Below are 72,089 nucleotides of genomic sequence, written 5' to 3'. Positions count from 1 at the left end.
ATTGAAAGTGAAAAGGAAGGAGAAGATGGCGAACTTGTGCAGGGGACCTCGTTCCAATATGGTGAGTATGAACCGTAAAGGGTCATTGACTGAATTACTTGATGTATATGTTTGCGCGTAGTGCATAACCTACATTCTGAATTTTGATTCAATATTTTTCTTCTATCCCTCAGAAGAGACGCCTAGGATTTTGAGGATCGAAGAAGACGAAAAAATGCCTCGGGAATCTGAATGTCTTCCCGATGAACTTGTTGTTGAGGGTAAGTTATTTTAAAATGGAAGCCAGTCCCCTTTTTTTTGTTCGAACCAAATACAATCCAGAGGCTGTACCAAATTGTTTGCACAGCGGATATCTCCGCAATCGTTGACATTGTAAACATAATTTAAATTACACAAAATTTTTAAGTGACGTGCAGTTACTTAGGATATCATATTTTCGAGAGGTTACATGAAAAGAAAATCTAGAAACTAACTTTTTATACAGTCCCTGTGGGTTCAAACTTCCCGTTAGTACAATATAAATGCGTCTCTGAGAAGTGTTTTATGAAAAACCAAAAGAAATTCGAAGAATGGAAACATAAAAATAATCTTGTGCATATGTCATAAATAAAAAAAAAATGCTAGACATATGCGATTATTCAAAGATTTCAGTGATTTTATGCATTTATTTTCACTAACCATAAAAAGTACTAAAATATGCAATTGCATATGCACTTATGCATTTGCATAAACAATCCGGGCTCTAGTCATTGGGGAAAAAAATGGATACGATTTGTTACTGACACTATAACCAACAGAAATGGCAAATAATAGTGTCGCCTCAAGAGGAAAGAATATACAGGATATCCAAAATTTTGTTTGCATAGCGGATATCTCGAGAGGCGCATTTATGGTTTTGCCGCCTGTGGGGATACACGAATTTTACACACACAGCCCTACTCCCATTCTATTCCAATTTTTTTTATTACTATTTCCTCGAATTCATCACCCTGTGCCGAATAACCAGCTTGGTTCCCCCCCCCTAACTCAGTGTATACCCCTATGCCTCTAAAGTCATTATTCTAGCCATTCAGAGATAGTACACCGTTTTACTGATTCAGAGCTTGCAACTGTTTTCGGTCCCTCACATGTTTGCACACTGTTCCGGTCACTCCCATGCCTGCACACTGTTTCATTAACTCTCACGCCTGCACACTGTTTTGGTCACACATGTTTGCAAACTGTTTTGGCCTCTCATTTTATCATTCACATGCTTGCTCACGCTCCAAGTCACTCTTTTGCTCACTCACGAGCTTGCGAACTCTCTAGGTCACTTTTTTGGTAACTCACTGGAACTAGTCCCTTTCTGTCTGGGCAGAGGTGAATTTATTGAGGGTTATACAAATTTCGCCGCCTTTCTCCTATTCTACTAATTTTCTTCGCCCATTCATTCCTCAAATTTGCCGTTGGCCTGGGCTACAGCCTACTAAGCTCCATCCCCCAACGTAAATAAGCCACTAGATATCTATGCAACCGTTGACTGTAAGAACATAAATGTACTTTCAATTACAAAAAGTTTTCAAACAACGTCCGATTACTCAAAATGTCTTAAATTTCCCAAGGGGTCGTCTGGAAAAAATTGCATGTTTTTAAATGCAATATTAGCAGAGATGTTGGACTTGAATTTTCAGCATTTACCGACAATGATTGAAGGGGTGTGATTCACAAATTGCAAAACGTAAATTAAATTCAAAGCAGTAAAAAGTTCTGTAATTGTCAAAAAATGTAATTGTTATTTATTGTGAATAAAAACACAAAATGATTAAGTTCATTCTATTCGTATATCCAGTTCTTAAAAATGGAAATTCTTTAGATAATGAAAACTTGTCAACACAGTGATAAGTAGCCAAAACTGATAATAATAAAAAAATAGGTGCACGTTACTTCAAAACTTTTTGTTATTGATAGTGTCTCCTAAAGTCGATTGTAGCAGAGATATCTGCTGCACAAACAGTTTGGGACAGCTTGCACATCTATGACAATCGACCCAGTGCCGTAACTAGCCATTCCTGTGCCCTGTGCAAAAATTTGCATTTAGGCCCCTTCTGGGCTCTCCCCTTTCAACTGTGCCCTCTGCTGTTGCACCTTCCTAACCTGCCTAGTTACTGCACTGAATCGACCATATTGTTATGTCGACCTCATGTGGCCACTTTTCTAGATGTTGCTCAGTGGAGAGAATGATAACGCTCCGATGCCTGGATGTCCAAAATAAAAATTGTGTCTAAACATTATTCTGTCAGGGTAAGACTGGGGCACTATAATCAACACAAATGGCAAGTAATAGCATCGTCTTAAGAGGAAAGAATATATATCGATGACACCTTTTCGATCTTAGCCAAGAAGGCCGAAAAGCGATATATCTGTAACAGGGGTTCTTCAACTGGGATCAGGAAATTTTGCCCCTGGCATTGCGCTTGCCCTGCCCTTACCGTATGAGTGAATGAGAGGGACCAAATAAGTGACTGACTGTGTTGGTGACCAAGTGATTGGGCGGGTGACCGTATGAGTGACCATATTTTTGTAATGAAAAAAATCGGAAGAGGCGAAATCACGGGAAAATACAGTAATGTTCCGTATACGGGTCAACTTAATTATCGGCTTATATCCCTATGGGGACAGAGAAGGGGTCATGGTTGGTTTCGGGTCAATTTAATTGGGAGCACGTCGGTGCCTCCAGACTTAAAAAAATCCCTCTTTCTCCCATAATTGAAGGCTGTCAGATAGATTAAAATGAGTTCTGAACCTGACGTTGAGTTCATCAACGTCAGGGAATTCTTTACATATCAATTGTGGTATAATTTTTCTGGTCAAGCTGCACTGCACGTGTAAGCCATGGTTTAGCTGCTACTCAAGTGCCTTTTTGCGTGCGAATGGTAAAAAAAATTCGGTAGAATAACTCAATGGAATCGTGTCGTATTTCTTTATATTCTTAAGGGGAACCTACAAGCACCGCAACAGGTGCAGAAAAAGAGAAAACGGAAGAGAAGATGGAAAGTGGAAAGGAAGGAGAAGATGGGGAACTTGAGCAGGGGACTTCGTTCCAATATGGTGAGTATGAATCGTTAAAGGGCCATTGACTGAATTACTTGATGTATATGTTTGCGCGTAGTGCATAACCTACATTCTGAATTTTGATTCAATATTTTTCTTCTATCCCTCAGAAGAGACGCCTAGAATTTTGAGGATCGAAGAAGACGAAAAAATGCCTCGGGAATCTGAATGTCTTCCCGATGAACTTGTTGTTGAGGGTAAGTTATTTTAAAATGGAAGCCAGTCCCCTTTTTTTTGTTCGAACCAAATACAATCCAGAGGCTGTACCAAATTGTTTGCACAGCGGATATCTCCGCAATCGTTGACATTGTAAACATAATTTAAATTACACAAAATTTTTAAGTGACGTGCAGTTACTTAGGATATCATATTTTTGAGAGGTTACATGAAAAGAAAATGTAGAAACTTAACTTTTTATGCAGTCCCTGTGGGCTCAAACTTCCCATTAGTGCAATATAAATGCGGCTCTGAGAAGAATTTTATGAAAAAGCAAATGAAATTCGATTAAATTTGAAGAATGGAAATGGAATTCGATTAAATTTGAAGAATGGAGTATTCTTGTGCAAATATTAGTACAATGTCACCAATAGAAAAAAATGCTAGAAATATGCAGTTATTCTAAGATTTCGGTGATTTTATGCATTTAGTTTCACTAACTATAAAAAGTACTAAAATATGCAATTGCATATGCACTTATGCATTTGCATATACAGGGTACACATCAAACAGGGGGTATGGCATTTTACGGGCGAACTGTTGATCCTAGAGGTATACTTCCAATTACAAAAAGTTTTCAAATAACGTGTGGTATTCAGATATGCTATTCATGTTTGAATGGGTTGTATAGTTAATAAAATAAAAAAATTAACTTTTTATATGGACACCCTATGTTCAAAAACCCAATTACAAAGTTATTGCCCTGTCTCTTCTAATGCCAAAAAAACAAAAAAAAAATTCCACGCTTCTAAGTGTGATATTCACAGAGATATTCTCTAATTCGAGAAAAGAGAGGAAATTGGGGGAAAGGATAGCGTTTAATGCAGGAAAAACCGTTTTGCCCGAATTTAACGCTCTTGTTTTCCCGAATTTCCTCCCTTTTTTCCCAATTCCAATACCTCAGTGGATAAAAACATGGAATTATTTTTGTTGGCATCAAGGGCAACAACTTTCTAATGGGTTTCTGGGCACATGGGGACTTTATAAAAAGTTATTATTTTTTTATTTTAATAACTATACACCCCTTGAAATATGAATGACATATCTGAATACTAAACGTTAATTGAAAACTTTTTCTAGTTAGACGTATACCTCTAGGATTAACGGTTCACCCATAAAATACCACACCCCTATGCCGATATCTCTGCAACCGTTAACTTTAGGAACATAAAGGTACTTTCAATTATAAAAAGTTTTCGAATAACGTCCGATTACTCAAAATAGCTTAAATTTTCCAAGGGGCTGTATGAATAAAATAATAATAAAAAAATAAAACAATTAACTTACGTATACCCTTTGCCGTTATTGAATTGTTTTGATTATTGATAATTGAATCCAATTATTGAAATGTAGAAGCAATTTACCAGAAATTTCATGTTTTTTAAAAGCAATATAAACGAAGATGTTTATTACAATGGACCATATTATTATGTCGACCTGATGTGGTCACTTTTCTAGATGTTGCTGAGCGGACAGAACGATAACGCGTCCGACGCCTGAATGTCCAAACTGAAAATTGTGTTAAACATTAAGGGGCCTACGCACGTTCAGTTATGCCTGCACAGTTATACCTGTACAGGCATAACTGCGCAGGATAACTTATTCTGTCGACGCGAGACTGAGATGAGACATTATAATCAACACAAATGGCAAATAATAGTATGGGTCTTGAAAGTTAAGAATGTATATCAATGACACTTCGATCTTAGCCAAGAAGGCCGAGAAGTGATATGTATATCTATGACAGGAGTTCTTAAACTGGGGTCCAGAAATTTCGCTCCTGACACTGCGCTTGCCCTGACCGTATGAGGGATCGAGAGACCGTACAAAAGAGAAATATGACTATGAGTGACCAAGTGAGTGATGCATGAGTGAGTGAGTGATGGTATGAGTGACTAAGAGTGACCGCAGGAGAAAGTGTGAGTGAATATATGATTCAGTGAATGACTATATGAATGATCACATGAGTAACTGCATTAGTGACCAGTGACGTTTCTGCTGATGCGAAATGGTCCTATTCAGTACACGCGGTGGAGAAAAACCTGCTCCTAGGAAAACCCGGCTTCGGGAGAGTGTTCGGGCCCCTTCATTGATTTGTAAACAATTAAATAAGTGATCTGGTAATGTACCCCGGGACACTCAAATGACGAACTTATTTAACTTATAAATGCGCCGCTTCTCACTCAAGTGATCTGAAACAGTGCCGCAAGTCGTTTAACTGCTCTGAGCAGTGCCGTGGTGATTTGTATACATGCCGCGGGACACTTGAGACATCTAAAAACGGTCCGCAGGTCACTCCAGTGATCTGTGAATATGTCGCGTGGGAGGGGGGGGGGGTTATTCGAGTGATTTGGCAACGCACCACAGGCCACTTGAGTAATGCGTGCTTATACCTGTGGCGGTCGCCAATAACGTGTGCCGGTCGCCAATGCAGACTGGGCAGAGAGAAGATAGAGAGAGCTAGAAAACACACACGCAGTTATGCTCTCCTAGTTGTCAATGTCACGGTGTAAATATTTCTATATTTTAAGCGGAATAAATTTAATATGATGAAATAATCTGTTGTGTCATAAAGGTGTGTACAATGTCTAAGACACACAAACATCAAACGACATACCGCTTGATCATTGTTTGGCGTAGCATAACTTTGACGGTCCCTGTGTGCACCAATTTAAACCAAACTGTCGCAGAAAATACGTCGGAAAAAGATTATTTGTTTTAATTTTTTTTTATATATTTGTTTTTCATGGTTGAGCAAAAACTCTCTTAAAAAACCCTCTAGAGCAGGGGTCTTCAACGCATGTCCCGTGGGCCACATTTGCTCCTCGGAGCTTTTTGTCGTGCCCCCACCGGTCATTTTCAGAAAAAGGTTGAATACATTGAAAAACGATTAATTCCAGAATTAATTTAAAAAAAATAATTCCGTAATTGATGAATAAAGAAAACTACATATAAACCAATTAGAGATATAATTTCGTAATTTCTGATAGACATTATTTCACAATCAATAAAAGAATAATTGCATGACTATTGAAAGAAATTATTTCAAGATATATATTGAGAAGGGAAAAATATTTTCAGAATCACCGAAATGAATAATTACAGAATCATTTAGAGTGATTTCAGATTAAAATTAATCTCGGAATTAATAAATTTAATCAGTAATTAATGAAAAACTTTTTCAGAATTATTCAGAAATTAATATTTCAAAATGTAATTATTTCAGAAGTAATCAAAATCGATAATTAGTGAAAAAAAAGTAATTTCAGAATAAATAAAAGTTCAATTAATTTTTGTTCCTGTTTAACTAGGGTTTCCCGTTGCCCCCCCCCCCCTCGTGGCCCGCGGGCTTCTTGGGAAGTTTCAATTTTACCCGCCGGTGTCTAAAATGTTGAAGACCCCTGTGCTCTACCGATTTTGCTGTATTGCGATTCAACCGTACATTCTGTGACCAAAAATGCTTTTGTTTAGATGCCTTATATCACCTTTTAAAATTTGTCCAATGAATTCAGAATCGCCACGTATACGTAGGAAATTTTTGGATTGAAGTTTTATTTTTGTGGAGGTTGTAACTTGATTATAATCATAATAACGGTTGCATATACAGGCCAAGCTTTGGAGAGAGCCAGACCTATCAAAACATGCAAATCTCGTGGTTTCATCCGAAGTATCTCCAAGATGATGAGGAACCTATTCAAAAGAAACAAGAAGTGAACGCTCTCTCACAGGCGGCAGTAAATGTAAAAATATCCCATTTACTCTATTGCTTAATTTAACCTAGTATTAATCGTGTAACCTCATTAATCGCATTTAACCTAGTATTAATCGTGTAACCTCATTAATCGCATTTAACCTAGTATTAATCGTGTAACCTCATTAATCGCATTTAACCTAGTATTAATCGTGTAACCTCATTAATCGCATTTAACCTAGTATTAATCGTGTAACCTCATTAATCGCATTTAACCTAGTATTAATCGTGTAACCTCATTAATCGCATTTAACCTAGTATTAATCGTGTAACCTCATTAATCGCATTTAACCTAGTATTAATCGTGTAACCTCATTAATCGCATTTAACCTAGTATTAATCTCATTTAACTTAGTATTAATCTCATTTTACCTAGTATTAATCGCATTTAACTTAGTGTTAATTGCATTTAATCTAGTATATTAGTCGCATATAACTTCATTAATCGCATTTTAATCTCATTAATCGCATTTTAATCTCATTTAATCGCTTATTAATCGCATTTTAATCTTATTTAATCGCATTTTACTCTCATTTAATCGCATTTTAATCTCATTTAATCACTTATTAATCGCATTTAATCACTTATTAATCGCATTTAATCACTTATTAATCGCATTTAATCACTTATTAATCGCATTTAATCACTTATTAATCGCATTTAATCACTTATTAATCGCATTTAATCACTTATTAATCGCATTTTAATCTCATTTAATCGCTTATTAATCTCATTTAACCTAGTATTAATTTCATTTAACCTAGTATTAATCTCATTTAACCTAGTATTAATTTCATTTAACCTAGTATTAATTTCATTTAACCTAGTATTAATCTCATTTTACCTAGTATTAATCGTATTTAACTTAGTGTTAATTGCGTTTAATCTAGTATATTAGTCGCATTTAACCTCATATATTAATTGTATTATCCTCATATTTAATCATATAATTGTTACTTCTACATAAAAATAGTTTATTAGAAAACAAGTAAAAAATACACTGTAACGTAAGATAACTTATTCTTAACTGCCTGTGAGAGAAAGATAGAAGAAAGTCTGTTCAAGAGTGCCGAAAACGCGAACTTTTTCGACTCGATCCGAAGGACAATATTGCTGAGCAAGTGAACACCAATACTTTGTAGTACATGGTACACCGTAGCAGACTGTGACTTGAACGAGACTCGGGAGCGTGGAACGATTTCAACGTTTGTTATAATACTACTCGAGGAGCTGATGTTCGAACGATAAACATGTGCGAACAGGAAAAAGAAAAACAAACACGTAATCTGAGTACACGTAGCTGACTTTAAGCTCTTTGAATTAAAATAAAAAAGAGAGAAAAGTTTCACTGACATCTTTTTTTCATGTTTGCTCCATATGTTCTTGCTTTTATTTCATCTTGAATGATTCGTAGGGGCCACCTTAAGGGAGGAGGGGGGGTTGGTGCACGGATGTTGGGTTCCCATGCTTTCGTATGGGAAACATCTCCCTTTAAGGAACGTTTTAAAATTTTCTGTTCAGTATAGGCCAAGGGTCTTCAACCGATGGTCCGCGGGCCAAATGTGGCCTTCTGATTTTTTTTGTCATAGAAAACGTTAAGAATTAAAACGTTAATAAACGTTAAAAATCAAAGTTACTGAATACTTTTATTTTCCTTGCACGACCGCGAAGCCCGTGGAAAGTGCACATGGAGCTCCAAGGGCTCCGCGGACCACCGGTAGAGAACCTCTGGCATATATGATGCCTGCAAGCAGTTTATATTAAAATATGTTAAAAATACATTTCTAGTGCAGGTAGAACGAAAACTCGAACAAACTTGGACGCAGAGAATTTTATAGTATTTCAACATAGAATAATTCGCATTTTTTTTTAATTTATGCAAATTTGCCTGCATTAACCCGCCCTCAACCCGTTCAATGTTTCTGACGTAATATTACGTCGGAAGTGCTTTGGTATAAACACATAACACCAGTCTTTCGCTTCACAAGAGTGTGTGGCGACTTTGAGATACGAAAGTAGCTGAGGGGATTTTTTCTTGAAACGTGTTTTTTCACTCGAAATCTTTATTTTTCCCCCGCTTGAGGGGATGTATATAAGAACTATTTAGGTTGCGGAAATTTTTTCCACAAACTTTTAAAGCAATCCCGAAAACTGATTAGTGCGTTATCAAATTAGGAAGGATATCAGGTATACAATATGCAAAGGCGTGAATTTATTGAAAATATTGGGGGTGAAGAGGGAGGGCGGGGGGTTCTAACGTTCAATATTTCTGTGTATTATAGAGAGCGATGGGTAAATATTAACTGGGCTCGGGCTCATGAACCGGATTCAAGTTTACGCCTATGATGATTCGGAGTTCACTGGCAGCTTATTTAGCATTATACAGGGTGATTCAGAAAAACATCGCCAAATTGAAAGGGCACAATCCAGGCATACGATAACAATCGCATAGGAGCGTAAACTCAGCAAGCGTGAATTCGCAATTCTGACGGCAAAAAGACGTTGAGGGCCACATATGCCCTCAAAACACATTCTGGCATGTACAGATTCGTAAGAAATTCCGCAGAGGAATGTGTACAAGGTGCATGTTTCTAACGAATCGGAGTGTGTGTTCTGAGTGTACTTATGGCCCTTACGTATTTATGTTGTCAGAATTACGACATAGTGCTTGCTGGTTTCGGGATTGGTTTAAACGTATCTGATGCAACAACTCCCTGAAGCGACTCCGGACGGCGTTTGCGCAATTATGTTTCTATGTGATAGTTATCGTATGCCCGAATTGCCCTTTCAGTTTGGCGGTGTTCTTCTGAATCACCCTGCATAGATGCTGTATTGTTTTCCTGCTGCGATCGACAGCAAAAATAAAATTGACTCATAAATTCAAAAAAAAAAAAAAAGTTTAAAAAATATACAGTGTGCATAGCAAACAAGGGGTGCGGAATTTTACTGAGGAAGCGTTACTTCCAATTAGAAAAAGTTTCCAAATAACGTGCAGTACTCATAGTATATAGTATATGAGTACTGCACGTTATGACATAATTTATGTCATTCATGTTTCAAAGGGATTGTATAGTTGGTAATATAAAGAAATTAACTCTTTATACAGTCCCCGTGTGCCTCAAAACCCAATTAGAAAGTTGTTGCCCATTCTGATGCCAACAAAAATATTTAATGTTTCTAAGTGCAACATTCATTGAGAGATATTCGAATTCGAAAAACGGATGAAATCTGGTGGGGGGGGGGGGAAGGGAACATCGTTGAATGCGAGTAAAACGGGTTTTCTGCATTTAGAGCTGTTCTTATCAAGCCAACTTCTAACGTTGCCGTCCGGGCTTCTTCACAGCGAAGCTAATAATAATAATACTAACCTCGTAACGCAGTGGTGGCATTTTATCATCGTTAAAATTTAATCGAAAGCCAGGAACCATTTTTTATACTTTTTGACCAAAAAAAAAAAGAAAAAAAGGATTTAATTCCAAAAATTTCTGCTCCCATACACGCACCTACACACACACACATACATTACTCCCTTGTCTTTTCCTTCATCGGGAGACGCGACGGGCCCCCAGCCCTTATGATTATAGATGGCCCGCAAAAGGGCCAGACATCCCCGTAAAATGTTAATTCTTGTTCTGGTTCTGGTAGAGCTGTTTTTTTTCTCACCTTTCTCTCCTTCGTTTTTCGTATATCTCTGTGAATATTTCACTTAGAAACGTGAAATGTTTTTTGTTGGCATTAGGACAGACAAACAACAACTTTCTAATTGCGTTTTTGAGCATACTGGGAGTGTGTCAAAAGTTTATTTATTTTTATTGTAATAACTATCCTTGAAACATGAACGACATATCTAAGAGTGCAACACGTTATTTTTAACTTTTTCTAATTGGAAGTACACCTCTAGGATCAATGGTTCACCAGTAAAATGCCATACACCCTGTAGAATATCTAGAAAATGGATTAAGAAAATCTGAAATAAAGGTAGCAGCCACACACTGTGATTGAATCGAGTTAAGCTCAGAAACTTATCAGGAAACTCCTACAGAATTTGTGTCTTTTATTTGACTGAGTATTTTTTTTTTACATTACGGAAGTTTCAGCTCAATATGAATCGTATCTCACGATCCTCGTCCCTTTGAAACGTCGTTCTCATTTCTTGCCAGTGCTGCAGCTCAACCTTCTGTAGTCGCACCAGCAGTTCCTTCCCCAGGGCGTTCTGCATCGGCAGACGTAACATTCGTCGCAGCACCGTCCGGTGTGGTCACAACCTCTACTAGTCCCCGAGCATGGAACCCTCTCACCCCTAAAATGTTTTTTGGGAGAACCAATAAAAGTAAGATTCAACAACTAAATATACATCCAAGTTACGCTTTGAAGTCACATGAGAAAATTACTTAGCCCAGTGCTGACAAAATTGTCATCGTGGCGTTCGTTTCAGTCTAGTGTAGAATGGGAGAAGGGCGGAAAAAGTGGTTTTACCTAAAGTTTGCAAGTACGTGAGTGAGCAAATGAGTGACTTAAAGTTTCAGACTTGAGCGTAAGCAAGCATGTGAATGACCAATAGAATGACCTAGAGAGTTTGAAAGCATGCGAATGACCAATAGAATGACCTAGAGAGTTTGAAAGCATGCGAATGACCTAGAGAGTGTGAAAGCATGCGAATGACCTAGAGAGTGTGAAAGCATGCGAATGACCTAGAGAGTGTGAAAGCATGCGAATGACCTAGAGAGTGTGAAAGCATGCGAATGACCTAGAGAGTGTGAAAGCATGCGAATGACCTAGAGAGTGTGAAAGCATGCGAATGAGCAGAAGAATGATCTAAAGCGCATGCAGGCATGTGAACGACCAAAAGAACGAAGGACCAAAAGAAGAAAAGACCTAGAGCCTGTATAATCGTGTAAATTATCAAAATAATAACCTACAAAGCATTTAATCATGTCAGTGAGCGACCAAAAAAACGACCTAGACGTTCTCAAGCATGTGAGTGGCCAAAACAGTGTGCAAGCATGTGAATGACCAAAACCGCCTGCAAGCATGTCAATGACCAACACAATGGGCAAGCATACGCCTGACCAGGCATGGTGCAAGCAGTGTGCAAGCATGGGAATGACTGAAAGAGTGACTACTTGAAGAGTGTGTGTGTGATCATGGGAATGACCAAAGTAGTTGGGTCTATTAAATAGTTTGGTCTGGTGTAAGAGGCGCAGGTGTACTTGCAGGAGTTGGGGTAGGCCAAGCGAGTTATATCACAGGGTGGAGAATTCGAGGAAAGACCAGTTCAGAAAATTAGACTAGAATGGTAGAGAAGAGAGAGAGAGCGGCAAAATTCGTTCAACCCACAGGCAGCAAAACCATAAATACACGTACGCGCGCGGGTGTGTCAGGGGTGCACTCCCTCGAGCCAAATGCAGCCCGTCGGGACGGGGATATTTCATCCGGATCGCGGAAGTTGATCCAATAGAAAAGTATCAACATACACACACCACGATAAAAATATCTTGGCAGACCATATTACTTTCATAAAAGTATGGGATATCACCAAATAAAGATGTCAAACGCAACTGAAATTGCCAGTTGCAGCAATAAGAAAAAAAAATTGTCGAAGGCAAGAGAAGTTGCCAATAACATCCAAAAAAGTTGTAAAAGGCATGTAAAGTTGCTAACTGTAGCTAAAATTGCTGAAAATTTGTCAATCGCGGAAAATGATGGGTACTGCGAGTCAAAATTTAATATTTATATGAGACTATAATTAAGTATTGTACAGTCGTAATTATCATAATATAATTAAAACATCATAAAAATAATCTTAATTCTTGATTTCAAATTTTCCTGCACGTAATACGTGGCAGCGTAAAATCTGCTATAAAATATGCAAATTCGAAAAGAAAAGGATTGCTGGTCATTTTTTTTTGTACGAATATCAGAAACATTTTTTTTTCTGGTTAATTGTAGGTTTCTTTACTCCATACACCAAATTTTGCAACAAACCGTCATCTAACAGCAGTGAAAAAAAATTATTCGATGAAAATAAACTGTTTCTAATACTTTTTTAATATAATGACTACGTAATTCACACAAAGAAATCCAGATGGTTTCTTTTTTTTTCTTAGAATACAATAATAATGTATAATAATAATACGCGGATTATAAGCAGAAAATTAACGTAAAAAGAGGAGGGACAACTTACTTTCTTGCGGTTATTTCGTTTGGATCTTTTTCATACAACCAACCTGAAATAGAAGAAAATGTGAACACGTTACTAACGTAATCATATCATGCATATGAATGTTTCTCAATTTCATTTTAGAAATTAAATTCATTTCTAAAAATATCGATAGAAATGGTACATTTATTATCTCACATACCAGAATTTGAGAATACCGAAGCCACCAGAGCTAAAAACAGAAAAATAGCTAATGCTTCCTTCCTCATGATTAGATCTTTGCTGTAATGAGAAAATATGTATCATACGTTAATTAAGAAGCAAAAGAAGAGAAAAAAAAAACAGAATTTGAATTTCTATGCAGTATTATAAATGCATTCGAAATAAGAATTTCAATGATCCTCATCGTATAATGAATTATAAAAAATTGGGAATGTCATCTGATTTAGGCCGGTATTACAGTATAAAAGTTTTCTAAAAGTCCTTTTATAAAACTTGAAAAATTCAACCAATAAGATTATCGGTTGAATTTGCTCAAATGTAACCTATGAGCTTTATTGGTTGAATTTTTTGTTTTATAAAAGGGATTTTATCAAACTTTTATAGTGTAATACCGGTCTTACATAGAATTATTCGAAAATTTTGCTATAAAATATGGTATTAAACTCGAAAATGAGCTCGATGAACGTAACACCTTGAATACGCAGGGACATATTTATTGCATCATGTGATCCATTCATCTAAGGAGTACGGGCAGCCATTACATATATCAACAAACGAATATAAGGTATAAACTGAAATGAAAAGTATTTTGCAAATATCAACTTAAAAGTAACTGAACTAAAATTTATGCGGAATCACGAATGAGAAAAAAAAAATTGCATCTTTTCTATGCCTGTGAAGCCAATGTAATTACATTTTTAGTACTTAATTATTCGTAATTATGTGAAATTCTATTAGGCATGTGATTATGTGAAATTTTATCAACCATGCAATAGTGTGAAGTCTTATTAGAAATGTAATTATGAGCAATTTTATTGATTATACACGTGTTTCAAGTTTCACAAAATTACATAATTCACTGGACCGAAGAACACTGTTCTAAACGAATAAGTGCACATTTCTTACTTTCTCCTCGTTTTTTAGACAAATACAGGGCGTCCATAATTAAAAGACCCTATTTTAAAGTAGCCTACAGGCGTAACCAGTCATCAGAAAATTGTGAAATTTTGTGGAGTAATTCATGAAGTGATGGGAATTTGTTTCGGAGGGGAAATCAGTTGCATATATTGCCACTGGAGAGCGTTTCATTAAGAAATGACTCATTTAGGTAAACGTTTACAATTTTAACAATTATTAAACACTTTTAAAATTGTTATTGCAACAAAACATGTTCCACATGATGGCCATCGCTTTCAGATACTATGTGGAATCCCAAGATGGCAAGTCCTGCAACTTACCGAAGTGTGTGCGGGGAAATGTTCAGCACGTGGTGTGAAATGCTGCTGCCTTTAAGGTCAGGTAAAGTTCTTGGATTTTCTGGTTCCCGGATTCGGCATTTGTGAGAATTGACTGCATCACCATGTGACAATGCGCATCGTCTGTCCAAAGGATATTCCAAGGCTATTCGGAATCGTCCTCAACGCGAGCTAGAAACTGCTTTGAGAACCGAAGTCGAGAGTCATATTCATGAGGAAGCAACCGCTGCACAAGTGAAAGTTTGTACGGATAATATCGGAGGATATTCCGCATGATTTTGTGGACAGTTGAACGTTGCCTATCCGACGCCTGACACTAGTGCCATCACGAGAATTTGAAGCTCTTCCACCTGAAGCGAAACCTCTTGTACTGCGTCTATAGAAACGGGTTTTATTCCTCTTCCAGGACGAACAGCCAACGATCCTGTGGTTTAAAAGTTGGTTATCATACTCCGAAGATTTTTAACATTCATTGGACCTTTTCGAATCCTCCTTCCAAGTCCGATATTTCCGTAGAGCAGTCACTTCGGAATTGCTCTGTTTTGGTAAAACAATTTGACCAAGAAAGCGCGATGTCGTAAACTTATCATCATTGTGAGCAGCAAACACATTGAGGAACAAGATCTCCGCGAATGTTTCTAGATTATATAACAGCTGCTGCGTGGCCTCACTCACATAAATTTCACACTTTTCTGATGACTGGTTTTGCCTGTAGGCTACTTTTAAAAGGGCGCGGTAGCCCAGGTCGATATGATGCTCGCCTAAAGTACCAAAGGATGTTTAGAGGTGTCGCGAGTTCGATACCCGGTTCGTCCTTGTCAGAAAACTTTCCTGACAGGGGTACGACAAAAAACGGCGACTCTTCCACCGACTTGACCGCAGCAAAAAATTGCTACCGCAGGGAGTCCCCCATCGAGGAGTTAGCGTATCAACCTCTCGATGAGTATAAAAAACAAGCCTGCCGTTCGGAACCGGCAATAAGTTGTAGGTCCCGGTCAAATTAGCCCTCGTATGCAGAAAATGACCGTGGTGCGACAAAAATGAGCTACTTTTAAATAGGGTCTTTTAATTATGTACGCCCTGTATTTGAACATATGCTAAATTATATAATACTTTCGTACGCTAATTTTGTAACAATGCAAAGGAAAATAAGCGTTTTTACTCACTTTGGATTTCACTAGCCTTGGGCGGAAGAACCTGCACATGGAGCTGCAGTTACTAAGATGATAAGTATTTATATTGAAATGAATAGTCAGATAATAAGATTCCTATGCACATGTATGAAAAAAGGGACAATACGCTTTAGGTGAGATAATATTGGCAGGACATCTGGCATTCGCACAATACAACACAAAGAACAACATCGGAAATGAAAAGATATAATTCAACCATATGCAATCCCATTCATATTCATCTCACTCAATACTCACAGCATATGCGAAAATAAACGTGACACTCATGTCTAGACATGTCACTAGATTCTGGACATGTCACTAGTAAATACGGTATCAATGAAATATTATAAGTTCGTATCTGTCGTTATAACGTGCATTCATATATTCCAAGCTATTACAACCGCTGATAAAAATATGATTAGCATTAGAACGAAGTTGGGAGGCGATATGTTTTTGGCTTCCAACACGTGATATACAACTTGAGATTATACTGTTACCGTATATGTGACAAATTCAGTTATTATACAGAATAACCGATTATTATTATTCATAAACAACGAGCATTTTGAAAAATTCGATAATTTCCCTGAATTAATCGCTTTTACCCAAGGATTTCGGGGGTCAGTGAGGATGGAGAGGAAACAGTTCACTTTCTAACCATGGACGGAGATACGGGGGAGGGGCATGTCCCCCCCCCCCCCCAGCGTCAAAGGTACAGTTGACTGATCTAATGTATATGTGTATATATGAATTGACATCATCATCATCATCGTGCTCCCCATCAATAATGACCCCACCCCGAGACTTTCAAGTCTATCTCCGCCTATGTTTCTGACCTTTTATTATATACTAAATTATTCTGTAAAAGGGTAAGCATCTGTGACCATCACAAGGGGCTGTGTAACAGAAGAAAGACCTCTTTCTCCATACTAATAGAAATCTCGTTTTTGCACTTTCCATTTTCTTCTCTGTGAAAGGAGACAATCCGTAATACTAATGGGAAATGTTCTGCCTATGTCCTTTCATAGTTAACCAGAAGGTTAGCTATTTTCCTCACTGATTCTTCCCGCCCCACTTCCATATGCACATGGCTCCTCGCCACCACACCCCCTATAGTTAAGCTTTTATCTAGTTGTCCTCGCTTTAAGTCTTTTATTTGGCTTAACTTGCTTGCATACCAAACATAACCTGACGTTGCACCCTAGACATGTTATTATGGGAATCTTTGGCACAGCTATAGTATTATAATCCACCACCAATTTTGGCGACTTTTTTTTCCAACGATACATCGCCAAGGCATACATAATGGAGCTTGATTGCCGCTTATTCTTCTAGAATGTTCGTTGAACATCCTCTTTTCCTTCCAAATGACGTCACCCTCATAGATGTCGCTAGCGAAGATAGGCTTTTGTTTTGCCACGCCGTTTTGAAAAAACGTTGAGCTGCTATCCTCTTTTTTTCTTGGTTCTTCATTTATTACTAATTTGTTATCATATCTTACTAATTCATAATGCCCTGATCGGTTTATTATTTTAAAGAGAGTCCCGGGTTTTATCTTTTTTTAAAGAGAATATTTATTATTTATGCAACGGGAAGGACCGTTCAGACCGTTGTTTATTTAAAAGAATCTGAGGTTTTTTATTTGTTTTAAAATGTTTCATTTTTAATCTTGATAATTTATGTTGTTTGATGTTTAGTACAGAAAATTATATATTTTACTATTATTATAATTTTCTTTTTCTCAGCCACCTCGATGGGCATTTTACCTGATGTGGCCTTGTATTTGTATTTGCATTTGAACTACCCCCCACTCGAAAATTCCACTGTCCAGCCCGGACAGAACAGATCGGGCTGTGCACAAAAGGGGCATATATTGAGGGAATGGGTTTATAATTAAATAAAAGAAAAAAAAAAGGAAGACCTACTCTAGACTAGTATCTTCAGACTTTTTGCCGTACCAACCTCCTTCTGAAAAAAAAACCCACCCTGGGAAACACCACTTTAGGCAAATAGTAATTACGAAGTTTCAAAATTATATGATTGTAGAAAGGTTTATGGATGTATCCAGTGTTGTTGTAGCGAGGTACAGTACCCACAACTTTTAACCGAACGATGGCGATATCTTGCGTTCTAAAAGTTGTAGAATGAAGCGGTTTCCACCAAAAATTATGGTTTGTGATTTTCTATCCGATTATGTGTAATTCGTCTTGATGAAGGGTCATCTACATATTTATTATTGTTTAAACTTCAAAATTTTCTATGTAAACTCTTATTTTTTCCATCTTATCTGATTTATCGCATTGCACTTATTCTAAAAATACAATTTCATCGCCGTAAGTATAAAAATGAGAGAGATATGAGTGAAAATGTGTTTGGGGACGCTCTAAACATTGAGAAACTGAATTTCTCAAGGTTGATTGCAGGGGTAAAAAACACACACCAAACAAGTTTCGAACGATAAATACTGCATATGCTTGCTACGCGAGTGTTTGGATTTAGTGCTGCTGAAAAATAAGGAGGTGAAAAACAAACTTTTTTTTATTACTCTTCATTTTAGTGACTTTCCGAGATTGAACGAATATTTATACCATAATTATTTCGAACGATGTGTCACAAAGCAGTTGTTTGTGACGACAATTTCATCAATTCAGAAAAAAAAATATATGAATTTTCAGTTGAACATTGCACTATTTTATATTATAATTTTGTTTCATTTTGCAATTCCTCAATTTTTAATGCTAAAAAAATACGGATGAAACGAAATGCCGTGGTTTTAGCAGAGACGACTCCACCAATAGGCACTACCCTAAACTTGGCGCACACTAAGATGATTTACGATATTCGGAGAACCGTTATTTATTGATTATTATCTCCATAAATACTAACATCAATCTGATTGTATGGTATTAATTTTTGAATTCTTTGCACGTTATTATATTTACCATTTCAGCTCATGAATATTGTCTAAGGAATGAAACGAATTTTTGAAATAGTGAAAAATTTCAAAATTTCGTTGTTTATTTGTTTACTCGAATTTAAAAAAAAAATGTTTGAAAAAAAAAACTGGATGGATGACTTATTTATCGTATCACCGTATACTTAAAACATTACCCATTTCAGTAAAGTTATGAGCTTCATATCGAAGAAGAATGCTACCTTTCTTCTTTTTTTTTTACAACAAATACAACCCAAGATATCGCCATCGTTCGGTTAAAAGTTGTGGGTACTGTACCTTTCATAAATTTCCGTTAATTTAAATGTTTTTGATTGTTGATAATTAATAATTTATCGGAAAAAAAATCCTTGTGGAAACCCCCCCTCCCCACAACTTTTGTGAGACCTTCTAAGTTGCTCCTGCCTACTCCCCCTGGGGCTGGCGTAAAACATTATGAAGACTATGGACAAATCTGGCTCAGATTTCCCCCCTAAAAGAAAATTTTTTTCCGAAATTAAATGAGATAAAACTAAAAAAAGAAGCATTTGTAAATACTCAAATAAGGAAATCTCAAGTGATTTTGTTTTCACATAGAAGTCGCTGCATTGCAATCATTCACATCTAAAATGCTAAAATGAAGGGGTTTTTAGGGAATCAAGGCAGGGGGGACCCTTTCAGTGATAAGTGATTAGGTTGGTTTTTGCAGAAACAAGTCAACACGATACATAGAAAGAAAAGAATTAGTTTTATATAATACTAGAAAAATTAGTATAAATTTCATTTTGTGTTTATGCATGTGCAGTCTATGGATATTATATGAGGAATTTTTTATTTTTATTTTGCTATTTCATAATATAACGATGCATGTGATGAAATTACTACCGCAATAAATGTATTGTAATTTGTTATTAAGAATATGCCAACTTTCTCCATTTTCAAGATGTGTAACTTTTTCATAGTGTATTTCAAAAAATGACCATTATGCATACAGAAAAACTGCACGTGTTGGAAATTTTTCACATATTCGAATTCTGAACCTCCAAAATTAGTCTAAAAAACTTATTTCAGTCATGCTGGGAAAAAAAAGTTCAGAATTTTTGACCAGTGTTATCACACTGTAGATATACACTGCTGGCCACCCAAATTGCAACACCAAGAAAGACAAGAGATATCGCAACAATATTTATTTTGTAGATAACATGTTGACCAAGCATCAAATGATTAAATTTATAGACTTCTGTGAAGTGTGGTTCCTGCCAAAATCAGTAGCCAGAGTAGCCGCCATTGTTGGAGATCACCGCTGCCACACGCCTCGGCATTGATTCAAAGAGACTTTGGATATGTTCTTGGGGTACAGCAGACCAAGCAGCTTCCACGCGTTGCCAAAGTTGATCTGGTGTGGCAGCTGGGGATGTAATCTGGGTCAATCGTTGAGCAACCATGGACCACATGTTTTCTATCGGCGAAAGATCCGGAGAGCGAGCTGGCCAGGGAAGCAATTCAATCTGGCGATTGACGAAGAACCTTTGGACAATGCGTGCCACGTGTGGTCGCGCATTATCCTGTTGAAATATGGCTGTGGGCAAGCCCTGAAGGTAAGGAAGGACAACTGGCTCCAACACCTCGGAGATGTAGCGCTGGCTTTTTAAAGTACCGGCAATGCGTACTAGAGGAGTGCGAGAGTGATATCCAATACTGCCCCATACCATAATACCCGGTGCAGGACCAGTGTGGCGGTGATAACGCAGCTGTTCAGCATCCTCTCTCCACGGTGTCTCCAGACTCGAATCCGACCATCGTGGTGTTGCAGACAGAAGCGTGACTTGTCAGTAAAGACAATTTCATTCCATTGTGCCGTCCACATCCTTCTTTCATCGCACCATTGGCGGCGGAGACGTCTGTGGTTCTGCGTCAAGGGTAGACGAAGCAATGGACGTCTTGCGGACAGACCACTCTGCTGTAAACGGCGTCGAATGGTACGCGCAGACACTGGATGATGCAGTACAGACTGAATGTGCTGTGCTATGGTTCGTGATGTGGCTGAGCGATCCGTCACTGCCATATGCACAATACGCCTGTCATCACGTGAAGTGGTGCACTGAGGTGGATGCGATCGAACACGTCGGTCCGTCGTACCCTCTTGCATCCAACGATCACATATCCGCATTACAGTTGTTTGGTTTCGTCCAACACGACTACCGATTTCCCTGAAAGATAATCCACAATCTCGGTAGGCCACTATACTTCCTCTGTCGAACTCGGATACTTGATCAAAAGATGATCGCTGTTTTCTACAAGGCATAATTAATCGTTTTTTTGAGAAAACCACAAGAAAAACGGAATTGCCGTACTTCAAATCGTCGAAATCTCCAAGCCTTAAATAGCGCTTTGAAGTGGCGCCACGGGCGCGCGTGATGTGCGTCTGCGCTGAAATTCTAATCATTTGCATATCTCACCTCCGCTAATGCATGTTGTAAATTTCATATTATTTGCATGCTTCCTTCAGGGTGTTGTATTTACGGTGGCCAGCAGTGTACATTCTCAAAATTCTTCGACATTTTCTGCCCCATCATTACTCATACTAATACGAGGCCACAACAGGCAAAATGCCCCAGAAGGTGGATGAGAGTTACTTATGACCATACTATGACTTATTTATTATTGTTTGTGTTGCGATGTATGAATGATATAAAGTCGGCTAAAACATATATCAGTCCGACAATCATTTAATCTTTCGACATAAAAAAGAATCTATAAATATCAGGTCGACTGAAATGTACAGAAGCAAATCAGTCCGTTAATCACCTAATATTGCAAGAGATTGAAGAAAATTATGATACATTTCTTAAAATATATTCATATTAGAGATTCATCATGTGTACTGTTATATTTGGATCAATTTATGTATTGATACATACATAACTTACAGTATTGGATATCTTCATATATTTTATATGCACTGAAATACACTTGTTATCACGTTGTTATCACGTTTGTTATTTTTTTTTACCTAGTAGATTACATATTTCAGTATAAAAATTTTGAGTTTCCCCTGAAAGACAACAAGACAACTGAACGACATTAAAAACGGAAATAAAAATTCATTCATGAAGTACCGGAGCCGAAGAGTAAATGGGGCTTTGCGTGACGTAATGTATTAAATATCGGAACTTTCGCACATTCCAGTTTAGGGAATGTATAAGTAGATGATGAGTAGAGCCCGGAATTACATGCAAATGTATCTGCATATTTTGGCTTTTTTTTAGTATTAATGTACATTAATGCATAAAATCAAAGAATTTTCAGAATAAGTACATATTTTTGAAGGTTCATTAAAGCTCAATCATTTTTTTAAAATGATTGATTTTTTATAACTTTCAAATGAATAGTATAAGCAATATATATACATTGCTCATAATGTTTTCACAACATCGGTTTTTCTCCGCAGGTGCGATTTAGTGAGTTAATAGAGAAATGTTTCGCAATAGTTTTCCAACTATCAAGTGTTTTATTATAATGCTATTTTTAGAGATAATGTCAAAAATGTATTTTTTTTTTTTTTTTTAGAATAGATATTTAGACGCTATTTCTAGAGGAAAGCTTTTTTTTACTGGTATTTTTCTCGTTACTGAGCACACACAGCTATGATTAATTAGAAATTGAAAATCCCCGAATAACAAATATGCAGATGTTACTTGCATAAGCAGTATATATGCTACTGCCAAAGCCCGAAGTCGCCCGCTTTTTGAACTGGCCGGACCAGTTGAGCCGGCCAATGCCCGAAATTCTGGATTTCGTCGGTTCTTATATATATTGATCCCTATGATTCTGGTCATCGCCACGTTGGCGTTTTTTTTTGTGATAATTATGGCCATTTATAATAATAATTATTATGGTTAGCTATTGTAACCCTAACGATCAAAGGAATTTGAATATCGATATCTTAGGGATAAATATATAAAATAATGCATGGGGATAGCCATATAGGGGTCGGTATGTACAGAATTTATTTCATTTTATTCCATGTACAGTATTTCATCGAGTTATTTGATTTCAAAATCCCTTAAAATGAGAGAAAGAGCAGCATATGTCAACGAAAAATAACCCGAGAAAAAAGCCAGTGTTAACTGAATTCGAAACAATATTTCGCAGTTGCGGGTTCATTGAAAAATTTTCAACTTCTGAGATGCTCCCTTAACTTTCTATCAGTAATATCTCGGCTGATGTTACACCTAAAAACCTGATTTTTTTTGTGTTCAGTAGAGACAACAACAAGAACAACTTTGCAATTACAAGTTAGACGTCGTGAGGACCGTATGGCGTACTTAAAATGTTAACGTTTCTCGGATCCTTATTGAAAGTATGGCACAATAACCAACGATTCAAAAGATAAAAGGTGTATATGTCACTACTAAAGCCCGAAATCGGCCAGTTCACGAATTGGCCAATTTAATTGTAAATTGACCCAGCCAATGCCCGAATTTCGGGCTTTGGCAAGCCAGTTCGTGAAGTGGCCGGTGATCCCTGGCAAATGCCCAATAACAAAAGACATGATTCGGGATCATCGTCAAGTTGGCGTACTTTTCCGTGATAATTATGTCCACGTCACCGATGGCCATCCATCCATGAATCCACGATGGGGGTAATAATTTTTTTTCCTTCAAAATTTGACAGAGAAAACTATGTCATTTTCATAGTTATTTAAAAGTAAATAGTTATTAAACAGTTTTTCTGTCAAATTTTTCTCTATTTTTCTCTCAAATTTCTCTCTTTTTTTCTCTCTTGTCACATGGAGGTAATCCAATAAAGCTATTATATATAGCCATGTATTAATATTGGCGACGAAAAAAAATAAACTTTTTTCCTACCGGACCTTCTTACATCAGCACATCGAACTTTGGCCAGGGACCTCCTGCCACTCCGTGAATCGGCCGGCCAAAGCCCGAATCATTCCTGCAAATCAGACGAAATGGTTAAACGGCCATTAAGGAATTAACCGCACTTCGGGCTTTGGCAGTAACATATATAAGGATGAGACTTTTTTATTTTACATCCTGCTCGTATGCTCATAAAAGGAATAAGAAAAGTTATATTTTTCGTTGGAGAAAATCGATGTTGTTTTTATTTATGTGGTACCGCAATTTCCTACGTATAATCCGCAGATGAAAATTTCCCTAATTTGAGAGAAAAGTATCGTCGTACAGTCTGCTGTGCCGTATAATGCGCATGCGAAAATTTCATTCATCAATAAAATTTTAAGGAATAGAAAATGCTGTTGAGCACGTTTTCTTTAAAAAAAAAAGCCAATTTTTGCCCCGCGCATCTATAAATCTATGGAATAGAAATGAAATATATTTTCAAAACTGATTTTGTAAAAAAGTAATTTTTTAAATCTCTTTAAAAAGAGCTGCAGACAAGACGCAGCTTTAAGAAATTCATGGGATTATTTTAACGTAATTATTGGCGGATTATACGCAGAAAAATGACGATAGTTTTTTATTCGAATAAGAAAGGAACGTTCAACTTCACAACATGGCTTTCAATATTTCTTTATTATGGGGCGAATTTCTTTTCCGCAGATCATGGCATGACTAAGTATAATCATGATTATCAAGCTACATTCGGACTTTACATGAACATATAACAACCTATTTCTTGCCGGTATCGCAAGCCATTCTTCGTTCATTGCACCGGCAATTTGTACCCCATGGTGTACTGCATTTGCAAACGTAGCAGTCGTCACAGCAAGGAGGGGCGTTGCCATCGCAGGTATTCCCGGTTGGCGTGCACGCTCTGTCCTCTCTGAAAAAAGTATACGATATCCTTTGAGTTTTTCCACAAAGGCAGCACGTAACATTTGCATATCAACTTTCCTGGACTGAAATTTATTAAATTTCAAAAATAGAAAGTTTACAAAGGCTCAAAATTTTTGCTAAAGCAATATCAAGTAATGATGATAATATACGAAATTCCCAAAGAAAAATGCAGCTGAAATGCAGTTGTTCACTAAACCAATTTATTTTCGGAAAAGAATATTCATCCTGATTTTTTTTTTTGACAGAATCGTAGATTATTAAACTGACGAATCGGACTCGATCTTCAAGTCTTTTTCCCGTTTTATCGGTTATTTTCCGCTACTACATCCAATTTTCCTATCATCGCAAAAGCAGTTAACTCCCCCAGGGAATCTGCACCTACAAATTGTGCACTTGTCGCAGCAAGTATGATGGCCCTCGCAGCTTTTCCCGTTTGACGCGCAGAATTTTACTTGCATGACTTGCCTGCAATAGAATAAAACAAACAAGGCATTGCGCATGAGCCATTCACCAAGAACACAGCAATTAATTCAGCATTGATATTTAACCAGATAAAATAATAACCCGACTTACGCTAACTGAGTTGCGCGATTTTTTTTTCTGTGAAAAATGCTCATTTTTGAAATGCTAGCACAATTACGGAATTATTGATGAGATAGTGGAGTTCATTAAGTGACAATCAAGTAAAGAACTACTTTACTCGATCAGGCTATTGTATGGAATGGAATTACACTAATTTTCGAAAGGCTACAGTATGTAAAAAATGAAAATTAGATTTAGAGATGGAATTTAATGAAATCCCATGGCTTGTGTATGTGTTTGATATCTGCTATTATTACAGATAAGGTCACAATTTTATGTTTGAAGTCCAACGCCCAAGTTAAAAAAAAGGTTGTTTAATGTATTCCACTTTTTTCGGATGACAAAGTACCTAGTGCTAAATCACACTTGCAACCTCGCGAATATTCCCCATGTGTGAATTGGGGAAAATTCATGCGGAAATTTCCAAACCCCTAACGAATTGGAATATGTTTGTTCGCATGTATTTTACTGCAATCTGTTTTTCGAACTGTGATGATTGAATATTTGTACCGTTGTAGGCCTATCGCTCTCTAGGCCGAGACTTTTAACGGAGAGATCGGCTCGCATTAACACCTCGAAGTTGGGAACTACACAAAACCAACTTTAGCCGACCAGCTCACCATTGGGATTTGAACCCGGATCATCGTAATATGAGTCCGTCATTTTGATCATTAGACCACCACATCGGCTGATATAAAGCACCTTTTTTCACCAAACACCAACTCTGGCTATATCGCTATATTGGAATTTACTGCCGTTAATGAGATGGGTAGGAAATGAAGACATTGTCTATCGGTGGTCACCCGAAGCTCGTTAGGGGGAAATATCTTATCTGTATCCTCCCTCGGGTTTGAACCTGAGACCGTTATAGCAACCTTCACGGTAATAGACGAGCATCTTACCACCACGTCACTCGGGAGTAAATGATAAAGCACACCTGGTCCGCAACTTTCAATTAACTTCAACTCATGTATGGCTTGTTTTCTTGCGGACAAACGCGAGCAGCTCATGGCTTTCGGTTGGTCAATGTGTAATCAAAACATTAAAAAGTGCTTAACTGACATGATTTTAATACGAAATTTTAGGGAAATGTTGTCTTTTTTACCAGATCGGGTTGTAGCCCCGACGTAAGTTAAATTTATGAAGACCCTAGAAAAACCACCAATATATGGCATTACAATCATATAGGTGTTTTTCCTCCTAAAAATTTGTCTCAATCATCTATTATTTATACGTATTTTTAGGGAAAACTGTACCTCGACTTACGCGCTTTAGACTTACGCGGTTGTCGTTGGCCCCTCCCATCGCGTAAAAAGTCCTAAAGTCCTAATTTAATTCTTTAAAGTCCTAATTCGGCCTTTATCTAATTCGGCCAGTTGCACAAGGGATGCGTCACTCTTGCAACATCGTCGAACGGCCACCCTCTTAAAGCGGTCAAAACAAATAATAGTTGCAGGTCGATAAATTCGGAATATAGAGAGGGAGGCTGCAGAGCTGACCAGGCAAATGCCTTCATTTATTCAGTTGGTAATGTTGCAGTGTGTGGTTTTGCATTGTCCCGAAGAATAATGGCACGAGGAATCTACCTAGCAAACAATTTTCAGTATTCCAAAGACTGCACCATCTCTGGGCGTGGTATGCCAGGTCGATAAGATACTCGCCTGAAATACCAAAGGATGTTTAGAGGTATCACGAGTTTGATACCCGGTTCGTCTTCGTCAGAAGCTTTCCTGACACGTGAGTACAACAGAAACGTAAACATGACCACAGAAGAAAGATTACTACCGCAGGGAGTCCTCCCACATCCAGGGGTTAGTGCACCAACCTCTCGGTGAATATAAAAAAGGATAAATTGGCAATAAATTGTAGGTCCCGGTCTAATTATCCCTCGTGTGCAGAAAATGATCAAATGCACCATTTTTGCGGTCAAGACCATCCGCGATGATGAATTGAGCTCTCCCATAGCTAGTATTGTACCAACTGTTTATGATATTTTTGAAATCTTTATATGACTATTTACTTCAATAATTTTGCGAAGAGCACGAATATTTCGTGCGCAGTTATGCTTATCCGTGATCGAATTCATTTTTGACCAAATCTCGTTTTGCTAAAAAATTTTCTATGTGGATCCATACAGGTGAGTTTTGGATATTGTTTCTTCTCTGAACTGTGTATAGTCTCCTCAAAATTTCAGATAGTTTTACAATAACAAATACAAATACAAATACAACGCCGCAACAGGCAAATTGCCCAACGAGGTGGCTGACTTAAGAACATCATGGATCCCCGAGCCATACCTACTACTGCTACACCACACCCCTTCCCCCGCGGAACCCCCCAACGAATCGGTACACGCGGGAATGTGCGTGTACGTGTAGTGAAACCTGACGTGAAGTTTTTGTTGTTTCTCTGTAATGCTTGTTATGTGTAGTGCTGCCATCTGCCACAAGTTTTTCTAACTAGGAGTGAAGTGTTATGATTGAATGATTTATCGTTGTAGGACTGTTGCTCTCTGTGGCGAGACTTTTTAACGGGGAGATCGGCTCGCATTTGCGCCTTGAAGTTGGGAATAACTTTGTAATAGTGTTTTGCATCAAGAATGTATCAACTCTTGCTCACTCATTGTGTATTAAGAGTGACTGCAGACGAAAAGAAGAGGTAAGACACTGCAAACATCCAATCCACTTGAAAGTGACCATTGGAGGGCCACCCAGTAACAGTCTACCTTTATGGAACGAAATTAAGGTAGATATTTGATCGACCTACAAACGCTATTTTGCCGCGAGATTTCTCAGAAGAGAGTCTTCGATTAAAGCGCCCAAAATGTACGAAAACGTGCATTTTAGCAAGAAAACTCTATAAAAGCTCGCAGTTAATTTCATTACATCTTGAAGATGATTGATATTTTCAGTTCTTTTTCAACAGTCAATGAATCCACAAGTCCTCCACTCTCTGTCAGTATCAAAGAATTCGAAACTCCAAAAGCAATTTTTAAGCTTTCTCAGTTTCAAAATTAAAGGAATTGACTAACTTACTCTCTTTCCATGGGAGCTTCAAGTTCGAGGTCGTTCACTTCAGCTGTAAAATAAAGAGTTTTAATTCTTTCCATTGAATCATAGAAAACTCTAGAAACATACTCTTTGAATAACTTATACTCGAATACGAATCAATTTATTTGGACATGGCATTGTAGTTGTAGTTACTCTATAGATGATTATGTAAATACGGAAATACTAAATTTACGTAATTAAATACTCACATGAATACACTTAAACGTACCTAATTATTAACTGAAAACACACAGAGTGCATAGTGTCCCTTTATCCTTCAACAACTCGCGAACCATTGATCCTAGAGGCATACTTCCGATTAGAAAAAGTATTCAAATAATGAACGCGCATTCCAGATGCGTCACTTATTATTGCAAGGGGGTTATAAAGTTATTAAAATAAAACAAAAAATATCAATTTCATACTTGGTCTCCCTGTCCTGAGAAACGCAATTAGTTAATTCGAAATCAATCAATCAAAATGCAAAAATAGCTGAAAATGAAAGAAAAAAATTACATAAACTAACGTTCAATCTAATTCTATGCTTCTCTCATATGCTGTTCTTTCCCTTATTTCCAGTGATTTTTGAATTTAAATATCTCGGTGAATATTGCACTCGAAAACATGATTTTTTTTCTTTTTGAGCTCAGGAGACAGAAGGCAACAATTGTTTTAATTGGGTTTTTTTTTGGGACAGCGTGACCAAACGAAAAGTTAATTTCTCTATTTAATAACTATACAACCCCTTGCAACATTGAGTGACATGTCTGAGGCCTGCACGTTATTTGGATACTTTTCCCAATTGGGAATAAACTTGAGTTGTTTAGACCTCTGATTGCAAAAAAAAAAAACTGTTGGGCCAAACTCGAGTAAGCAAAGCACTATCAAGTGTAGAATGTTCTCTGGAGGAATTTTTATTATAATTGACACTTGTAAATATTCTCCTGTTATTTATAATACAGTTATACCTAATAACCTTGAGAATATTATCTGGAAGGATTACTTTTATAAACTACTGGGGAATGTTATCGAAACTTAAATATTATTAATAACTTAAGAATTATTCTCAAGTTATTAATAATAGTCTTTCCAGAGAGTATTCCCAAGAATATGTGTAATAACATGTATTATGATAAATCTCTATAAATAACTTGAGAATAATTCTCATTATTTTCGATAAGAATTTCTCTAGGAATTTATAATAGTAGTCTCTCCAGAGAATATATTCTCAAAATATTTCATACGTCCCCGTTTCTCTTCCCGTCAAGAAGACGGAAATACTAAAGTTTGCAGCCCACAATATTAAAGTTTGAAAGCAAGAAAACTAGACCAACATGGCTGAATTGCATAACTTTTAAAGAAATATGAGTGATACAGAATTAAAGTGCCTGTACATTGAAGAAAACAACTGTTTTGTATCTTCTTAGAATGAAGGTGATTGTATAAGAATCGCTTCCTTTATGAATCACCTTTGGTTTAATTTTCTGTTTTGAACTTATTTCTGAAAATTTATTTAATTTTAAAATAATTTTTTAAGGTTTTAAGCTTAAGGTTTTTCTAAAATCTTCATATAACCTAACTTTTAAAACCTCTCATCATGACCAAGAGAATATTTTGAGAATATATCCTCGAACTAAAAGTCGTCATTTTGGGGGGGGGGGGGTGATTATGCCGAAAACTTCTTTGTTTAAAAGCTGGTATTTCAGGCAATGAAAAAATTGATTTATATTTCATAATATAAACAAAATTAGTAAAAAAAAATTCATTATTTAAAAGAAAAATGAATTTTTCTCCAATTTTTACACCCAGAGAGATGTAATTCTCCTCATCATACCGCACATCTCTAATCAAGTGTAAGGTTAGCATAGCAAAATTTTGACGTCGAAGTACAATTCAAGTACATCTAATTTTGATGAAAAATCAGAACCTAGAACCGAATCGATCCGTCTTCTATATATTTTCGGAATTAACAGGTTCATGGGCTGACTCTTTGAAATTCGCATTACTGCCACCTTTTGGTTCGTAAAAGTTGTGAAAAATATAAAAAAAATGCTTTTTAAAATTAAAAATCCCAGTATTCTAATGATATTGAAGCTATTACTTCACCAAATACCAATCCGCCATCACTATATCTATAATAAAATTTACTGCCAATAAAGAGTTTGGTTGGAAATGAAGGCGTTATCTATCAGTGGTCGCCTCAAGCTCGTTATTAGGAAAAAATAATTTGTTATCTATATTCTTCTCCTGGTACCTGACGGCAACCTTCACGGTGGTAGACACGTTCATTCACGCCCCTCGGACACAATATCGAAGATACACCAACTTAGTTTAGATCACTCGGTATTTCACACAATTAGGCTCTCGAACTCTCTCACTATATAAAGACTCTCTCACCTTTTCTCTAATTATGGCTGTTTCTTTCTTTTTTTTTGTACATTGCCCAATGAGAAACACACGCAGTTGAATTTAAGCATTTACGGTACGAGCATGGGATGTTTTCTGTTCAGCCACAGAATTGTGTGATTTAATTTAAAAAACCATGTCAAACTCACCTTCTTCGATAGAGACAACGCAAACTACGAAAGCCACCAGAACAGCTAATACCAATGTTTGCCCTTTCATGGTTATAAACCTCGTGCTGCTAATTGAACGGATGAAAAAAAATGTTCATGTAGATGCATTTTACGTCAATCGAAACAATGATTTGGAACAATTACTCTTTTCTTGCAAGAAATTTCATTCTTTGTATTTATTTATTTTTAAATACTATTACATTGAAACTAAGACAATATTGAATATAACGATAAATCCTTTTAAAATGATATTTTTACAAATCTTGTTTGTAAATTTCCTGTAGCCCAATGTAAAATACTTTCACAGCGATATTCTTCACTGCGATAAATTCTTCTATAACGATATTTTTTGATAGACTGAAATTGCTACAACGGCATTTTCCATTCTTCGTTCAAAGTTTTTACTTCGTCAATTGTTTTTTTTCTACAAATAGCTTCGGTATTTTGCATCACATGATCACCGGAACTCTTGATGAAATCGTTGGCGTTTCCTATTTTTGTGCAAGACACTAAAGTCTGATGCGGTGAATCCCTTTAGGAGATGAACAATGCATCTGACTGGATTTCCTTAATCAACTAATCGGTTTCAATTTTCGCAACGAATAAGTACTTAAAAGTACAACTTCTGCGGTGATATTGATAACGTTGATTTAGAATTGGTGTTAAAGAAAGCATAAATTTGGTGGCATGTGATGATTATCCTCTTCGCGCATGAGTCAAAAAAAGTTTTTGGTTGATTTGTGTTTTTAGCAAAAAAATATTTATGTCAAAAAAATGCCCTTTAACAAAACAAAAAAAAAATTAATGAACAAACAAATTAATTTTGGTCGATATCTTTACTGGGACCATTCCAGTAAGGTACCACTAGAGCGAAGAGCTAGAGGTTGCCTCTAGATATATAACGATAGTCTTTCTACATACAACGATAGTTTTTCTTTCCCCGTAGAGTATTGTTATATCGAGGTTTTACGTCGATTAATCTGCAAAAATACTGAATTGCAAGAAAAGACAATTTGCACATTTTTCAGTCCGTACTCCCTATCATAGTGTTTAACAGAAAATTTTGTTTCTATTATTTATTCTTCCTTAATCAAATTCAAGTATATAAAAAAAGACGCAGAGTGAGTCCGAATGCGGCCTTTATCTCATGAACCGTTCGCCGTAGAAGTATGGTTCCAGTTTAAAAAATTCCTAAAATGTATTCAAAAATCACCCTGTGCTAGAGTTTTGCGAGTGAAAATAGAGTGTTTCATAAAATAAAAATAAAAAACTCGTAATTTTTATTGGACACCTTGTTCTAAAAATCTAAAACAACCCAATCACAAAGTTTTTGCTCTGTATCTTCTGACAACAACAAAAGAAATCTCCCGTTTCTAAATGCAATAGACGCTGAGATATTTGAGAATTGAAATATCTCAAAATAGTTGGGAAAGGACAGCATAACCGTTGGTTTATTCTGTTCTTTGAAAATTTTTCTCCGACTTTTGAATTCAAATATCTCGGCGAATATCGCACTTGGAAACATGAAATTTCTTTTGTTGGCGTCAGAAGATACAGGGCAACAACTTTGTATATAATTGCGTTTTATAAAACAAGGTGTTGATATAAAAATTTGGATTTATTATTTTTTGACACACTGTATTTTCACTCTCAAAACTCGTACAGGATATTTTCTGTATGCGTTTTAAGCAATTTTTAAATCAGAACCATACCTTTACGACGAACGGTTGATGAGATAAAGACCGCATTAGCACTTACAGGACACCCCGTATACATAATTGATAGAGTTTCATTTTATTTAATGGATACAGATATACTTCATATTCACATAATACTACAAATTTAGAATGTTTCGTTACCAATTTTTATTGCGCGAGTATTTGATATGTTTTGAGAAATCTATGGGTTTTCGATAATAATTCAGTAAGGAAAATAATAAAGTTCCGTTTATAAATTGGTCCCAATAAATGATACGTTTAATATAAATTGAATCTATTTTCAAGTATGGAAAAAACGGAATTCGTTTTGTCAAATATTCTATAGATCCTAAGGGAACTTTTTTGGTAGTGTCGAAAATGAATATAGATCGTACCTAATAAATAGAATTTCAAATAATTATCTTGAACTTACCTACCGAATTCTACGGGTTACAACGAAAATGCTTGAAGTGTTAGTGTAGGACAGCTTCTTTGTATTTATATAAAGCTTGCTAAGAAACCAAGCTATAGCATTCGAAAAATAAATCCGAATCTCTTCATTGTGTCGTTTTCATTGACAAGACATCTGTAGACAGCTGCTATGTATCGCAGATATCCGACATATCGTTTATGCGTGTGCACATCTTAACACAGGTGTGATGTCAATGTTACTGACTCGCATTAATCCATCGAGTTGAACATGGAAAAATAATAGACACAATGGTAAGGTATCGGTGTAGCCACAGTTGGATTTGAGAGTACCAAAGTAAGATACCGCATTTGCTGTCAGATGATTCCTGTCTGAGAAATATACGGCAACGAAAGGAACCTATTTTTGTACGTGTGTGTAGTTTTGATGCCGTCTTTGAATTCTTATCCTTTAACTTTGGATGGTAACGCGGAACTACAATCGTATCGCCCTCTGATTTTGCTTCTCATTGCTACGGGTTATAAATGATGCATTCACTTGGCAGAGGAATGACTTATTAGTATTATATTAACGAGACAGTTTTTTTTTTAATTATAATATCATTCAAATAACTTTGCGATCTTTGTCGTACAAAAATGTGTCGAATGTGAAAACTTGAAGGAGAAATGCATCTACTTTGAAGCTGAAGAAATCAAGCAAGTATGAGCACCACAAAAAAAGAGAGACCACATAAATAAGAGAAGTATTCAAAGCTAAAAATACAAACAAAATAAAAACAACAAATATCGCAAAATTCCTGGGTGTGTAATTTTGTTTAATCTCTCACTCGTGTTATCCGAACCCAGTTCTGAAAAGGACATTGCAGTAAAAGTTCGATTATAACGAGTACGGCTTATAACGAGAATCTCACTATAACTAATGATTTACAAACGATTTCCAAACAGCTAATGTTAAAGATACACAAAATATTCTGGTATAATCAGTTGAAAATTAAGAAGCATTCGCTATATAACGTCAAAAATCCTCAAAAAATGCTACTGTCTCCTTCTCTCCCTTCATGAATTAAACAATGATTCCTACCGTAGCAAGGTAGGAATCATTGTGTTTCCTACGTAAGTTTATTAGTGGTCCTGGTAAAAATTAGTCTGAAGTACTTCTAACAAGGAATGGACAAAGATAAATGTCAGATTGTTTCAGCCTCTCTTCTTTATACTTTTTGGGTTTTCCCCCACTATACGCATGGGTTATGTGATGATTTTATTAGACTTTTGTGACTATGACCCCCAGTGACTATGAGAGAAAACGAGACTGGCGTTTTTTTAAAGCCGTAGCTGAATGAGTAAAAAAAACTGTGATAAAATTATTTCCGATTAGCGGGAAAATGTTAACGAAACCATGAAGACACGGATGTGAGAAGTGATATAATAATAATGGTTGCTCACATTTTGGTTCGAACAACCCTCGTTTCTCTTACGAGTTGAATGCTGTCATTATTCTGGATACAACTAGGGTCATCGATGTGGGAATTCTTATTGGCGATCGTCTTAGGTTTTATAAACATTGTTCAGCAGTGGTGAAAATAGAATGTTCGGTTTCAAAAAGGTCTCTTCGCATTCTCCTGAAGTTATTCTTCCGGTTTACCGAGGCTTAGTTCCTGGAAATGTAATATTCTTCCTGGAATGTAAGGTTTTGGGGACCATAACTACAGAGGTACATAGACTTGGTTGAAGGGGTGCAGAGAAGTGCTACACGTGCCCTTGTTGGCACGGAGTTTGAGTTATGAAAAGTAACTTAATTTTCTGAATATGTTTACATTGGAAGAACGCGGGTGTCGGGGAGATATGTGAAGTGTATATATCGAAGTGTTCAAAATTTTCATCGGGATGGATAGGATGGACCATTATTAATGCACCATCAATCGACGGCGAGTGGAATCTCTGACAAGTGGACGGCAGTGTCGATTGGTAAGGGACAATTCTAGGTTGTGGCGTCGCAGTGAATTTTTCTTTGATAGGGTTGTGAATAAATGGAATAGCTTAGCCCCCCGGAGGTCATGAATTCTAACACAATTGACACGTTTAAAAGTAAATACAATTAACCTGTTGGGGCAAATCGAAAAGCTATCCATACTTAGAATAAGACAGCCATAAATATTTTTATGAGCATTGGTGTTACAATTTTCACACATACATGTATTTTATCATGTATACATAGTTTTTAGTTTTTGTAATTGAATTTTTAATAGGGTTGCTATTATTTTAGAAACATATGATATCCATATTTCTTATAGGCATCTTTTTTATCATCCACCTCGTTGGGCATTTTGCCTGTTGTGGGCCTTGTATTTGAATAATAATTGAGAATTTTAATTGTTCAATTGGTCGACTAAATCGCTTTGATAATCCGAAATTCTATGCACAACTGTCTTACAGAATCAACTTCTGTGAAGCCGAAAATCAATTTCGTGATTATAGAAAGAGAAAATTCTGTTTATTCGTTAATCAGTCATCTGGCCAATTAATTTCTCCACGTGCTACCCTCAGTGCTCCTTTTTATGAAGATGCACACGCTTTTCCCTTTTCTTCGAGGTTTGAAGCTATAAAAATATATTTTTTGATTAACGTTTTCAAATAAAAACTGATGTAAATTTAAAATTTTTTTGTGTATTTAAAATCATAAAAATAATACAAGTTAATTATTAAAACTAATTAGCTTTCCAAATAGAAATGTCGAATTCTTGTTTAATTTAGTGGAATGACAGCTTGGGTTGTTCAAGTTCAAAATGGATGCAGGAAAATATATTTCAGTGATTCATATAAAAAAAAAACGTAGTGAAATTTATATAAAATGACGTGTATATATTTTATATATTTTCCTTGTATGTTATTAATTATAAGATAGACTTAGGTTATAGATACACTAAAAGGCCGTTTTAACGAGTATGGCTTTATCTGAATTCATCTTCACATCAGCCAGTTGTTGAAAACCTTCGTATGGATAGTGGAGAGTGACATAATCCTTGGATTATCATAGAGCTAATGTTACAAAAAGACATCCGCTTGTAATGAGAAGTCTGTTATAACGACAATTATTTTCGTCATTGTGAGCTGTCGTTATAACGGACTTCTATTGTGTATTAAAAAAAAAACCGCTTAAGAATGCAGTCTTGCAAATCATATGGCAAAGATAATAGCAATAATAACCCCAGACCTTGAACTATAATTGTTCAACTCCATCCAGTTGCGAAATGATAAAGTAGTAGATGCCTGTGCAGGTGGCAGCAGCTATATGTATAACGAATTATTCCTCCATGTGATAAAGACCGAAAATCCCTATGACGGCATATGCCATCGTAGCCAGATAACTGGTTAATATTATAACAAAACGATTCCAAAAGCGTTTTATTATGGATAAAAGGGAAATTTTCATAAAAAAAACTTTATATCCCGACAGAGAAATAAGTAGAAATTCGCTTGAACGAGAAGTCCGTTATGTCGACAATTTCCTTGTGATTGTGAACTGTTGTTATAACTGACGTTATAACTTTTATTGCATTTTTGATTATTTCTGTGATTTGAAAAAATTATCGTACCTTTCCCCTGCAGGTCAAATTGCGTTCCTTCATCTCTTATTGATATATGCACAGAATTGAAAAGGGGAAAAATATTTCCATTTTTGATGCATTTTTCATTGAAATAAGAGTAACCATGATCTTATAACAAAGAACACAGTGAGTGGTATCAGTAATTTGAAGATTTTTTTTTAAGGAAACACTCTATTTAAATGAAATTTTTTTTGAAAGCTGTCGAAAATAGGTTTATAAGTTTATGTGAAAAAGAATGTTTCACATAGAATCCAAAACTGTTTTGTTCTTGAGAAAAAAAAAAAAAAAAAAAAAAAAAAAGCACACACACACGCCATGCATATAAAAAAAGTTTTGACTCATTTAAATTATCTAAAACAATGGTTTTTCTGAGGCAAGGCAGAATTTTCAAACGCGTTTTCTTTATTCATTTTTTTGTTACTTTATTCCACGCGAAACCGAATTTCTCATGTAAAGCTATGCAACATATTGTCATTATTGTTTTCGACAGCGCTTCGGATAACATTAGCTGTGAAATGAACTAGAACCTTGGCTATATGTCCAGAATTTAATACTTTACAGCTATTTGAAAAGAAAATTTTGAAATTTTTTCGTCAAAATTCACGTATTGTTTTATGAATACTGTTACATTTCAAACAACATTTTGTGTACCTTAAACTTTAGAAAGAGAGCAAGAGGCAGACTGAAGGCCAGGTGGATAGAGGAGGTGTTGCGAAACACCGGAATGAAGCTACCGAAACTGAGTCAGCTATGAATGACAGACTAACTTGGAGAGACATTATCTATAGTCCGACTCCTGGTGACACCTCCTCTATCCACCTGGCCTTCAGTCTGCCTCTTGCTCTCTTTCTAAAGTTTAAGGTACACAAAATGTTGTTTGAAATGTAACAGTATTCATGAAACAATTCAACACACACAATTCCTAACAACAACAACATTGCACAGATAACAGTCACTGCAACATAGTATCAAACTATTCAAAAATTTCAAATTTTTCAAATTTTATTGATTTAGCCCATGAGCCATAATCAAGGTGGCAAAAAAAATGTGCCAGTACATCCAAAAATAATGAATAAAATACAGGAATGTTAGAATAAAGTACCAAGTGCTGAGGTAATATTAAAAAATAATAAAAATAAAATAAATATAAAAAAAAAACACATTTCCGACTATTTGCAGATAGAGTATATGCAATTATATTAAAACATACAAATGTATATACACATGCATCCACGTGCGCAAATTCATCTCGATACGGTTCAGTGCGACGATCCGATTGCAGATTCAAAATCAACTTGTTACATCTTTTCCTCAAAAATCACTATAATAAATAACTTTTGAAATAAATTTGTATACATGAAAAATAAATTTTGTACCAGAATTAAACAACAATGTCACACTATCAACATGATCCTTAAAAAATATTGTCTTATATCTAGATAATACGGGCAGCGAAAAAATACATGGTTCCATGTTTCATATTCTCTGTAATTACAGTCGAATCCCATTATAACGAACGCCAAGAGACCGGAGGAATCACTTCGTTAAAACGAAACTTCGTAATAAAGGAATTCCAGATTACCTAGCATTGTTCCTACGTAAACTTATTTGAGGGATTACAAAAGTGTTCGTTAAAACGAGATTTTCACTATAACGGTATTCGTTAAAACGGGATTCGACTGTACAATATGTGCAGTTGGCCGCAGGGGTAATCTTGAGAGTTTTGCCATTAACAAATAGAGTATCAGCTTGAGTTCGCAACTATAAAAATATTCTTTTAAATCTAATTTCAATGTTACTGTTTAAGTAATCTTCGAGATAAAATGAAAATTTTAGAAATTTATATTGCGGGAAATGAGTTGAACTCTGAACTCTTAGCATATCTTTTTGAATGGATTGAGCAATCAACGTATCTATGAGAGAGAGAGAGAGATGCAGGGTATATATATATCTTAACACACTCGGCATCCAAGGTATGTCAGAGAAATGGCAAACCAGATAATTCGGAAATTTCTCAAATAAAAACTAACCAGTCGTGTTTCTTGTCCCGTTTAATTCGAGCTCTGTTATAGAGTTGCAGCAGGCTCTGTTTTGACAGCCTATCGTTGTTTAATTTTAGTGTGCGTTAAATAGAATTGCAACATTCTTTTTTCAAAAATATTGAGGTCTGAGGGTGTCCAAATTCTTCACGGATCATATAGTTACGTGTGTATCTAGACAAACAGAAAACTTTTCTTATGTATAAGCTAATTATATTTCCCAAGTCATGGCAGTAGTTTGCAGCCCAGATCTCGGATCCGTATAAGAAAACTGGTGCTAAAAGACTATTAAATAATTTTAATGCTGTGTCGAGGCAAAAGAAATTTTACCTTTTACAAGTGCAGGCCAAAGGGATTCTATAGAACAGTCATTCCCAACGTGGGCGTTAACGCCCCCTGGGGGCGATGGAAAGTTCCGGGGGGCGGTAGACGCTACGGGTGTAACGTAAGATCTTATGGGTTAGATTGCGTTGGGGGCGATGGGACGAAAAGGTTGGGAAACTATCCTATAGAACGTTTGCACTTTGAGTGGGAAAAGAGTTTGGCCTTCAGAAAAACACTCGAAGAGTATCAAACTATTCGAATACATGCTGTAGTTTTCAGTGTACAATGTCTGACGTAAGTGCTGAAATTTATATTGCCAGGAAATCTCCAATACAAATTGGATTTATTGGACATTAGAATGTGATAGCAAGAACTATATAGAACTTCGAATATTTAATTTTCGCATCAAAATAAAGATTGAGAAAACAACTGTGAAGTTATAATTAAGATCTGAACACGTAGGAGAAGACAATTATTCACTTTTTTTTAACGGAGCTTTTGAAAATTTTTCAATTATTACACAGATAAATAACACAGATGATCATAAATACGAGCGTATTGCATGATAGCAATATTTCATGAATTAAATGATGTTGTACCTTCATCACGAAAAAAAAAAAAAAAACATGCTCAAAATGATAAATTAATTTTTTATAAGTTTTAAATTACTGTATTTTTTTTCTTCTAATCCACGGATTTTGTACGTTAAAAAACACATCAGAAATTATTAGAGTGGATTACACTGCTGCGTCTTATGTGAAGATTTCCCCCTGCCCCGAAGAGATGGGAATACGAATGAATATTTTATATAAAAACTAATTTGTAAAAAATGAATTAAAAATTTATAGATGGAGTGTAGATGTAAGAAAAATCGAGTTTTTTCCTGTAAAAAAACGCAACACATAATTCCTTAACATTCCTTAAAATTTTGCTATTGATGAATAGAGTTTTTTCATGTGAATTATACCTCGAGAAGCAGTCTCTGCGATATTTTTTCTCATAGCAGCGAAATTTGTATCTGCGGATTATCCGTAGGAAATTACGATACAAAGGGAATTAAATTGTGTATATCTTATATATTTTCCTTGTATGTTATTAATTTTATAAGATAGAATATATATATATAGATAGAATATATATATATATACACACACACACACTAAAGGTCCATTTTGACGCGTATGGCTTATAACAACAATCTCGATCTAATTTTTACAGGTGATTTTCAAAGATTGTATTCCCCGCACGGGCAGTTGAATTTTCTTATTTCCTAAATTCATCTTCGCATCAGCCAGTTGAAAACTTTCGTATGGATAGCGGAGACTGACAATCCTTGGATTGTCGAAGAGCTAATGTTGCAAAAAGACCTCCGATTGTAACGAGATGTCTGTTATAACGACAATTATTTTCGCGATTGCGAGCTGTCGTTATAACGGATTTCTACTGTGTATTAAAAAAAAACGCTTGAGAATGCAGTCTTGCAAATCATACGGCAAAAATAATAGCAATAATAACCCCAGACCTTGAAATATAATTGTTCAACTCCATCCAGTTGCGAAATGATAAAGTAGTAGATGCCTGTGCAGGTGGCAGCAGCTATATGCATAACGAATTATTCCTCCATGTGATAAAGACCGAAAATCCCTATGACGGCATATGCCATCGTTTTACACGTAAACTTAAAAACAGCCCTGAAGACGAGCCTTATCCACTAAAATTCTTTAGCATACTATCCTCTAAATATCGAAGATCACATTAATCAATATTGATCAACAACTGCATTAAAAAAAATTATGGTGTACTCTGATTATTATGAATTATATACAATAACTATTTTTTCTCGTTTACTTATGCTAATTTCCTCGCCTTTCGGTTTCAACATCAATAGGTTTTATCCAGCGTAGATATTGTTAGGTTCTATAATAAAGAAATGAAAAAAAAAATCCTTTGTCCACTTCCTGGGATATTTTAATTTTTTAAAGCTGCATTAAAATCCAAGATTTCAACATTAATTAAAAACTGGTGAGAAATTTGTATGCTTTCATTTCAAATTGCAAAATTCATAAGTTTTCCTGTAAATTTATTAGAAAAATATCAATCGGAATGAATTAAACAAATGCTATGGAGAAAATCGTTTTATTTGAACTTCAGTATTTTGCTTTCGTCATCGGTTAATCAAAGAGTGAATTAGTTATCTGTGAAAATATTCTATGGAACTCGGTTGACTGAATTGGTCCAGAAGTATGGTTCCCCAGTTTAACATTTTGGTTTAGTCTTGCATCGGCAATTGTTTCCACCTTGGTCGCACCCGCAGTATCCGCATCGCCCACATTGAGAGTCAGTTGTGCAAGCCACACGCCTATGTCTCCTAAAAAAGTACAAAATCCAAAAGAAAATGCCGATTATTAGATATAACACCGATATCTCATCAATATCAACATCTTATTAATCATAATAGAAAAATCACACAATTGGCTACACTGATTTGAATGAGATTCAATATTGTCTCGTGTCCTCACATTTGGTTCTGCTCCATGCTGTCCAGTTCTTCCTGCACTTCTAAAAATAAATAAAGAGAAAACAAATTTGTAGAAATGTGTGTATATAAATTGTTCCAATGAACTATTGATTTTTAAATTATGGTAGTTATTAAAAATGAAAAAGATTTTTCTTTAACCTGTTGCATGTGTTATAGTCAGAAGAGCGACAGACAATACAAGGAACAGTACGATAGTCGAATGCTTCATATTGGAAACCCTATGGAATAAATTAAAAATATGTGATAAATATATTCAACGAGGACAACACAAAAGCTTCTTATAATACTTTAATAAACATACATGTAATATATTATGATACTATCGTGTAATTAATATTTATACATTTGAAAACAAAAATTAACAAAGCACCATATAAGTGTAAGATTCACAAGTCTGTATATCTTGAGAGATCAAGAAATACTATATTATTAACCATGCAGTTCTTGATTTTTGCGTATCAATTCAATTTTCACAGCTCAAGTTTTAAAACATTTTTGCACTAGCAAACGCTGTGAGAACTTTCAAACGGTCATTTATAATTCTTTATGAGGATATTTTGGTTATGCCTACACGGATATCCAATAATGTATTTTAAGGGATGTGTTCAGATGATGTTTTGGCGTTGGAGATTCATTATTTCTTAATACCTTTTTACGATCATTTTTTTCACCTGTTTTATATCAGACATTTACTTTTTCATTGAAATCGGAAATATACAGGGTGTCCTATAAGTGGTAATGCGGTCTTTATCTTATCAACCGTCTGTCGTAGAGGTATGGTTCCAATTTTAAAAAAAAATTTAAAAAGGCGTTCAAAAATTACCCTGTACAAGTTTTGACGCTGAAAATACAATGTGTCACAAAATAAAATAAAAAAAATCTAAATTTTTATGCGGTCCTCTGTCCTCTATAATTAGAAAGTTCTTAGAAACTTCTCTATAATTAGAAAGTTGTTGCCCTCTCTTTTCTGAATCCAACAAAAGAGATTCTATGTTTTAAACTGCAATATTCGCAGAGATATTCGAATTTATAAATCAGAGAAAAGTTGGGAAATTACAGCACGAATGAAGGAAAGGAGCGTTTTGCGTCCGTTAGTTTTTGCTGTTATTTCTCACCTTTCCTCCGATTTTTGAACTAAAATACCTCAGTGAATATTGAAGATTTCCTGATTTTCTTTTTTTAGGGGGGGGGGGGGCAGAAGAGACTAAGCAACAACTTTGTAATTGGACGTTAAAACCGTAGGAAGTTAGGACCGTCTAAAAATTGTTATTATTTATTTTTGCTACAACCTGTATTTTCGCTCTTAAAACTGGTACAGGGTAGTTTCTGAACGCCTCTGAGCATTTTTTAAATTGGAATTATACCTCTACGACGGCCGGTTGATGAGGTAAAGGCCGCATTAGCACTTACAGTACACCCTGCATATCATAAGTGATAACATAAGATTACAAGATAGAACCATGTGTCATTATCTTAACGATTCTAAATTTTGCTGTCGAGTATAAACCTTCCCTTGAAAATAACTACTACTAAAAATCAATAATAACTGTGAATATAGCTTGTTGTAATTTATTTTTCTAATAATTTGGGACCTTTATTAATGCTTCATTGATTCGATACAAACACAATTTGTTTTAAAGACTACAAAATGTGATTAAAAATGTTTTTAAATCACGTATTTTCAAAGAAGAACTAAATTTAATTTTTTTTCTCTGTTTTTAATTTTAATGTTGTTTTAATAGAGATAGACCAAGTTCAGAAAACATGCAAGAAAATTTTTTTTTCATGAATTTTGTGGTTGATGTTGCTAAATTAAAGGATCAGAAGAGGGGATCAGGAGAAAAAATAAGGAGAATCAATTCAAATCTTAATTCGACTGGGAAAAGGTTAACATCATGACTTAAGAAGGATAATTGTTGAAAAGATCGAGACTTACTTGGAGATCGTGGCTTATCTTTCGTGAGTGTAAAACCAAAAACGGAGTTGCGAAAACAATCCATAAGAGATTTTATGTATTTTCCTGAAACAATCGCTCCTATTGTATTTGATACAGGTACCTGGCGTCTGTTATTAATATTGACATTATACCATGTGTTTAGCTTCGACCACAAAGGAAGAGATCCGGGCGTGCATACATTTATTCACACAGGTGGAGGTTAACGAGTGTCTCGTTCCTCTCCGTCCGCCCCTCGTATCACGCATTGATGTTTCTGACTTATCTTGTGAGGCTTATGAATCCATAAACAATAGACAACAAGAAAATAACGCAATAACAGAGACATTAAAAAAAATGTTATTTTTTATAATTTCATTTTCTAAGGTAAAACTGAAGATATTAGTGAAAAAATAAACAAGTTTTTAGAAAATTAAAAGTACTTCCCATTTTCAACAAGACTCATCATCTTTATGTAATTATAAATCTCTTAATTAAGACTCATCATTGGATTGAAAAGGTAACCACAGAGACAGGTTATTTATGTCTTTGCCGTCGGTGGGCTATACAAAATTTGCCGCTCTTCTCTTATTCTTGTCTAGTTTTCTTGCTCCCCCCCCCCCCCCCATGCATTTCTCAAATTTCCGCTCCGTGCGATGGCCGCTAGCCCACTGCCCATGTAAATATGACTCTGTCTTCAAGTCACTCTTTTTGTCTCTCACATGCTCACACACTTTCTTGGTAACTCACATGCGTACATACTTTCTTGGTCACTCTTTTGGCCGCTCAAAGAGTGAATTAAATAATATAAATACGCTTCTGAACGCAAAACCCAATGGATATTGTTCCCACCGCAACTGCCACTGTCAAATTTATGTACAGTATTTTGTATTTCCCCCCCCCCCTCCATTTATTAAAATTATTATTAGCTTTTATAATTGCGTTTAATTTCCTGTAAATATATCTTATTTCACAGTTTTATGATTGCCAGTAATAGAAAAGTCAGCTTCTTGGAGATTTTGTTTCTCCTCTCCTCGTATAATATTGTGTTTTCATTACGAATAAAAATATGTTTATGGATTGATTCATGTAATATTTTAATATATGTGTGTGTGTGTGTGAGAGAGAGAGAATGCCACTATAAAATATTTTAACTTCTGATATTGCATAGCCAGAATTATTCTGATTTTAATCGTAGAGAAACACACTTTGCTTTCACATCATCTCTTGCTTACCACTTTCTCATAGACATGATTAAAACTAATGCGCCACGACTTTAGTTTATACTGGTTGGCGCCCAGACATTCAAACATAAATATAGATATCATTTATTATAGATCATTCCATTCCCACGGTTCAATTAACCAATCAAATTAGAGCTTTTTTTTGCAACGTAGAGGCATCTCCTAGTTACACTCACTTTCTTTGCGGCTTTGCGTGTGCAAGGGTTCACGTATTAGTAGTTCCCTGAGGTGCTGACGAAGCTTGAGCATGGGACCCATTCCCCCCCCCCCCACAAAAAAAAAAAAAAAAATTAAGAATTTAGTCAAAGGGCCGTCAGTTACAATCTGAGTGCGTATCTAGTGTTGTATGTGAATTTTTAGCGCTGATATTTATACTTCATACAGTGGAGGAGTAATGATTGAATATTTGTACCATTGTGGGTCTGTTGTAAGGCTTTTTAACATGGAGATCGGCTCGCATTTACGCCACGAAGTTGGGAACCACAGAAAATCAAACTTCAGCCGACCACCACTCTGGCACCGGTGCGATTCCAGCACTATAACCACTCGACCACCACGACTGGCAGCACCGCTAGGCACTGAGAAAGAATGGAGAAACGGCTGAAGTAACTACGCGAATTCAATGTAATGGGATATTTATACAACAATTTAATGAGGCGAATTAATTGAAGTTGAATAAAATACTGTGTTTGACAATAGATGATTAACATTACCAAGGTTGAACTCGCTTCGGCAGTACATGCACTAAAATTGAAATGATACATTTGCCAAGGTTTATATGAATTTATTTGGAAAATAATAAATATCCAACGAGTTTTCCTCATTTGTTCTGTTACGAACTTTTAGCTACAGTGTAATGAATTCAATTGCATGTTAGAAAAGTTTACATTTATTTATGGGGTAAAAAGAGTTATTCTCTCTCACATTCAGCGCCACCGTTACACATATGGATCCCCTCAGTGTTATCAAAAAATATAATTTGTAAAGAATAATTTCACTCCTCTCCAAAACTTTATTTTTGTTTTATCAGTGAGAAATACATTAAAAAAAAAATACCTGGAATTCTAAAAACTATTTTCCCTCTTGAATGAAATTTAGAGGTGTAAAATTGAATTTTGATGCGTGTTGACAGGCAAACACGGGTCCACCCACAGAGTAATAATATATCTTAAGTCTTATATATCTTAATTATCTCGTTATATCTTAAGTCTATGGGTCCACCCAATCTCCGCCAGAGAACCTCAAGTGCAAAAGCGACCTCGTGATAAGAGTAAATTGGTAGACAGGCAATTATAGCTAGACAGAGGGACCTACGATGCCCTTGAGATGGCCTGCAATTCATATGAGTGGAAGAATGTGATGATCCGCAAATTTCTCACAAAGTTCTTCAAAGAGGTTCTTCCTCTTTTAGACACATTTTTCGCAAGCATTCGAAATGAATTTTCAGTCAACCCTCGGGTTACGAACTTGATTCGTTCCTGAAGTCTGCTCGTAAACCGAATTGTTCGCAAACTGAAAAAGCAATTTCGGCCCATTGGAATCAATGGAAAATGAACTAATCCGTTCCTGGGACTCCGAAAATTTCTAGTGTGAATTTTTAGAACAGCTATACTTCGCCTAATGTTAAAACCAATAAAAATAATCAAACTAACGCTGAAAAAATAATCACACGTATGAAATAGGCAGTGATCTATGGCAGTGATTCCCAACGTAGGCATTAACGCCTCCTTGGGGACAATGGAATGTTCCAGGGGCGCGGTAGAAGCTACGGGTATAACATAGGATCCTATGAGTTAGATTACGTTGGGAGGCGATGGGAGAAAAAAATTCTTCTTAAGAAGAGGGAGATGGGACAAAAAAGGTCGGGAAACTATGATCTATGGGATGTAGAACAGGAGTCATATTTGTAGGGGAGGGGAGCTTTACTCTGCTGAAATTTAATTATATTCAACCAACTCTCTGTCAAATGGGAAAAAAGAAATCGACATGTAGTCACAAACATCTAAAATATGCTTTCCCGGGATGTAGTTCGTTTTGCGTGTTTGTAAACCTTGTTTTTCGCCGGCTTGTGTATTCGTAAACCAAATTATTCACAAACTATACCGCTCGAAACCGATGGTTGACTACTGGAATTGGTCAAAATACGTAATTACTGATTTCATACTGAGAAGAGCATTGCATTACATTTCTAAAAAAAATCAAATAATTCTTTTGTAAATTTCCCCAAGAATTAAATACCTTCGATGGTCCCAGCTTGTGGTCCCGACTCCAGGATGTGCGAAAACCGCATCCAGTTGACGCTGATTCGAAATCACGCGATTTAAGAACTAGCGCGCATTAATTTTTGCTTTTTGATTGCGTTATAACTTGTGCCGCCATCTATCAGAGTGTAACTGAAACTTGATTGGTCACGTGATGACAGCACAAGTATCGTTTTCAATCTCAATGTGAAAGATTCTTCGATGAAGTTTCAAGTTTATCAAGCAAAATCAAAACTGTAAAACAGTGATGGTAACTCATGGGAAATTTCCCACAATCGTGGGAAAAATTGTCCAAAATTTGCCCAAGTGGGAAATTTTGTAGCGTTTGTGGAAAATTTTGCAAGTTAATCAAACAAAAGAATTTTTTTGAAAAAAAAAAAGAAATTAATGCAGTGAAATACTTTTCTATTGTAAAATACTTGATTACGTATTTTTCCCGCTCGATGGCAGCACAATTTTTCGGAATGCGTGGGAAAAATTTTTTCAAAAGGGAAATTTTGCTGGAAGAGGTTACCACCACTGCTGTAAAATTTCAATGAGAATTTATCATCAATGATCACTAGAATAACTAACTGTATAATAAAACATGAAATATATATATTTCACATTATAAATTAAATTGTCAAAAAATAAATAAAATTGAAAACCGAGCTGGATTCAGTGCGTTGAACTCTCCTCGTACTCACGGTGCTGAGCTGTTTGTTGATATTGTGAATGGCTGGGAAGCAAGATGCTGGCCTCGAAGCTTTTGCGATTGTCTCGGACGAGAGTGTTCGCGTCGATCATGAAACGATCGGCGAAAAGATTTTCATCGGACCGAGAGATCAATTTGGAGAAACTGAGGAACGGGCCGCCTCTGTCTCATTTCCTTCACAACAACGAACAAACTGGAGTCACCGATTATGCGGATGATACAGATCCAACCTTCAATCCATACATAATCAAAGACCCGCAAGAAAACAAGGGGAGAAAAGGTAATGATAATGCATCACTTCTTATCATTGTAAATCTTTGGTGCATTAAAATATTGAAAAAATAAATAAAAATTATATCGGCAAACAAGATAAACAAAGACCCGCGACGAAGTTACGGGTCACTTAAGTAGCCCATGGGCCATTTACATACACGGTCAGTGCATTTACAGATTACTTACGTGACCTGTTGCACAGTTCCAAGATCCCCTGAGTCACTTTGTGACACATTTCTTTAAGCGGATGACGACATATTCGCAGATCACAATGGTACATCTATACATCACGTCAGTGGCCCGCTGTGCATTTCAGATCTCTTATGTGTCCCCCACGGCACATTTACAGATCACTTAAGTGACCCGCAGCACAGTTTAAAATCACTTATTCTGCGGGTGTTGCTTGAGCGATATGCAAATGTCACGAGTCATTTGGGTCATCTGATATTGTGGGCTGCTCAAGCGATATACGAATATGCTAAGAGCCACAAAAATTATCTTTAAAATTGGAGGTTGGTCATTTATATAATTGAACTGTAAATGTGTCGTGGGCCGCTTAGGTAATCTGTAAGTGTACTGTGAACCATTCAAGTGACATGGAGGTGTGATGCGGGCCATTAGCAAGCAATCTGAAAATGTGCCAGCCAGTAATATGCAGGTGTACCTCGAGCTCTTAAAGTGGACTAAAGCTGTGTTCTGGGTTGCTCAAGTAATTTAGAAATGTGCTTGGGATCACTTAACTGATTTGGATGTGTGCTGTTGGCAGCTTAAATGATCTTTAAATTTACCATGGGCCACATTAGATGCTTCCGAGGGCCACTGGTTAAGCAAGTATGTTCTAGTCCAGGGGTTCTCAAAGGTTTTACACCCACAGCACCCCTTACTATAATCAATGCTTATCTGTGGCTCCATGGCCAAAAGAATATAAGAATATCAACGAAGGATCTTTTCAACAACCTTTGTCGAGCCGCCACTCCGCACTGCCTCTGACAACGTTTGGTGATGCACCAATGTGCCACCGCATGCAGCTAACTATGTAGCCTTTATGTGCAAAAAGTAACTGTGCCATGGCAGATGATCATATTGTAGCCTATTTGAAATATGCTTTGTGTTTTGCACTGATTTGTCCAAACCATGACTGTAATCACTAAATCTTTTTCTCACATTTTGTTGCAGTCTATATCGAAACATATGGCTGCCAAATGAATGTAAATGATGTGGAGATCATAAATGCAATTTTAAGAAAGGATGGTTTCGAGATGACTGATGAAATAACCAATGTGAGTATCGTTTATCGCACATACATCAAATTATGTATTTTCATGCTAGATTAGTTTTATATGAGAATGGAAAATGCAGATATGTGCATAAAATATGCAAAGAGAATGTTTGGCAAGAAAACACTGATGATAACAACATCAGCAGTGTGTGTAATTTTGTAATTTTGTGAACAATACAATGTTTACTGATGTCACATATTGTACCGGTGACAAACAACTCATGACAAATAAGAGAAGACATTATACAGAGCGATTCTAAATTCATGGGGCAAACTTTAAGAGGTTATATAATGCACGTAAACAACTTTTTGATCATAGAATGTGAGGTCGAATTGCAAGAGCGGTAGAGGGTGTTTTTAGAGAGTGCACAACAGTTTCCCAAAAACAAGTATCATATTTTTCTGACAAATTTGCCGCAATATGTGCCATCAACCATTCAATGCTGCATACGCACCTTTGGATTGGATTGTAGTTTGTTTTTCATTGGTGCAAGGACCATCAAAGTTATGCTGTGTCAAACAACGATTAAGCAGTATAATGTCTTGTGGCAGGATTGCATTACCCAAGTTGCACCATGAGAAGGCCTACCACATTAAACTCAAATGATTAATTGCATTTATTGCAGCAAATCCGTCAGAAAAATATGATATTTGCTTTTGGTGAAGTGCTGTTGCACACTCTCTTAAAGCGTCCTCTACCGCCTTCACTATTTCGATTCGACCACACATTGTATGACCTTCAAAGTCATCCTCAATATATATTTAAATTCCTTAGCAGTTTCTGCTCTTTTGAGGATGTCTTATAACATTGGTATTTTGCACTATTTATCCTCCGAAAGTGTTGAAAGAAGTTGCTGTGAAGTTGTTTTCTGTGCAGTACACGAAAGGGCTGTGCTGTAAACTTCTTTTCAGAACGAAACAACCAACTGTATTTTATTCATTAACTAATCAGTTGGAATTTTTTTGCTGCAAATAGACACTCATAAATTCATTTTATGATACTAACGGCATCAGTTGAATAGATGTCCCCCCCCGAGTGGCACAGTGGTAAAGATGCTCGTCTTCCATTATGAATATTACCATCAAGGTCCATGGGTTCGAATCCGGGCATAGAACATGAGAAGCAAGTTCTTTACCTACCGAGTCTAGGGCGACCACCAATGGATAGAGCTTTCATTTCCCACCCAACTTCACTGGATGGAAATTTCTGTATGGCAATATATGACCAGAGTTGGTGTGCGGTGAAGTAGTTGAGTAGATATGCCAACAACCATAAACTTGGTGATGGATAATGATGTAATACAAATACAATGCCACAACAGGCAAAATGCCCAACGAGGTAGCTGAGAAAAAGATGCCCATAACAAATACGGATTTCATATATTTTAAAAATACAACAACCCCCAATTAAAAATGCAATTACAAATAATAGATATACATGAAGGGGGGGGGGGATAAAATATTATACAATGCCCATAAAGAATACTTATGGTTGTCTAATTCTAAGTATGGATAGCTTCTCGATTTACCCCAACATTATCGTGTTATAATGATTTATCGTATCTTAATGATATATAACGATAACTGCTCTACACCAATATTTTTTCTGTATTATGTGATATATTTGCATATTTCTGCATTAGTGGAAGTAGAATGCAACTTTTTTTTTGTTATTTCTTTTGAAGATTTATGATTTTTATCATGAATTTATCAAATTTTTTTCAGCTTATGAAAACAAATTTCAAGTTTTCTTTTAATAATTAGACTGGGTTATTTTTTAATTATTTATAATTTTTGCTATATATTTTTCAGTTAAATACTATAATATTTGAAGATTAATTGATTTCAGAGTGACATCATATTCGTAATGACCTGCTCCATTAGAGAAGGTGCGGAAAAGAAAATATGGAAAAGACTGGAATATTTTAAATCATTGAAAAGACGAAGAAGTCCGAAAAAGCCTTTACATGTTGGGATATTAGGTTAGCTCAGTATATTTATTAATTTACGTAATGTTAAACATGCATCTTTTTCAATATTCTGAATCACTAGAAATTGAATTTAATCAAATTTCTAGGGAGGAAAAATTCATTTTTTTAATCATGTCTCTTGAACATAAAGTTGTGTAGGTCTCACAATTTATCACTATAAAAACTGGAATTTTGTGAATAAATAATTTTTTACTATTACATGTATAAAAAATACTTCAAATTCTTGTATTGCGTTCTTTTTTCGACATCTTATAGTGCAGCGAAACCTGTCTAAGATGGACACTATGAGATGGAAACCTATCTTGAATTCAATCAAAAAAAGTGTTCCCATCAATGATTAGTATTTTCACGTACACCTTTCTGAAATGGAAACCTGTCTATAGTGGAATATTATTTCGGTTTCTTGACGTTCCATTTCGTACAGTTTCCCCTGTAGAACTTCTACTCAAAAGCTTGATTTTTTTGTCTTTTAAGATTATTTGTTATTGCGCATAATCCTGGAAGAAAGGAAAAGTTAGAATTACAAACATTTGGTTTCATTAATATTCTGAAATTATTTCGCAGGTTGTATGGCGGAAAGACTGAAGCATAAGTTAATTGAAGCAGAGAAAATAGTGGACATAGTTGCCGGACCAGACAGTTATAGAGATCTTCCGAACCTTCTCAGTCTTGCAAATGAAGGACAAAAGGCTGGTGAGGCACATGTCTCAAAGTGATATAAATTCTTCCATTTTTTTTATGCATGTTTATAAACATGACAACTTGTGTAAAAATACATATACCAAGAAATATAAGTAAAGGAAAACATTAATCTTCTCATGTTATAAGTTTTCAAGTTGAATTTCACAATAATTTAACCCAATCAACTCTAATTTAAATACCCTATGTGTAATAGACTGTACTCAGATTTTACCCAATCAACTTGTCAGCCCCTGTTTAGGAGAAAAAAAAAAATTGATTCCTCTGGTCACAGAGGCCTAGCCCGAGTATCCGACACATATTTCAAACTTGGATTGCATGGGTTAAACCATGACATATAGTCATAGGTGTCAGAACCTGGGAGCTCAAACTATTTCAGCCCCACCAATAAATTTTGTGGGAGGGGGACGAGCCCCCAATAATTAATGAGCATCCTCCCCCATGCATACAGGCTTGATTCCTGTAGTCCTGTATATACGGAGACAACTGGCATCCTCATTTCCGCTATGTTTTGTTCATGTTGACATCTCTACGTGTAATCATGCTACCTAAGACTAATTATCGTAAATGAAGCACATTTATTTTTATCACGATTTTTAATCTGATAAAAGTAATATTCCTTCCAATTAAAGCTACAAAAAAAAATAAAAAATAATAATAAAAATATAAATAAAATTCATTGCGGTCAAATCAAGGTTAACCATTCTTATTTCATACTTACAGTGAATGTGATGTTATCTGTAGATGAGACCTATGCAGATATTATGCCTGTTCGAACAGATATGGAATCAAAATCTGCCTTTGTGTGAGTATGGATGATTTTGATCTATGTTTACTGATTTGAACCAATCTCATTGTCCAATGAATTCATTATTTGAAATTAAAATTTATACTTCCATCTATTAGAAGTGATCCATGTGCCCTCATGTTTTTTTTACCTACACAGACCTGTTTTTTATGGGCTTGGAAAAGCAATAGGTCTTGTACATAAATTGTGCATTTAGATATTTTGTGTGCACAAAAGCATTTTTATCACCTGCAGCTTAAAGGTGACTTTTTGATCCTCTTTTTTGATTTTCAGGTCAATCATGAGAGGTTGTGATAACCTGTGTACATACTGCATTGTTCCTTTCACTAGAGGTAGTGAGCGCAGCCGTCCTGTTTCGTCGATTCTAGATGAAGTGCAACATCTTTCAGATCAAGTATATCTTTTCTTTAATCAGCATCTAGTTTGTCGCATGTACAGTGAATGAATGATCAGTCTGAAATAGTTCATGAAACTGCATTTAATCTATGAAAATATATTTATGCACTTACAAATAAATACATAAGAGCCCCCGATTTTATGAATAAAACTGCTGACTTCATCTAATTCTTAAAATCAGTTTCATACATATGTATTGTATTTGAATAGCTTATACTTTTAGAATAAGAAGTTGGATGTATCTCTGTTTAAATTGCATGAAGTGTATATTCTGTTCAAGCATTTAAACAATTAAATGAATAGGATTAATTTACAAAGTTTTACTCAAAATATTTTGCTTTTCACCTCCCTCCAGTATAATTGGTCGGATATTGTTTCCATTAAAAAAGATAATGCACAAATGTATAATGAATTTAGTACTACATATATTCAAGTCTCATCTACTTAATTTTCTAGGGTTATAAAGAAATAACGCTCCTTGGTCAGAATGTCAACAGCTACAGGGATACATCAAGCTACAAAGAGCCTCCACTTTACTCATCTCAACACAACCTTAGCAGAGGCTTCACATCTATATACAAAAACCGGAACAGTGGCCTTAAGTTTGCCGATTTGCTGGCTAAAGTAGCGGAGGTGAATCCAGAAATGAGGATTCGTTTCACTTCCCCACACCCTAAAGATTTTCCCGATTCAGTAAGTGAGCATAAAAATACTCATCAAAATAGTTTAATGATCATAATCACTTACTTCAAATGTTTTGAATTACGTTTAAGTATACATTTATGTATTTGATACATTTGATTTTAATTCAGAATTAAAATATCTTCTTGCATCAGCTCTTTTTTCTGTGTTGAGTAAAACAAAGATAATTTGCAAATTATTTTTCTAATTCTCTTGTATTGAATCTGTTGTTTAACGATTTGATATTAATAATTCATCTATTAGGTACTTGAAGTTATCAGAGAAAAGCCAAATATCTGTAAAATCATTCATCTCCCGGCTCAAAGTGGAAATTCAGTCATCCTAGAAAGAATGAGAAGAGGACATACCAGAGAAGCATACTTGGAACTGATAGACCACATCAAGGAACTCATACCTGGTAACCCATACCAAAAGTATATTATTACTGTATTGAAGGCAATAAATATATTTAAGATGCCTTGAAATCCCAGTGGACTCAGAGGGCAGGGAAACCAGTTTTCCATTCAATTTGATGTCAAAGTGATGACTAAACAAAAAAAAAAAAAATCCATCATATAGGACAGCAGTTGGCTGTGACAATAATACTGATGTCAAGGTGTGCTGTAATGGCAGATGATGAGCGACCTGGATTTTCTAGCAGCTATAATAAATATCGCCCTCCCCATGCCAAAAGCACAAATGTGCAATGTCCTTGGAAAGAAAAAAAAAAAAAAAATGTGGGAAATGGCATTTCAGTGTTTACTCTACCTATGTTACTCTATAGAAGTTATTTTTCTAAAATGTTCTGTAACGTGTTTCATTAGGGATACACATTTGTGTTTCAGGCAAAACTTGCTAGCGAAATAAGGTATCCAACCAGCTGATAAAAAAGGGGGAAATTTGCACATTCATGCTCCTTACATGCGGAGGGGGGGGGGGAAATACATCATGAGCAAACAAAAAGCATATGCCATTGATTGGATTGATCAATGAGAGCAAGATTACATTACTGAAAATTTATGTTAAATACAACGTAACCTCTCATAAAGAATGCTCCCAATTAACAGACTTTTTGAAATCTCATGGAATAGGGGGATTCAATATATTTCATAACCAAGTGCAATGACGAACGCTCCTGGTGTGTAAAAAAATTTAGCTGAACCCTGGAGAATGAAAATAATGTGAACACAAAGTCTGTACAAAACCATGACCTTAGATTTAAATGTGAAAAAGACTTTTGTAAACAAAGTAGGGATTTTATTTTTTCCTTACTATGTCAGGTGAAATAATAACCTGCCAAATGGAGGGAGAAAAGATATTGTAAATTAACCAAAAATAAAATATCATGGGATTGAAAGAAAAATCATCAGGTCCAAAAAAAGGACGGGCCTACTCAAAAAAAAAAATATATCGTTATCTAATACACAACTCATTCTGCAGACTCAAGTGCCAAGAGGCCGAATCAGAGCATGGCTAATTTCATCTTTTCCTCACAAAAATTAATAATTTTAATCATGATTTGGCTCAATGGCGACAATTAAAGTTATGCGTGTGCATGAGAGAGGAAAAAAAAATTGACAGACTTTTACCTGGCAAATTCTTTGGAAACAATTTTTTTCTTCAAAAAATTGGGATTTTAGTGAAAATTTGGAAAACAGGAATTTTTCGGGAGTCTGAGGGTAGAAAAAAATTCGGGAGACTTAGCAGTTATGAATTGAAGACATGAATGAAATCATATTCTTAAGGAGACATAAAAAAAATAAAATGTGAGGGAAAGAAAAAAGCCACATTAAAATATATTTTTAGGCCATATTTTTTTTTTATCATAGTGCGTGTAATTTCAAATCAAGCATTTTATATTATATAAAATTTATTTTCTAAATTATTATTTACTGTTTCTATGAGCATTTGAAGTATTTTTGACTGTCAATGTGTTAGTTTGTTTTACGCTGATTTCATTATCCATTGGCTTTTTCATTGTAGAGATCGCTTTTAGTTCAGATTTTATCTGTGGTTTTTGCGGAGAGACAGAACAAGCTCATGAGGACACTCTTACTCTCATTGAGAAAGTCCAATATGAATTCGTCTATGTTTTTCCTTATAGCATGCGGAATGTGAGTATTATAATCTGAAAGTTCATGAACACTTTCATGAATCAAATGCAGTAACTTATGTTTGGGCGATGTGATCATCGTTTATGTTGTCATAATCAATAAGCTGAAATTTCTCCAATGCTAACTTATACAGGCATATATTTTTTAATTTTTTGGTTAACGTGATCACAATTCAGTTATTGTGATCAGTTCAGCTGACTACTTTCAACTTTTTTTTCTTGTTTGAAGTTCAGTTTCAGCACTTGATATTTTTTTTAGCACTTTCAGAATTGTAGCGATCGGGAAGAATCTTAGTTTCAGAAGATACAATCTTTAGGAAATTAACCATAAAAATAAAATTCAAATCAAATATCAATTGCTTCAATAGTAGCAAGCATTTTCGGATAAATATTTGTTTGTAGAATATAGAAAAATATTAATTTTATATATATATATATATATATATATATATGAATTGTTATTTTGCCCGCCTTTGGCACTTACATCTATGTGGCGGAGAAAAATATATCATATTAAATTCTTGAAGTGGTAAAGAGGGTCTTAATTTTTTTCAGTCCGAGTACTGTGACACCCCTAATCCTAACCTGGTCATGGCTGCTCTGCCTTAGTGCAAAGATGTAAGCTAGTGGTTGTCTTTCTGTGGTTTTCCAAACTCAAAGAGCGAATGTGAGTCCTGGTCTCCCGTTTAAAAAAGCCTCTCTGCAGAGAGCAGGCAGTCCTATAACAGGATACTGATATCAGTGGCGGATCCAGGGGGGGGCGATGGGGGCGATCGCCCCCCCCCAAGAGCCTTTAAACAATAGGTGAAGGGGCGATCGCCCCTCCCAAGAGCCTTCAAGCAAACATAACTCCAGTTACCTCACTTTTTTTCTTTATTAATCCTTAATTTTTTTAATTAATTACCTTTTTTTCTCAAAGTTCCTTTCCCTAAAATTTGTTCCCGAAGTTTCACCTTGAGATTTCTTCTGCTGGTAAGGTCGAAAAAATAAAGAAGTCATAGCCGGAGGAGGGTCAATTGTATTCCCACCAAGGTTCTACAGGGATTCCATACGATTCGGCTGTCACGCTGCCTTTTCGCTTACCCCCTAGCGCCTAAGGGCTCATGTAGAGAGGCAAAAAAATGTACACCCTTCAGTTTTCTTGGTAACGCGCAGTAAAGCACAAGCCATCCAATAAGACGAATCATCGTTTTCTAGCCTTTGTTATCTCTTTTTTTTTAAATTCAGTCCTGAAACCCGCAAGCTTGACGTGGATCAAAAAATGACCATGTCTTCGAAAAAAACTGTTTTCAGTAAGCGAAAATTTTAAAATTTTAAAATAAATGGATATTAAGAAAATTAATTCTATTACTTTTTGTAGCACATCTGGGGTTTTCCCAGAGAATGAAGCTGCATTCGCTTACGGATTCACTGATGATGACATTAACGGGGGGTTCCCCCACAGGGTGAGGCTAACAGGGCTCAGGACGATTCTTATCAATTTTTGATTTTCACTCTACAAATTCACTATAGTGGGGCCTAAAAGTATGAAAAATCTCAGCAAAGCCCCCCCCCCTCCTCGAAAACGTAGCTCAAAAGACCTGCGCCAGAAGGTGAGCATTTGAACACACATAGCTTCTCTATAATATCTATGAAAATATAGGCCTCTGCCCCATCTAATAATTAAAGCCTTTGTAATTTGAAATAAGTACCTGGATTAAACATTATAAGTGGATCGCGCGTATAATGCTTTTCCAAAAACCGCCATAAAATCGTTTTAAGCGGAAAAACGCTTTAAACGGGAAATATTTATATTTCCCGTTTAAAGCGTCTCTATGGTCTGAGCATTAGTTGAAGATGGAACCACGAAAATGAATCGCACTAAGCGGGAAAAGGTTCTAAGAGCAGTGCCGCAACCAGATGCTTGGTCAGCATCTTGGTGTCCCTTGTAATGTTAAAGGGCAGGTAAAATGTGGAAATTCACGCCCCCCCCCCTCCGGTCCAGCGCCCGGGGCACCAAACTTACCTCCTCTTCCCATGTTTCGGCCTTGAGGAACGTTATAAGTGGAATCCACTATATAAAATTGATTGTGTGGAGTCGGATGTTCTGCGGGAATTAAATTTAACCACCATCTTTTCAGACAAAAAATCTGAAAATTAATATTGTGCACTTGATAATCATAATTAAATAATAATGAAAATCATTTCAATTTGCATGAAAGTAAGCTTTTGCTATTTAACGTATCTGTGGCGAAAAACTGTTTTTGAATAGGTTTTTGACAACCATATAGTCTGCACAAAATTGAATAAGAAATTTATTATTTTAAATGGCGCAATATTAGAATTTCATTAGGAAGTTTTTTTACTCTTAAATTTTTCTTAATTATGCAGACAAATTAGTACCCACATATTTTATTGAAATATGCGTCAATTATTTCTTTTTATCGAAAACAGTCTATACTTGTTTCAATAACTTTTCAATGCTATATTTTCATATTTAAAAACATTTTCATATTTTATCTTGACGTCCTATTCGAATAAGCAAGATTTACCATTTAGTATTTCGTGTATTTGTGTTTCCAAGATTTTATATTTCCTGATTAGTAATTCTCTGAAACTCCTGCTAAGGTGGTTCCAAATTAAAGTTTTCATCCTTTATGAGTTTTTCATTTGAAACCGAACCAGAGATTCAGGTTAGGAGATAGAGAGTAATTTTGATGTTCAGTCAGAAGCGCATTTACGGTTTTGCCGATTTGAAGGCTATTCAAATTTCGCCGCCCTTCCACTCTAGTCTAATTTTCTCGACTACTCTATCCCCGAATTTTCCATCCCATGTTATAGCCCCCCCCCACTCCTGCAAGTGCACCTGTATTAAAGTCACTCTTTTAAAGGTCCGTCCCACGAGAGTTTGCTAGGTGACGCTGGATAAGATAATTAAAGTTAAAGATAATAAAAGTCTTTGTCAGGATCCGCGGTCGTCTCGGGCCTCGGGGAAGCAATAATTTTTAAGGCTTTCAATACAAAGGCAGAGGAACGAGCGTCTTCCTTTGTGAATGACCGAACAAGCACGGTTTACTTCACGCCGGCTGTTATTTTTGCGGTTTATGTCCGACAAAGACTTTTATTAACTTTAATTATCTTACCCAGCGTCCCCTAGCAAACTCTCGTGGGACGGACCTTTTAGTCATTTACATGTTTGCACCCTGTTTGGTCACACACGTGTTTGACGCTGGTTTTGGTAATTGTTTCGTTACTTACACGCGCTCTAGACAATACCGTCTTAACGCATTCCCCGCGGGCGGGGGCCTCAAATGCAGAGGGACCTCTGGTTTAAAATTTTAAAAGTAAACGTGTCTCGCCAGGTAGGGGGCTCAGAAAAATTACTTTTTCCGAGGGCCCAGTATACGCTTCTGACGGCTGACTCTAGGCCACTCACTGAACTGGTCCCTCACTCTTTATGTCACTCATTTGATCATTCATTACTCCCGCTCTAAGTCACGCTTTTGCTCATTCACGTGCTTGCAAACTCTCTAGGTCACTCACTGACACGGTCACTTGCTGTCTGGGAAGAGGTGGGTTTATTTGACGGTTATAAAAATTTCACCGCCCTTCTCCCATTTTGCTAATTTTCTTGGCCACTCAATCCTCAAATTTGCCGACCTTCTGAACTTGCCGCCCTGGGCTATAGCCCATTTAGTTCTGTAAATAGGACATTGTCTTCAGTAACGGGGCATGAGGATGGTTAAAATCAGTGTTACAAAAAAAAAAATTGAGGGGAAAAACTGAAAAATTACCAGCAAAAAAAAAAGGCTGATGGAATTCAATTTTTCTAGAATTAATAGAGATATGAATTATTAGTACAGTAGACTCGCTAATCTGGCACATATCACACCAGGGTGTACTGGGTTAACGAAATCGCCGAATTACTGCAGATTGATTGAAAAAGTCCATTTAAATAACAAACTTCTGCTCATAAACATGTGCGCACTGTTTTCCTCTTCTATGCTCGGAGAAAACTGGCCTAAAAACACCGGATTACTGGAGGGATTATTGAAAGTCTGACTCTATACGTAGTAGGATGGGAAACTTTATTTGAAGACAAAAATGGGTTTCAGACGCAAAATATTTTCATAAATCGGGTATACAAAGCTGGAAATTTGTAATTTTTTAAATTTTATCGTCTCGTTTGAAAATTATAAGTGATAAATGAGGAAGTTAAAGGTATTATTTGTAAATACAGACATGTCATAAATGGGTGTTTTATTGTGTGTAGTACTTATTTTCATTTTAAGAAAGGATACAAGTTTGGTGTGCTATAAAATTGTTCACAGAAAGAAAAATTAACTGTCTAGAACGTGAGTAACTGAAAGAAGACTGCTTAATGTTCTTTACATCAATCGCCAAGTCCTCGAAGCGTATACGTAAACACGAAAAGTTGCTGGAGTGAGTGTAGCTCGGCTTTGGATGCTTGAGTTTCCAGCAGCGGTTCCGAACCTTTTCAGTGCATACGCCAAGCAGATCATGAGTAAATACTAAACAAGGTATTGAGCGAAACAAGAGGGACCCCATGGATGGAAACAAAGTCCCTTTGGTCGGGTCCAGTGCCGAGTGGGGAGTACTGAGCTGATATGAATTAGTACGAGACAAGCAGAGCCAGTTGAGGGCCCCACATGGATCTGCCGGCAAATAGATAGAATTCTCTATCGAACGAGACAGACCACAGAGGGCTCACCTGGAATCACTGATGTAAACAAAGCTCATTTGGCCGATCCCATCACCGGCATTCAAAATCTGAACAGGGAAAACATCTACCCTGTGCTGTAAACCGAAACTGCCTTATCACGGACCCTACATATGAGAGGACAAAAGCTGCGCCGCATAGGTTCAGCTTTTTATCTGAAGCCATGAAGTCATTTAAAGTTTGAGCGGTCACAAGAATTTTTCGCAAGCTCAGTGCGACTCGTTACGGGTAAGGAGGTTGTCGGTGTGCGCGTAGTAGCCTACCTATTTATTTGATAACTACTTTGTTGTTGTGCGTAAAGTTCATGCTCCCAAGGGTGGAGCTGATAGGGCCGGGGACGATTCTCATCATTTTTTTTTTTGTTTTTTTAAGCTATAAATTAACTATAAAAGGGCCCGTGAAAAGTCTGGTCTGGGGGGCCCACTAGAGGCTTTAGCCTAGGGGCCCGCTCTAGGATGTGGAGGCCATGGTCAGGGCTTTAGATAATTTTTTTTCCTTCAAATGTTCAAGGATCGTCTCTCTTAAACGAGGTTTCTTGTATCCGAGTTAGCTTAGAATTCATTTCCTCTGGTTAACCGAGATCCTTATTTTATTCATATTAATTTGCCTAATTGTTATCATAACGTCACAAAGAGAAACGTTTAATACTTTCACAGGGATCAAAAAAATTAAATTTAAACGGAAAGTATCTCTCTACTTTGACTTGAAAAGCTGGAAAAAAGCATTTATCGAATACATTCGGATGAATTTTTATTTGTGCGCATTGTTTTGTCCGGTTAACTGTGAGCCTTAATTTTTATCAAGCGAAGGAGGAAGAAATAGTATTCTAGGAACATTTTAAAATACCAATTCTTCATACGCTTTTGATATTCTGCTCTCTTTTCATCTGCAAAGTTTTTATTTATTTGTACAATTGCTCATGATACTGTTAATAAAAAAACATTTTTAACTGGTAATGTGCATCAGAATTCCTTACAATGTTTATAAATATAACACACATTATTCAGTCTGCACCTCAAACTTTTTTTTCGTACGGTATTTTTTGCGAGGGTAGCCGGCACATACGTTCAAATTTATTATCAAAAACAGCTTATTCATTAATTGTAACACCAGTTGCTGCAAGCAAGTTTTTAAATAAGTATGCTGCATATTGAAAAAATATAATTTTTATAAATATAAATTTTAATTTAGATTTAATTTTTAACTGCCTTCAATTTTTAATTAATTTTTATTTTCAATTAAAATGTAATCGTAATTAATTTTAATGTTAATTAATTTTTTAAATGAAAATTAATTGAAAGTTTTAAATAATTTTAATTCTTAATTAATTTTTTATTAGTTTTTTTATTTTAAGTACGTTTGGCACCTACGGACACTAGTTTGGGTCTCACCGATCGACATCTTCATTGTGAAAAATCGCCCCCCCCAACACATCACCCTGGATCCGCGCCTGACTGATATAACATAAAATTCAAGCATTTACCATCTTTACTTAAAAATATAGAACAGATGGCATCACTAGCAAGTACACAGAACAAGCAAAGAAGTCGGGCAACATATGTATATTAAAGTCAGGCATATACATACACTCACTCAACACACTCTGAAATGTACCGATTCGTTAGAAATTCTGCAGAGGAATGTGTATGAGATGTATGTTTGTTGTAGTAGTAGTAGGTGATCTGCAAAGACCTGGGCCATGCTCAAAAATGTGCGTACATGTATTGTGAACCTAACATGTAAAGTTTTGTTTCTGTATAATGCACTGCCATCAATTTTTATAACTATGGGTGAAGTGTAATGATTGAATAATTGTACCGCTGTAGGCCTGTTGCTCTCTGGGGGAGATGGGCTCGCTTTTGTGCCTCAAAGGTAGGAACCAAAAATACCAACTTCAGTCAATTATCACTGTGGCACCAGTGGGGTTTGAATTTGGATCCTTGTGATGTGAGTCTGCACTATTACCACCACAGCAGGCCACAGTGATACCCTGACTTATGTAATTAGTTTCAAGACTGACAACGTAAGTAGAGGTAAAGTTTTTCCTATAGTAATGACCCCTCGAGAGGAGAAGGAAGTTAAAATTACAGATCTTTATTCTTTCTTATCTATTAAACTTTTTTTGATGCAACTCTCTCTCAGGAAACCTTTTCTCTGCAAGAATGCAATGCCAAAAGCTCTGACAACAATTGATTTCAATTAAACATAATAAATGTGTCTAATTAAAAAGAAAAATTATGCCAACACAGTGTGAATTGACATAAGTCGGGGGTATAGATGTATTTCACACTTCTGGAATCAATAAATTTCTTCATTTAAGATATATGTTAATCATTAACTGCCCTATTATCAAGCCTTGTTACACTAAAATGATTCCAACTTTCAGAAAACTGCTGCTTACCACTCATTGAAAGACGATGTTCCAACAGATGTGAAGAAGCGAAGAGCAGAGGAGGTCAATAATTTGTTTAGGAAATACACATATGAGAGGCACAAAGAGCAAATAGGAGAAATTCATTTAGTATTGGTAAACGGAGTAAGTACATTTGTTTTTGTGAGAATACATTTATTTTCATGGCTTTCACTGCGTGCAGAGGCTCTTTCATGGGATGAATAATTTTTGATAATTTCTTGCTCAAACATTCACAAATCAGCAGTAAGTTTATGTGAATTGATATATTCCTGAAAACAACAAATAAATTCTTATTTCAACAATTTTGTAGCTTTGAAAATTATATTTTTTCTTATCTGTACAAATGTAATTTTGAAAATAATAATCCTTAAAAGTGCTTTTATTCTCCTGTAGCCAAGTAAACGTTCAGATTTAGATTGGTGTGGCAAAAATGATTGGAACACCAAAGTAATATTCCCGCACACTTCGATTCCAATTTCAAAAGATGTTGAGTGCAGCAAAGCTCCTGAAATCGGTGACTATGTAGCTGTCAGGGTATGTTAACTTATTTTCTTTGCACTGTGGTAGTTACTAGTTCTTTCACAGTCAATCATTTAAAAACAGCTGAAAATCTTAATGTTGTGTAGTGAAAAAATAATGTAATTATAAGTTTTGGATATTACATGAAAATTATCCCTCCCCTAACTCTAAAATGGACTTGTCCAGGTTTTGACTACATTCTTTCCCCAAAGGAGAATGCTTTGTATTGTTCTGCAATGAGCCCTCAGCTGACTGGAAATGTTGTGCTGCAAACATTCCCATAGTGTTTTCTATTTATTCCTTAAAATTTTCCCAGAGACTTTTCTGTGGCAGCACTGTAGTTCTGCAATGTTAAAAGAATGTACATAAGTTTACAGCATATTCTGCTTAAAGGCTCTCCTTCCCTCCTATATGACTGTCTATAGAGCTGTCTATCTTTCTGGTTTCCTCTTCTGACAAGAGAGAGAGGTTTCATTTCCTTCCCCGCTGTTCAAAAAAAGTCCCTAAAACATACACATACTCCCTATCTGGGTCGTCTTTAGATGTTAGAGTTTCTTAAGATCCCTTACAAACAAGCAATTAAACTACCCCTATACATGAAATTTTTCATCGTTGAAATATACTCCTAATACAATACCAATTTTTTTTTATCAATATATAATGCCCACCTTCGAATGCAACAAAGTTATCCAGCAGATTCAGTAATACTCTTCACATTTCTCTTATACATACAACAGTGAAGAAAAACTGTTTCATGCATCATAAAATTTTATAACAATCTGCCGAACAGTATTCTCAGTTCTGCATCCCTTCCTTAGTTTAAAAAAACACCTTAACCTATTCTCCATAACTAACACTGAAACCATTTCTAGAATGAAGGATAAAATGCATGAAGATATAGTCTAATAATAGAAAGTATTTTACCATTTACAGGCATTTTGAACTTTGAATAAAAATGTAATCGATACACTTGGTTGTCGCCTGTATCCAATAGTTTTTTACCAACTATATGATTGCATACTGATCCCATTGTGTGCACTAGATTTACCAACAAATATCAATGTGCTAAGTAATAATCCAACAATATCAATCTTCAAAGTTTTCCTTCTTTTTTCCATCTATATTATGTAGCTACATGCTATGATAAATCAGTGATTATGCATAATCATCAATCATCTCTAAGTTTCCTACATTTATTAATTTTTCTAGTGATTATGCATAATTTTTGAATGAAGTTGGTAATTATGATGAATATTTGAAATAAAATCACGAAGGAATAGGCTATCTCTTAAATTCAACCATTTATCAGTGCCGTACATGACTGGTGCACTACATATATTTTGACAACAAAAATAAGGGTTATAAGGATAGAAAAACATGTAAATTATCAGTCTGATCATGTTAATTTTCTTCACATTCATTTAAATTTTTAAAGTAAACCAATCAAATCCATCATCCTAGACTACTACTTAACCATATATGCACCTTATACACATTCTCTGCTGACTTTCTAATGAACTGGTGCATGTCGGAAGGTATGTGAGTATGTATATATGCATGTTCTTGTTGCTGCTGCCATTTGCCTTCTAGTTTGAATAAAGATAGCAAATCTGCTTGTTCTCTGTGGAGAGATTTTTTTTTAAATTTGAGAGTATCATCCTACTTTGAAGTTTCAGGTAAATTCAAGAAAGACGATTTATCAATACAAGCTGAGGATCATACACAACCACCAGTAAATGTAATAAATTCACAAAATTTACCTGAAATGGTTGGCAATTATGCATACACAATCACAGGATTTATGTCAAACATATTTTGTTTGCACACTCAGACCTTTGTGGACAGCTACCCCCTGGGAACTAATTAAAATTTCATGGGTGGAGTGAGTAATAACCAGAAAACCTAATTATGTTAACAGGGACTTTTGAAAATGTTGTAACACAGAGGTCTGACTATTATCAAATGAGCTATTTGATAAATTCTTATAAGTTAGGTTACGTTGAGAGTTGATCTCAGTCATTTTCTTTTGTTTAAAAAAAAATATTTTAAATACTATTCTTCATAAGACTCCATTTTCTCTCTCTCATTGTAGATTAATGACTGTTCATCGCAAGTTTTGAAGGGAGAAGCATTGTATTTGACAACCTTGCAAGAGTTTGCTGCAAGCCATGTACCATTTAATTTAAAAAATACTGAAAATATAGAATGTAGGTAATGATGTGAGAAATTAAAATTATGCTGTTATGTATTTGTAATCATTGTTTCTATAAACACGGAAATTGCAAGCTCTAGGCTAGCAGTTCTCAACGTTTTTTTGACTTGGAGTTTTTTTAAACATATAATTTCTGTGGTGTAGCTAGCTATTACCCCCATAGCTCTCGTTTTTTATTTATTAATAAAATTTACAGATAAATTTCATTTTACTCACGTGGCCATGGAGCCTCGGTTGAGAACTGTTTCTCTAGGCTATACAAATGGATGTTTTTTTTTCCTCAGCCCATGATACATAATAATTAATAGACTATCTGAATATTGTGCTGAGGTGAACTTGGGGGAACACCTCTGCATAATATCCAGAAAGTTTATTGATTTAATCTAGGCTATACAATTTTCAAAAACAGTGAAACTTTAATTGGACATCTACAGTTCCATTGCCCTCTGTCCAAGCTAAAGTGTCTGAGATATAGAGGTACATTACAGGGCTATGGCTACTAATACACCAAACTACAACTCTGGCCATATTACTATATTACAATTTACTGCCATTAATAAGATGGGTTGGAAATGAAGGCACTATCTATCAGTGGTCACCTCAAGCTCATTAGGGAAAATATCTTGTCTATATCCTCCCTCGGGTTTGAACCTGGGACCCTGACAGCAACCTTCATGGTGGTAGACGAACATAACAAAATGCCACTCTAGCTGGTTTCATTAAAAACAATACAGGAAGAATTTATCCAAGTTGACAGGTTTTACTGTATAATTACTGGCTGTTTTTAAAATAAAAAAGTTTCCCCAGCAGCTTTAATAGAACAATCACAAAATTCATCTACAAACAATGAAGCTCTACATTCTGGAGATCTTATTGAATAAAATTCCTCTCTCTCCATATTTTATTCATGCCATGCTGCTGGACGTTACATTACTGAGCAAATAGTATGCACTTCTTCAATCGCTGTCTTCTCCATCACCTTCTTCTTGTCTTGTTTTTAATTTTGCTTCAAGTTCTCTTGCAGGATTAAAAATACCCTGAGTCTGTTGGGCACAAACAAAGCACCGAGTACTTTTGCGATGATGCTCCAATGCACACTTTTCACAGAAGTAATGCTTACACTTTGTGACCACAGGTCTCTTGAACGATTCTCGACAAATGAAACACCTGAAAGGGAATTCCTCATCGTCTGAATCAATTTCGTACCTCTGTGTGTCTTCTTCCCCATATGTGTGGTTGGCCATCTCCATTTCCAGCTGCCACCCAAACTTATAATCTGATCTATCGTGCATGAACTTGCAGCTGTCTCCAAAACCACAGAAGCCAGTCTCTTTGTAATCTTTACATATATCGGGCTGATAGTCCCACCTGACAGTAGATCTGATGTTGTCTGGAGCCCTGATGGGTCCTTTTCTAACCATACCACTCGAGGCTTTGCCCTGGGCAGTCTCTTTAGGCTTTATAAATTTGACATAGTTATTTATACCCCTGTACGTCTTGTCATCGTCCTTTCCTCTCAAATCATCGCTTATTTTTTCAGACCTCTCGAATATAGACTGGGCATCTCTATCTTTCTCTGTTTCTGTTTCGAGGTATAATGTTGCGCCCATGTCAGATGGACCAGCTGGAGCACTTGATTTGGAAGACTTGTAGCTTACGCCAACGTGTTCTTTATCGCTGTCGCTGTCAGAAGAAACATTTTCGTGCTTTCTATCTTTGACAGTCTTTGTGCTTTGTATCATTGGATTCACCAAATGAAGTTTCTTTTCTTTATGAAAAACTCTAGTCTCATCCTCGCTGCTCGATTCGCTACTACTCTGACGACGTTTTCTGAAGTTCCCTTTTCTCGAAGATTTCATCTTGGTATCCATCTGTCAGATAATCACAAAAACTTTGCTATGATCAAATACAGTTCATCTGCTATCGCCAAGTACTTTATAAGATCAACAATCTGCTGTAGAAAGAAAACCTGTAAAGAAATATGAAAAAAAGGTGAAAATAAGAAAATTTCACGACAAAAGGAAGATGGAAAATTTTTTTAAGCTAATAAACCCTGAGGATGATGTCACTCTCTGCTATCCATACAAAGGTTTTAAACAGCTGGTTGATGCAAAAATATATTTTGGACAGGGAGAAAATTCAACTGCCCCTGCGGGGAATTGAAGCCACGTCCTTTCACTTCCTGGGTGAACACCTTAGAGCACTAGACCACAGAGGCAACGGTAATCCTAGGATAAGTCACCATCTGGTGGCATTGTTAGCAATTGTGAGCTTTGGCCTGAGTTAGGTCTGACTGTCTATGTATGGGTCCCGTTCAGTGCACACGAGCTCCAAGGAAGGATTGAGATATTCGTTGCCTCTGTGGTCTAGTGCGTTCCTCCAGAAAGTGAAAGGACATGGGTTAGATTCCCCGCAGGGGCAGTTTTCGCTCTTCCCAAAATATATCTTCACATCAGCCAGGGGGTAAAAACCTTTGTAACAACAAACTATTTCAACCTGTGCAACTTTTGATTTTTAGAAATATGAATCTACGTTATGTAATAAATCACTGTTATAAATATGAACTCTTCTTCCTTACTCATTTTCAATAGATCCCCCTCCCACCCCAAAATTTCAACTTAAGGCTCGTTATATTTTCATGATAAGACAAGAAAAAAAAAATTCAAAACATCACAATCAGCTATATCAATTAGCATGAGTTTAGGTTACACCTATAGCGTGTACTGCTAAAATTGAGACCAGACAAAGAAATTAAGGCAGAAGAAAATTTCTTCAGCTAAGCAACCCCCCCCCCCACACCAAAAAAAGTTCTTAACATGTTTTATACTCTTATAGATAATAGACGCACAAAAATAAAATTCTGAAAATTTAGTGTTGCATTCAGATTCTAATTTAGTGATCAAATACAGGGTACACTGGAAACCTTTAGGTGCCACTGGCATACACAGAGGGGGTGGGGCATTCCCCAATTGAGCAAAGATTCTAGTGCTCAAAACGTTTTAGTAAAAAACAAACTCTTCCTCTCAATTTCCCCCCTCATTCCCAGAAAAGCCTGTGAACATCTATGGATGTTAGTAACAATATTTTAGTTGCAACAGCGACCTGACATTGGTCAATCTCAAAAATCTAGCTTTCAACCAAATTAACGCTTAGAAGTCAAGCACATTTCTTTTGCCCAAGTAACCAACCAAACACAGAAAATGTTAGGCGACAATATAAATTATCAATTTTCATGTTGCCATGGCAACCCGGTGACTGGGATTTGTCTGGACCTGCAATTAGCTTATGATTTTGTTTTCCTTAGATAAAAATCTCATATAAGAGAACCCAATGCAAAAGCGCATTTAAATCCATGACAATCGATCCTTGCTCACATGGCAGCACACAGGTTCAACAGGTCAACCCTATTTCTTATGAAGTTGACTCGTCCTCTCAACCCATGCACATGAGCTTTATCTTGTTTCAGTGACTGAGCTTAAGGTTGTCATACCTCAGGAATTTGCAAGATGGAGATGCATCTTGATGAGACAAAATCCCACAATACACACCATCTCACTCAGTGGACCATTCAAATTATTTTGTAAAGAGGTTCAATATCAGAGGATTTAACGGCGGGCGCAACATGGCCCTGATTTCTAAAGGGGCCGAAAAAACACAAGCTTCACTTTTTTTTCTAATTTAGCGGAAACCAATATTTTCTTTTGCACCAGGAGCCCCGACTGACTTTAATCCGCCACTGTTCAATATTCATGTTGAAAATTGCGGCCGTGTTAATGACACAGTTCTCATCTTTTTTTTTGCAATGCATGTTTTTGAAAGATTTTCAAAACACGTCTTGAATTATTGGCAGCGAAAGTACATTTTGGCTGACCATATCAATGGTGAGTATGTATCTGGAATAACCAAAATAAAGAAATAGGAGATCAAAGGACTCGTATACTAAAACTCGTATGGCTAAAACTATCTCAGGAAGAGCAGCAGCATATGTAGTAGCGAATGATCATAAGATCATGGCGTGCTGGAGTAGTAAGCTACAATGTATCTTCCAAGCTGAATTACTTGCACTATTATATATGGCACCTATGAAAGCTCAAGAACTCCAAAAAGCAACTATAATCTATAGTGATAGCCTTTCCAGTATATACACAACACTGAACCTGATGCTCATCCATACCATGACTGGGGATATTCTGCGGGTCCTCCAGAAGGGCCCATGGATTCACATATCTTGGATCAAAGCCCACGTGGGTGAGTGGGGGAATGAAGAAGCAGATGCAATGGGAAAAAGCAGCGACAATCAATGGCACATAATCGATCAAACATTATTACTAACATAGCAAAACAAAAGGCAAGGGAAAAAATACTCAATCTATAGCGAACCCGATGGAATGATGCAACAACCGAAAGAACAGTCCACAAAATACTACTAAATGTTTTGAACAAAGCAAAAAACTGGAGCAGAGAACTCATATTTTTTACAACTAATCATGGACGTTTTCCAAATTACCTTTACCGCTTCAAAAAATGAGGAACAGATTACTGATGAAAACCACGTCAACTGCCTATACTACTACGTCTTTGGGACATAGAGTTAGTATTCTAGGGTAAAATGTACTGCGGGTCACTTAAGTGATTGATAAATATGATGCGAGTTACTAAAGTGATCTGAGAATGTGCAGCTTAGTTTATTCTTACAAAATTAAGTTTGAGATCACAGGCCACATTAGATGACTCTGAGGGATTTATGGTTGAGTTGATCATGGGTGGAAGCAGGGTTCGAGCTGCCAATCGCCAAATATTTCATTTCCCGAATAAATGAAAGATCAAATTCGTCATATCGCGAGTGTCCATTCAGTCTCTTTATGCTTGAATTGGTCACTTGATGCAGTCGTTTTCGAATTCGCATTTAATGAGGCATCAAATCAAGTTCTCTCGCATTTGGCTACAACTTTTTCCATGTGATTAACCGAATTGCTACAATTGATAAAAAGTCAGGGAGAACCGCTGTATAGATCAAGTAATAAATTAATGCAATATTATCAATGTAATCATTACGTCTAATATAATCAATTGTATAATTATCATAACATTTGACGCTATATATATAGACATAGATAGCAAACTTTCAGTTGGTTTTATTTCCTTCAGAATAGGGGGGGGGGGGGGTTGTTCCCAACAGCGGCCAGATTTTCTCGGTCCCGTTGGTGGCCGTTGTTGGGAGGTTTTGCTGTATTTCCTCTTTCAACTGTTCATTCAAGTAAAGATTTTGGCGACCATAACAACATACACATACAAAATCGATATTACATATCGATAATTTCGTTTGATGAAAACACGCGCGTTTGTTTTTTTATAAACGAATTGTCATTTTATACCTTTTAGTTGTTGATGAACAGCTGGAACCCGAGCCACGCGAAAAAGTAGAAAAACAAAATGATGGGGATGGTCACTGGCAACAACAGCGTGTAATACAACCAGTCCTCCATGACGCGAACAATGAAATGCTCGATTTGATGAAACAGCACAGTATGGATTGCTCTTTCAGTATTTCATTCATTATCTGGAGGGGGGGGGGAAACAAAAAAATATTCATTAAGCCACCTGTAAACACCTCTGAATGGCGCGAGCCAATGTAAACAAATGGCTTGGTGACTGGGTATTAAAGGTCGAATAAGCTCTCTTTTCCCCGACGACGAAACGTTTTTCGTTTCACAGATTTAACTGCCATCTCGCGAAAAACATTTTATAACTATGGGAGATACCTTGACCATATTTTTCCAGAAATGGGGATAAATTTTGGTGTTGAATAAGGGGAATCACCAGTTGTCGCCAAAAATAATGCGAAAGCCAGCAAAATCTGCCAATGGCCGCAAATGAAACACCGCTGTAAATCTCAGTAAATCAAAATTGATTTTCCTGAAAAAAAAAAGTCAGATTTTCTAAACATGCGTAATAATTAAAATTATTATTTTTAATAATATGATTATAATTATTAATAATCATCATTCAATGCGCAACAGTCGAAATTGTCGCACTGATATGAAATATTGGCGAAATATATTGCTCAGGCTCTTGTATGCGAGTCATTTTCGTGCACGAATCTAATCAGCTACAGTGAAACCTAGGTATAACGGTACTGTGTGGGACCAAGAAGAAATATCGCTTTAAAGGGATTATCGTTATATTGAGAGAGGCAATATTATCATTACATGTCTTCAAATTTATGCTGTTGCTGTCATCTTTTTTTTTAAATCGGAATAGTTAGTACCTTTAAGAAAATGCGCTTTTATGTACTTATTCGCCGCAAAAAATTTTAATTAATAAGTTGATTAGTAAAATTCAGTTAGTTGTATTGCTCCAGTTAAAGTTTGTTTACCGCGCTGCGCTTTC

General features: G+C 36.1%; 5 protein-coding genes across 11 annotated transcripts; 1 reads left to right on the top strand and 4 right to left on the bottom strand.

Annotated features, from left to right (window-relative positions):
• Positions 1–11,092: 11,092 nt before the first annotated feature.
• Positions 11,093–15,964, bottom strand: LOC149076422 (uncharacterized). The gene is made up of 4 exons (XM_089245546.1): positions 15,863–15,964; positions 13,421–13,500; positions 13,243–13,285; positions 11,093–11,358 (listed from the first exon to the last, which is right to left on the bottom strand). Exons 2-4 carry the CDS (start codon positions 13,485–13,487, stop codon positions 11,205–11,207), a joined length of 264 nt encoding a protein of 87 aa, XP_089101672.1. The 5' UTR covers positions 13,488–13,500; positions 15,863–15,964; the 3' UTR covers positions 11,093–11,204.
• Positions 15,965–24,339: 8,375 nt separating this feature from the next.
• LOC149076421 (uncharacterized) lies at positions 24,340–33,086 on the bottom strand. 7 transcript variants are annotated; one of them, XM_089243981.1, is made up of 4 exons: positions 32,961–33,086; positions 30,810–30,898; positions 28,240–28,282; positions 24,340–24,608 (listed from the first exon to the last, which is right to left on the bottom strand). In XM_089243981.1, exons 2-4 carry the CDS (start codon positions 30,877–30,879, stop codon positions 24,455–24,457), a joined length of 267 nt encoding a protein of 88 aa, XP_089100107.1. In that variant the 5' UTR covers positions 30,880–30,898; positions 32,961–33,086; the 3' UTR covers positions 24,340–24,454. The 7 variants fall into 7 exon arrangements, with proteins under 7 accessions (XP_089100107.1, XP_089100108.1, XP_089100109.1 ...); XM_089243982.1 differs by having other exon boundaries at positions 30,810–30,895; positions 32,961–33,051; XM_089243983.1 differs by having other exon boundaries at positions 30,810–30,895; positions 32,965–33,043.
• Positions 33,087–41,044: 7,958 nt separating this feature from the next.
• On the bottom strand, positions 41,045–43,525 carry LOC149076420 (uncharacterized). The gene is made up of 4 exons (XM_089245545.1): positions 43,400–43,525; positions 41,602–41,681; positions 41,444–41,483; positions 41,045–41,292 (listed from the first exon to the last, which is right to left on the bottom strand). Exons 2-4 carry the CDS (start codon positions 41,669–41,671, stop codon positions 41,181–41,183), a joined length of 222 nt encoding a protein of 73 aa, XP_089101671.1. The 5' UTR covers positions 41,672–41,681; positions 43,400–43,525; the 3' UTR covers positions 41,045–41,180.
• Positions 43,526–47,393: 3,868 nt separating this feature from the next.
• LOC149076419 (uncharacterized) lies at positions 47,394–65,735 on the top strand. Its single transcript, XM_089243974.1, has 12 exons — positions 47,394–47,875; positions 49,045–49,148; positions 50,997–51,129; positions 51,703–51,831; positions 52,561–52,642; positions 52,919–53,039; positions 53,498–53,734; positions 53,987–54,140; positions 55,706–55,836; positions 62,942–63,091; positions 63,362–63,502; positions 65,580–65,735. The coding sequence occupies exons 1-12, from the start codon at positions 47,632–47,634 to the stop codon at positions 65,700–65,702; spliced, it is 1,749 nt and encodes a 582-aa protein (XP_089100100.1). The 5' UTR covers positions 47,394–47,631; the 3' UTR covers positions 65,703–65,735.
• A 758-nt stretch (positions 65,736–66,493) lies between these two features.
• Positions 66,494–71,353, bottom strand: mdlc (RING finger protein mdlc). Its single transcript, XM_089243975.1, has 2 exons — positions 71,075–71,353; positions 66,494–67,668 (listed from the first exon to the last, which is right to left on the bottom strand). Exon 2 carries the CDS (start codon positions 67,568–67,570, stop codon positions 66,656–66,658), a length of 915 nt encoding a protein of 304 aa, XP_089100101.1. The 5' UTR covers positions 67,571–67,668; positions 71,075–71,353; the 3' UTR covers positions 66,494–66,655.
• Between the last annotated feature and the right edge of the window lie 736 nt (positions 71,354–72,089).

Source organism: Pholcus phalangioides, unplaced genomic scaffold (assembly GCF_987345545.1).
Source record: "Pholcus phalangioides strain wild (caught in Gottingen) unplaced genomic scaffold, Ppha-v1.0 ptg000015l_1, whole genome shotgun sequence".
NCBI lineage: Eukaryota > Metazoa > Arthropoda > Arachnida > Araneae > Pholcidae > Pholcus > Pholcus phalangioides.
Note: the sequence above shows the minus strand (reverse complement) of the source record. Positions and strands in the feature narration are given on the sequence as shown.

Coding starts and splice junctions, on each gene's coding strand:
- LOC149076422 (XM_089245546.1), bottom strand. CDS start 13,487: ATGAGGAAGGAAGCATTAGCTATTTTTCTGTTTTTAGCTCTGGTGGCT. Junction 13,286..13,420: donor TTCGGTATTCTCAAATTCTG/GTATGTGAGATA, acceptor CTTCTATTTCAG/GTTGGTTGTATGAAAAAGAT. Junction 11,359..13,242: donor AACGAAATAACCGCAAGAAA/GTAAGTTGTCCC, acceptor AAAACATTTTAG/GGGTGAGAGGGTTCCATGCT.
- LOC149076420 (XM_089245545.1), bottom strand. CDS start 41,671: ATGAAGCATTCGACTATCGTACTGTTCCTTGTATTGTCTGTCGCTCTT. Junction 41,484..41,601: donor GACTATAACACATGCAACAG/GTTAAAGAAAAA, acceptor ATTTATTTTTAG/AAGTGCAGGAAGAACTGGAC. Junction 41,293..41,443: donor AGCATGGAGCAGAACCAAAT/GTGAGGACACGA, acceptor GTACTTTTTTAG/GAGACATAGGCGTGTGGCTT.
- mdlc (XM_089243975.1), bottom strand. CDS start 67,570: ATGGATACCAAGATGAAATCTTCGAGAAAAGGGAACTTCAGAAAACGT.
- LOC149076419 (XM_089243974.1), top strand. CDS start 47,632: ATGCTGGCCTCGAAGCTTTTGCGATTGTCTCGGACGAGAGTGTTCGCG. Junction 52,643..52,918: donor GAATCAAAATCTGCCTTTGT/GTGAGTATGGAT, acceptor TTTGATTTTCAG/GTCAATCATGAGAGGTTGTG. Junction 55,837..62,941: donor TTCCTTATAGCATGCGGAAT/GTGAGTATTATA, acceptor TCCAACTTTCAG/AAAACTGCTGCTTACCACTC.
- LOC149076421 (XM_089243976.1), bottom strand. CDS start 30,879: ATGAAAGGGCAAACATTGGTATTAGCTGTTCTGGTGGCTTTCGTAGTT. Junction 28,283..30,809: donor CGTTGTCTCTATCGAAGAAG/GTGAGTTTGACA, acceptor TTTATTTTACAG/CTGAAGTGAACGACCTCGAA. Junction 25,088..28,239: donor GAAGCTCCCATGGAAAGAGA/GTAAGTTAGTCA, acceptor ATTCTATTGCAG/GCAAGTCATGCAAGTAAAAT.